We start from the raw sequence: 72089 nt of genomic DNA, 5'->3' as shown, positions 1-72089 counted from the left end.
AACACTTAACCATTATTCTTGCATCTGTAACTATGGTAAAAGAACCTGCTTCTATTTTACCTATAGCTTATGCCTCAGTTTCATAGGAAAAATACAGACACATGCTGTGATATTCATTTAATGGTGCTGGAGATACTGCTGCCGGCTAGCCTTTGCTAATAGAGATGAAGACTGCTGGTAACAATGTAAGATTTACTGTATACAGTAAGTGTAACAGTTTTTTTTAGCCTAGGAAAACTAGGAAACACTCCCTCTCCCAATTGTAAATCAGGCCCAACTATAGCTGCCTGAAAGCTTCTCAGGGGATTATACAGATGATATACAAGTTGGCAAAACCTTTACCCTCGCTACATACTGTAAGGGAAACAGTAAGGTGCATGGGAATATAAGATACATAAGTTATTGCAAATCTCACTTATATATATATTTTTTCCATTAAACCCAGTGTGCCCCTTCTGCCTTGTGCGTGGGTAAGTAATAGTGTGTAATGTTGCTAGTTCACTGGTAATGTGCTGAGATTTTAGCCTCAGACACTGGGACCAAAGTGAAAAGGCCTCTTACATGACATGCAACAGTGTTAACACAACCAATGGAAGAACTAGACAACAAATGAGGATGAGAGAGATGCAGGGTGTTCTTCCCTTGTAGCATGCTGGCCTACCCTGGGGATAGACTGAAAGCTTCACAATATCATCTAGCTGACTGCACAAGATGAAGCAGGGTCACAGTACTGCACCACAGTTGCTTAGCTACAGCATAAAACTGAAAGGTTTTCTTAGCCACAGAACATATATATTTCTACTTATTCCTACTTATGCACAAATGTTTCAATTTACCAGTGTTTTTGTCTGTGGATTGAATATATGTTTCCTGATGTCGCAGGATAAATGTAAATTTGTGTATTTTGGGCAATATGTCACTAATAACTATCTGAACAACTATTAAAATGTCTATGTACAACATACATAGTACTGTGGCCATTTAGCTGATGGCATTAACCAGAAATGCTGTACAGCTTCATATTCCCATTGCCTTAGGTATAACTGCTAAAGGCTGGTTTTACAGCCACTAGTTTCGAATCCCTGTGAGCAAACCCCAGGCCCCTCCTGAAAGAATGAAAAAAACATGTTTGCAGGCAGCACATATAAATAATGGCCATTTCAGCCAGCATCACACAGCAGGGATTAGTTTATATTTTACTATAAGCTGTTATACAATTATAAAATACTTAAGTGAATATAAGAGCATTATCATGTATGAGAGCAAGTAGAGTGCACTGCATGAATAAAACCCCTCCACCAATAACTGAGGACATTAAGATCCAGTGTGAATTACTCTACCCAGGAAACTGCATGCCATTCTAATTGTGGATCCATTCAAAGTTATTTTCCATTTCAGGGCACATGTTTCACAGGATGCATTTCCGAGCATGAGGATGAGCTATAGCTAGTGTCTATTTTTATGCCTCTCACGTGCCCAGAATGTACAGTAATATAGAAGAGTTTTTCTTGCTAATACATACTGGCATAATATAACAGTTGACCTCCATTTAAGAACAGATTGAAAGATTTGTCTTTCTTTCAAGAGATATATAACTTTTATAGTTTGTTGCTCTTTCAGTTATGAACAAAGTTATGACCGCAAGTAAAAATGAATACAAATTTGTGTTCTTAATGATGGTGTTCATTAAAGGTACCTGTGCCTAAACATGTGCCTTGCCCTTATTTATACTCTCAATCCACCTGCCAAGTCTGCTCTGATAAATAGAGCGCCAGTACATTTATTAATGCTAGAAACCCTGGAATTCCCCAGCGCCCTGAATGTGGTAGTAACTCCAGGGTTCCCACATCAGGTTGGATAAAATAGCATCTAATGCATGTTAATGCTGTTTGGAATGTCGCACGTATTAAATTGCTGCAAATTATGCAATCCCCACTCTGGATATCGTGCTGCAATTTCTGTCTGATTCCTAAAAATGTTCATACACAATAGTGTGCATTTTGGCGCTACTTTTTGAATGATGCTGGAATACTAGGAACAAAACAATGTCTTGTGGGATAAAGAAAACCTCTGCTGTTGCGGGTCTGCTTCTCTCCCCCATTACAATGATGCCACTGTTAGGGGAAATACCATGAGAAGCAAACAAGAATGAACATATATACCTTATTGCTTAATAGCTAACATTTCCTGGGTATGTTTTAGGCATGTATAGAGTGGCCTCCATGGAGCTTTTTCCCTGCAGTATACAAGAGAGCATTTTGTATATCCATGGTTACACAACAAGCCAGAATAGAGAATACAGAGTAAAAATACATACTGTGAGAATCTTTCAAGGTTGGAATAGTAGTCTGAGCTCACCTCCCTTTCCTTCTCTTTTACTCTCATTTGGTGTTCTACTCCCTGCACCTTGTAACCTTCCGAACTTGCCTCTTTCAGCACATCTGTCTTTTAACTCTAAAGAACCCCCCTCAGGTTAAGCTTCTTCACTATGAATTTCAGCTATTCCTTCCTAGTGAAACAAAGTGTGACTACCCATCTAAAAATTACCCTTTTCTTCAAAATGCTTTAAAAACTTATAAAGAGAAATCAAAATGTTACCTTCCCGATTTTTATTCACTGTTTAATTTTTTTTGCTTAGTTCTAGTCTTTGCTTTTGACTGAAGGTCACATAATATTTGCAGTTCAAAATAAACGAAAGTCAATGTCAATATCTCTTTTCATATAAAGCAAAAAAAGGCAAATATTATGCTTTAAGACTGTGCATGATTCAACCTATGCTGTTCTTGGGTCCTGCCTTTCCAATCCATTTTGCAGAATTTATTTGATGAGTCAAGCTCAATAACTTGATATATATGTATATATAGGAAGTCATTGATAAGGGGTCTTTCCTTAAATTGGTTCTCCATACCATAAGTCTACTAAGATATAATAAAATAATTAAATCCATAAGGATTGTTTTGCCTCCAGTAAGTTTTCCTTTTCTACTATTTTCCACTCATAGCAAATGACTCTGGCATATCACAATGTAATTGTGTTCATTAAACAGTTATTACAATATGAATTGTAATAACCTATAGTGGTTATTTTAAGATGTGCGCGAAGATGGTGTATTATTTAGGGAAAAAAAAAGCGATTTTCTAGTGAGACATTTCATGATATACACTCTGCATTAATGCAAATTATAGAAACGCACAATCTTCTTTCCCCTGGTGGATGAGGGACAGAACATATATTAAATACCTGCAAAAGGAATAATTGTTTGCATTGCACATATTTTTATTACATTGCCTTAAAGATGAACTAATGTTATTAGAAGCTGGTGCATTGGCTTCTGTAACAGATAGCAAGTGCAGAATGCGCTGCTGCTGGTAGGGAATAGTCTCATTCTCCATTGTACTTATCTCTGGTTCAGCCGTATTACAATGTGTGGGAGTCTATTCAGTGGGGAATGCATGTTTGAGCGTGACTGCTAATTTCAGCATGCTTCTTGTCTGTTCATCTGCCTTGCTCACTGAGCTCTGTTTCACACAATGACTTTTGCTCACCTACTTGTTATATTTGTTCTGCCAGCTCATATGTGGGACTATTCTCTAGGTTCTGCGCCAGGGATCGTCATGAAAACTGCTGAGGTCCCCACTCACTCCCCCTTAACATCTGCTTTATAGTGTGTGTTAAAAAAAGGGGCATAGCTTCTCAAATGTTTGCAGTATAACAAGCTCCAGTAATAACATAGATAAAGCATTAGTGCAATGTCAAGATTTGCCTTGCCCCTCCATTCCCCCTTATCCACAATAACTTGAAATAATGCAGGGTTTGCAGTATTAGCAAATGGCTTAATATAGTTAACAAGTACAACCATTCAAAATGTATTCTAAACTGTTTGTACAACAAACATTAACTTTATCAAAACAATGACAACATGTCCTCCCAGAGGACTGACCCTGACCAAGAGCCCAAAGCCTGGTTATTGCCCTTCTTCTCAAATCCCCATCTGAGGCTGACCACCTTTCCCAGGACCTTAGGCCTACCCACTAACCCACTCACCTTTCCAACTACCCAGTTCAGTCCCTATAGGGCTCAGAGCCAAACTACCTAAGCTTTAACTAACCACTTATATTATAAATTGGGAAGGGGGGATCCAAATGCCTGCTGCCCAGGAACTAGTAAGCTATTCCTGGGGCCTCCCCTTTCTGCCAAGCCTGGAAAGCTGACTTACCAATAGCAGCCCCACAAATGGGGAAGAAGGGGGGCAGACCCTCCTTGCTCTGTCAAGCCCTGCTTCCCAATGTTCCTATGGGTCATTGGGTCCCAAGAACACTGCCCTTGAAAATGAAGCCAAGTTTCTAATTCTTTGCTCACATTTGATGCCACACAACCTTTCCTTACAAGGATCTCCTCACATAGGCATAGACCACTGCAAAGGATCACCCCCTACAGCAAGCATGGGGCTTTAGTTGCTAGGTTGGGTAGTTCAAAAGGCTGGTTATTAGACAATAGAACCTGTTCAATGACAAAAAGGAATGAATACTGGCTCAGGTGTGGAAGGTAATTGAAGCTAAAGGCATTTTTATAAGATTTGTAACCTGTGGTATTGCAGATTAACTACTGGTAACAATACCTCAAAGTGCCAGTAGCCAAAGGATGATTTACAGAGATAGGTGCTAAAGTACACAAGTGCAGTATCTTACAGCAACTAATTATTTTTTTTGTTTTAAATACTAATTTGTAGGGGAGTGTTCAGAATAAATTGCTGATTGGTTGGTGTCTTAAACTTTTTTCAGTTTAGCACCTATTTTTATAAATAATATACCCAACAATTCCTGAACTTTTTGATAGCTGGAGACTTTCTTGGTTTCTACATCTACGAACATGAACTTTGATCCCATGGGTTACTAGATTTGTACAAACTTTTCCCTTTTATTACATTACATGCATAATGGTTTTGCCCATGTTATGCTATTAATTGCATGATAGGTGACTTTTTCTTAATTAGGCAGTATTTGATGTGAGTTCAAATGAAAAGATAAAATGCAAACAAGAAACAGAGTCTGTTCTATGGAAAAATGTTCATCAAAATTATTATTTGTTTTGTATATCTGTCAATGTTTCTGAAATGCTGTATGTATACCAAGGGAGAAACCAATAAAAGTGATACATATCCCGGGCTTAGTGTGACCTTTACACAGGAGATATCAATAGTCCATTGTAGCAAGATTAGTCTCTGGTATCTTAAAAATCTGTCAGCAGTTTCAAATATTGTTTTCACTTACGTAGAGCCAGAATGACAGTCGGCCATTGATTCTGTATCAAACAGGGTTTAACGTCTGTGTTAAGCACATTCAGTAGGGAATGTGGGTTTCAAACACTGCAATCAGATTTTAATATTCTCTTCAGGCCTGTTTATTTGAGGTGGCTTTGCTGATTGAGAGCATCACTCCCCCTCTCTTTCTAGCTTTACATACAGTTTTATATATCTACTATCGATGTTAAAGAAAATTACTTTAATTATATTTCTTTATAGGGCTGTTTAAGTAATAAATTGGCACACTGAGTAAATAAACTAAGTAGAAACAAGATTCACAGCAGGAGGGTGTTATTCTTCCCCTTTACAGAGCACTGGTAAGGCCCCATCTAGAATATGCTGTTCAGTTTTGGTCTCCAGTGCTCAAACGGGACATTACTGAGTTAGAGAGGGTCCAGAGAAGGGCAACTAAGCTGGTAAAGGGTATGGAAAGTCTCAGTTATGAAGAAAGACTGGCCAAGTTAGGTCTGTTTACACTGGAGAAGAGGCGCTTAAGAGGTGGCATGATAACTATGTATAAATATATAAGGGGATCATATAATAACCTCTCTAATGCTTTATTTACCAGTAGGTCCTTCCAACGGACACGAGGGCACCCACGTTTAGAAGAAGGGAGGTTCCATTTAAATAGTCAGAAAGGATTTTTTACTGTGAGAGTTGTAAAGTTGTGTAATTCCCTCCCCAAATCAGTCGTTCTGGCTGAAACATTATATAGCTTCAAGAAGTTGGATGGCGTTTTAGCAAGTGAGGGAATACAGGGTTATGGGACATAGTACAAGTTGATCCAGGGACTGGTCCGATTGCCATCTTGGAGTCAGGAAGGAATTTTTTTTTTCTGCGCCAAATAAGAGAGACTTCGAGTGGGTTTTTTTTGCCTTCCTCTGGATCAACTAGCAGTTAGGCAGATTATACTGTGTATAGGCATTATGGTTGAACTTGATGGACGTATGTCTTTTTTCTCTTTCTTTCTTGTTTCTTTCTGTTCCCTGTGTTGATTAAACTTTTTTGTCATGTATCTCCATGTAGTCCTTATGTACTTGTGTGTTTTTTTGCATATATCTCCTCCCACAATCTGACTAAAGGGACATCCTGGCCAGCCATGCGATACTGTGTAGGTTAATAAGAGAAAGGGAACGGTGACACCGGGGTGCTCCTATCTAATTGCAACAATGTTGTTATCAACTTTTCTTCACCAATAAAAAATGTTAATAATAATAAAAAAAAAGCTATAAAAAAGAGTGGATGATTACTGCTCTCACAATAACAGCTTTGTATTGCATTCCACCTTATATTGCATTCCACCTGGGTTCAGCATTGACATGTGCCTGTGTCAGTACAGCCCCATAAGAAAGAATGGGATGCGTTTTGCCCTGTGCCCCCCCCCCCCCCAGTGGTGAAATGCAGGAGAACGCCACCGCAGGGGAACCCAGAAGAAAACACTCATCTGTATGAGCCATTAAAGATATACAGTATATTAAGCAGCTGTGCAGATTGATCTCCAACACAGATTTGTTAAATCGTCTTCTTAATTTCTAACTAGGGAGATAGTGTAGGTTTTTTGTTTGTCTGTTTTACTGCACAGCATCTAACATTTTTTGAAAGGGCAGCAAAGAGGTTAATATTTGACTGTGCCCAATCAATAATACAGTACTGTGAGTTCTATTTTTCCTCTAGTTTAGTATGCCACCCCTATTAGTGGGTGGGGGGCATTATTAAACCTGTAATTTAGTACCATGAGGTCCCATTTAAATAAATTACAGTTACTTTGTTACTTTTACTAAAATGTAACACTGTAGGGATTGGTAATAGAGAGCAACTGCAGCTTTAATGAGCTCTAACAGGGCATTTAATGAGACATTAAACTCAGTAATTATTATGTTAATGCTAACCCCATATCCACCAAAGGAAATCACATGATAGATGTTCACATAGGTTAATGTCATGTTTAATGCATATTAGTCAAAATAATTGTTTTAGCAAAAATGCAATACCAGTAATATGTAACTCATAAGAGGGCTATGTTCCAAAACTGTGCAGTGCTAAATCATTCAGAAACTCGCCAGACGTAATGCTTTCTGTTACCTGAAGGGAAAAAAAAAAACACTGAAATTCAGCTTTAACTTTAGGAAATACAAATGTGACCTGAGTTGAGAGTCAAACCAGCGCTAAACACTTGCAACACAATCCAGGCCAGACAGCATTGCATTTACCAGCTCAATTATCTTGTAAGAGGATTCAGTTACTGCAGCTGACTCGCTCGGCGGCAGCTGACTAATCAGATTGGATGAAAACATTTGTGATCAGTGATTTTTGAAGTAAGGACTTAAAGCAGGAAGTTGTAAGTGGAAAACAGAAGTACTATTTATTTAGGGCACTCTGAGTAAACATGATTCCTCCAAATTGCTTCCCCAGCCTTAGTCCCCTTTAATATCTGAAAAAAACAAGGATATTGGATTCTGTGGTGTTGTGATGCACACCGCACATACTTGTAACATTTCAATAAGTAGCATACTTTCTATGGTTCTCTCTAAAATCATAACTTTTTTTTTTCTAAAATAGGAGCTGTACATGGTGTGCTGAAAACTTGTCAAACCCCCATCAGGTGTATTATTTTTCAAACAAAGAGACAAATGGAATCCCCTCTTGTGGGGCAGCAGTTTCTATTTTCAAGCTGTAAATTTTATAGGGAAATTTGACATTTAACTACATTTCCTCCTGTTCATTATTTTTACTTGATTCCCAAGGCATGAAATCCTGACAACATTCTCTTTTGGAAATGTTGGATCATTTGGTAAATGAAAGACATGGCTCACAGTTTTCTCCACATATTAAATCCCCAAAAAAATGACTGCATTGATTCATTATTTTATAAAGATCTCTAAGGAGTGTTTTCACCTTACTTTTTGTATGATGGGTAGACAGGGTTGATTTTATACACAGCATCTCTGCCCATCTGCCCTAGGGGTAAGACAAAAAAGTAATACTACAGTTGAATGTAAGTAAAATTAACACCAGAAGCTCATTTAATGACAAATTCACAAATTGTATGGTCAAAAAGCTGGAGGGGGTTTCACAAAACTGGCACTAAGACAAATTTGGAGTTAAATTAAAGTAAAATATTTGTTTATGCCAGAAAATCGTTAAATTACAAACTGACAGTTGTGGCCATAAGCCAAAATACCTTTTTTAAGTTATAGTAAAGCTATATCGCCAGTTTCACTTAATCTTTCTCAATTTTACAATTAAGGCTGATGCCACACCAGGCGTAGGGCTGATTTTTTCGGCAAGCGGAAAACGCTTGCCGAAAATTCAGCCCTACGCCTGCTACTTGTGCCTGCACCCGAATGAATGGGATACGCTCGGGTGCAGGCACATGTAGCCGATATACGCACGAAAACGCGAGAGAATGCAAAGTCTCGCGTTTTCGTGCATATAGCAGCTACATGTGCCTGCACCCGAGCGTATCCCATTCATTCGGGTGCAGGCACAAGTAGCAGGCGTAGGGCTGAATTTTCGGCAAGCGTTTTTCCGCTTGCCAAAAAAATCAGCCCTGCGCCTGGTGTGGCATCAGCCTAACTTGAATGGAGTTAACTCCAAAAAATGTGCACACTTACAACTTCTACTTGGGGAAAATTGAACTGCAGATTTGTCTGATGAAATTTGCTGATCTGGATTCACTAAAATGGTATTCTGGGGGAATACACAGTGGCATTAAAAAATAAATTGGAGTTAAACAGGAGTTATATGTTCACAAAATGTTTTTTTCCACTGTATATTTTACTTCAAAAACTTGAAGAAAAGCTATTTTGCCTGTGTATCTTCATCTTTCTGAGCTTGCAATATTCATTTAGCAACATGGAGTTAATAACCCCAAAAAACTTAACACCAACTTCAGATTGGTATTAATTGTACTCTACATTTGTATGGAGAAATCTGATACCCAGACTAATAAAGGGGTCCTGCACTACTGCCCCTGCCCACTAAAGCCAGGACCCATCGGGTTTTTTCCTGTCCCACTGGCTCCGTCTGACCCTGGATTTCTCCAAATAAATTGGATAGCACTAAGAAATATGTTTGTGCTACATAAGTAATAGGGATGCACCAAACCCACTTTTTTGGGTTCGGCCGAACCCCCGAACCCACCCTGAAGGATTTGGCTGAATCCTGAACCGAATCTTAATTAATATATGGTAATTATGACAGGAAGGGGTTAAAAATTGGCACTTTCCGAATGCTAATTAGCATCTGCTAATTTATGCTAATTAGGATTCCTATTCGGTTCGGTCGGGACCACGGATTCTGCGGAAACTGAACTCTTCAAAAAAAGCCTGGATTCGGCCCGAATCCCAAACTGAATTCGGTGCATCCCTAATAAATAAACTTTAAAACTATTAATTTTAATGATAAAATAAATAATTGTTGTGATCATTATCAGCAACATTGAGAATATATTATTACAGTTTTATTACTATGCTACTTCTGAAACAAAAAACACTAGCAATGGAACATTTTGCGTGTGTCTGTTTCCTTGGAAACAGAGACCTTTTGTTTCTTTTGTTTCCCAAGTCTGCTTTTAGGATTTAAGCTGTCAGGGCCTTCTTCCTTTTTTTTTATCAGTCTGTATTTTTATGTTCTGAGTTATTTTTATGGATGGTAAAAATTAGTGAGCTAGTTGTGATCTGTTTATATACTGGAGTGTGGTAAAGGTCCGTCTATGAATTTTGACATCTATTTACTTTTATTGTATTCACTCAGAAGGCCTAAGCAGCTGTACTGATTAGATTAGCTTCCAACGCTTTATAAATTCTTATCCCCCACTGCGCAGTGAATTCTCCACCACCTCAGAAGTGAAGATTTCTCTGTAGATTAAAGCAGATCACTATGTTCTTATAAATCTACCAGAAGGCATGTTTTTTTTTACCATATAGTGGCCTCCAAGTACATAGGAACCAAGCAGGAGTACTTGGAGCGGGCACTCAGCATATGACGCACATGCTACAGTTCGCAATGGGATCAAAAAGATGCAAAAAGAATCAGCTTTGACTTTTATGGTCTGGTCATAAGCAGTCCCAGTAACCCAGCACTGATTATACACAGTGGATTGTAATTAGTTGAACATTATCATAATATTTTATTTTAGTGTGGTTTCACACTACTTTCACTTGCCTGCTTCTACTGTCCTTAACAATTTCCTTTACAATGACAATTAGTGATGTCATTTTTGTCACATGACATAATAATAATAACCTACAATGTACTTCTGTTGCAAAGGTTAGTAGAAGTAACTTTGGAGATCCATAACCAGTATAAAAGCACAAGGCCTTTGGAATGCCTCCATGACTTATAATAACCTTTAATTTACAATGTACACAATAATATAAACTAGTGTTCAATTCTGATATGTTTATTCACCCAGGTAGCACTGATCAGAATTTATAGTTGATATATAGAGAATGTCATAACATTATTTTTATGACAATTTCATCTTTCTAGCTGTCACTGTTTAAATATTCAGGTGAAATTTAGCTTTAAGAGCCACAATTGGCTTAAAGGGCATTTTTCTCTGACTTTTTCCCTCTTTTCCCAAAGAGCTTGATAGGTTTGTGGTCTGATAATTGCACCAATCATTCCACCAGACAGTATTCTGGCTTCCTGTTTCTACCCCAAATAAGTTTTGCAAAGCTTAGAAGTATACTTTAGAATCAGGGCTGTCCAACTGGAGACCTGCAGGCTAGTATGGGCTTTTTATAGACCCAAGTAAGAAAATAGTTAGGACCACCATATGGTGACCTAGCAACTTTGTAGTAAGAAACGTGTAACTAAACCCCCTGCATAACTTACACCTAGAGGCTGGCACATAATTTATAAACACAGTGCAAAGTACATCTTTTAAATGCAGCAGTATTCTCAGAACTGCATAAAGGTATGCAACAATATGGATACAAATTACTACACACATTTTTCGAATTAAGAATACTTACAACGTGCTCTTAAGTTTGAGTAGATTTAAACACTATGCAAATAGAAATTGCAGTCATAAATGATCCCTCCTGACTCTTTTCTAAAAAATATTGCTGCCCACTTTTTGGGGAACCAGTAATTTCTGGTGTCTTTTGGGTCTGCAAATTGTTTACACTCATATGTAATAAAAGGCACTAAGTTTGCCCAAGAGTAGTAACCCATAAAAACCAATAAAATGTTTACACCGGTAAATGCTACCTGCTGAGTGGTTGCTTAGGTTTACTGCTTCAGGGCAAACTTAGTGTCTTTTATTACATAACCATTAAATAATTTTATGTAAGGACTGACTATTTATACTGGTACCATTGAACATTTTGCGACTTTTTCGTATTTTTTGCTTTTTTTTTGTCACTGTTACGACTTTTTCGTAAATTGTCGTGACTTTTTCGTAGCCGTTACGATTTGCTCGTATATTGTCCCGACTTTTTCGTATTGAGTGCTCGTAAACGGCGGGCAAAACTTTCAGACTTTGCATAATTTTGGAAGCCTCCCATAGGACTCAATGGCACTCTGCAGCTCCAACCTGGCCCAAGAAAAGTCACGATACTGAAGCTTGAATGAATCTGAAACTTTTGTACTCGGCGCGAAGGCTACGAAAAAGTCGCGACAATTCGGGCAAGTCGTAACACTACGAAAAAGTCGCGACAATTTATGAAAAAATCGCAAAATACAGATTATTACGAAAAAAACGCATTCGGACGCTTTTCAGCATTCTTGAGGGAGCAGAGAGCAGAAAGCTGCATGTCTCTGGCATGATGTGACAGGTATTACAGACACAACTTATCTTTTTACAGAGAAGTCAGTGCAGCGTTTCTGTGAGTGCTTATGGCTGTATTTACATAGAGCTTTCTGATAAAGCTTACTGTATATACTCAAGTATAAGCCTAGTTTTTCAGCATCCAAAATGTGCTGAAAAAGTCACCTTCGGCTTATACTCGAGTCGGGTGCCATGGGTCCCTCCAAACTAGCACCCTTTCTCCTTTGTGTGCAAATTAGGCCTCCCGCAACCAGACCCTCCAGTGCCCTGGCCTAGGCTCCCAAATTCATCTTCATCTACCATCCTCACCTATCCCATTCTGCACTAGACATTGCACTTTATATTCTATATAAACTATTTATAGTTTTGAAGGATATTAACACTTTGTGTTTTAGTTTGGTTGCTGAGTACTCTTATCATTGTTTATAAAATATTTGTTTTTGTTGAACCTCCACTTACAGAGCTAGTTTACAGTTTTTATTTGAAATAAATATTTAAAAACATATACCCCACTGATGCCTCAATTAATGTAATTTTATTGGTATTTATTTTGATGAAACTTAGCAATAGCCGCTGCATTTCCCACCCTAGGCTTATACTCGAGTCAATAAGTTTTTCCAGCTTTCTTAGGTAAAATTAGGTACCTCGGCTTATATTCGGATCGGCTTATACTCGAGTATATACGGTACTTAGTTTTGACCTTTCTCCTTTAAAATGACCAGTATTACCCAATTTCACATACTACTAGAGTATAGTTTTATGGAAATGATTTATTTAGATGAAGCAGGGATTAACATATGAGCTGTTTTATGCAATACATTTTCATAAAGACCTACATTGTTTTGGGGTATAGTTTTTCTTTAAATGACAGAACACCGGAGCATTGAATGTTTGAAGAAAATAATTTTGAGGAGAAAATCATGGTGAACCAAATAGAAATAACCACATATTTTATTGTATTGGTACATAATACACCGATGAACAAACACAATAATAACTGTGAAGCGCACTGGTCCTGTATTAGCCAATTAGCATTCAGCTTTGAATGTTAGTGCAGTAAGAATGTAGAAATGTAAGTCACTTTCTTATATTGCTGTATAAGTCACAGAAGTACAGAAGCACAAAATTATATCAACTACATTTTTTTTTAGTTCCTGAGTGGGCAACAAAGCCTGTAATAATGGTATGTACTTACAGAATTCCATAACTTTTTTAAACATGTATTTTGCCCACATAGCATTAGAGGACCAATGTGAAAAACACAATCATACGTTACTGAATACAATGAAACTGATGTCTGACATAGCCCCCCCCCCTTGTGTAAAGCCCCAATATATGCATTAGTATATACACACTACACAAATATTGTTTCTACATATATATATATATATATATTATATTTATTAAAAAGATAAAGGACTGTTGACCGTCATAGGCTTCTATTTTTCTTAATCCTCGTTACTTTTAAATCTAAACGGAGCAACTATTCCTTTTCTAATCTAGACTAGTATCTTAGCAGTGCTGGACAATCAATAAAATGACCGAGCGAGCAGGGCACTTTGGAGGTACTGTCCTCCAGTCTTTTCAGTACAGATGCTGAATGTTAATAGGTTTTCAAATATATATATATATATATATATATATATATATATATATATATACTAAGGAAATGTGTTTCTCTGTTAAAATAAGGACACTGAAACATAGACAGGTCTGATTTTGAGCATGTTATCCTTTCTTTTCAAAAATATTGCTGCCAGTAGACTTTTCCTTCACTTCAAAACTGATCACTGCCTATAGATATATTCCTACAGGCAAGATTTCCAAAGGAGCCCTCTCCTCTCTATTGCCTTGTGACAGTGCTGTGCTGGCAGCTGACTTTTATTGTCAGCACCTTTTACAATATTATACTTTTGATTGTCACTTCATAAATCCCTTTAGTGTCCTGTCCCAAAACAGCAACCAGGCTGCCAGCTTGCTATGCACATTTCTCACAAATCATCCTGTGGCCTCAATATTGGTTTGGATTTTCTGTTTAATTCATTTATAATGCGACATGGGTAAACCTTAAATGACTACCAACATGTTTATACCAACTTATCATAATATGGTAATTTTTTTAAAGGGTAAAGCTATTAATTAGAGACCTCCGCAGCTTTCCTTCTTACTGCTATAATCATTAAATTGATTTTTCCAGTCCATCATGTAATTGTTCCAGCGATGGAATTCAGCTTTCCACTGTTGTTCTACTTCATCAATATTTCCTGAAAAACATTACAAGGGCTGAATTAATCTAAATTTGAATCTTTGTATTTACATTGATTGAAAACAAAGCAGTACTAATGACAGTTCTTAAAGGTGAAGTCACTCAATGTACATCAATACATTTTCTTTTTGAATGGTGCATTGGTGAACCTTATCAGACCCAAGAATTTGTCTTTTGAACATCATAAAACTGTAGTACCATGTTAGCCAGTGTCAAAAATAATAAAAAAAAACACAAATACAAGAGTGTTGTAGAAATTATACCTATATTGGCTAACAATAAAAATACATTGCAAGATTTTGGAGCTCTAAAGCTCGTCAGGCAAAATACAAATGAAAACTGGAACGGCACAACATATATACTGTTAGATCAGAGAGAAGTGTTCACGAGCAATAAATTAGGAAGTTACAGATAGATAGAGATAACTTGTGAAGATAATAAAAGTAATTAATGTTTATTAGGATGGATTGTAAATAGTCCAGGGGTCTGGATTCAGTCAGGACAGATAGTGTGACATGAAACCTGACCCCAAATTAAGGCCCTGTCTTAATGTGCTGAATAACTCCATACATTTGAATTCATAGATCTTCCTTTCTCATTCAGTTTCAAAGTTCCCTTTTAGAAATAAACAAAAGGAATTCTGGGAATGAATTCCAAACTCCTAAAAAAAATCCCATTTACATAACACCATCATGTCCTGAAGCCTGAACATAAAATTGTGTAAATTTTGATAATAAAATGAGCTTGGTCCTGGTCCTGACTCCATACACCCCCCCTATACAGGAATGCCCAGGAGGAAGTACATATAAAGAGGGCAATATACATATAATATATGTACTCTCACTATTGAATTTAACTTTTTTTTGCTATTTCCTTTTTGTTCTTTTTCAGTAACCATGAAACTGAAAACCAAAAGCTCCTTCAGGATCTTTAGAACAATCGTGGAAGGTGATATCCACCCAAAAATATGTTTTTTTTCATTGTAAAATGCAAAATATGTTTTTATTTTTGACACTGCTAGTTTTGACTTCTACATCAGTGTAACAGAAGCCTGCTGATTAACAAACTTGGAGGTAAACTGATTTAAGGGTCAGAAACAAATAACAGAAAGTTGTGTAGAGTTACTCAGCAATAGGCAGAGTAGGGGGGCTGTACTTAAACAAAGGCAACTTTATAGACTCCAGGATATATATTTAGTACTGTTCAGGAATGAGTGCAAATACATAATTTATTGAAAATATTGTTTTCTCAATTTTTATTTTTCTCAATAAATAACGTACTTGCACTAGTTCCTGAATAAATGCAATACCTTTGGTTTATATTTACTTTTCACCAACCCTCAGGGTAGCTGACCTATATAGTAAAGGGTAGAGCTCCTCTCTGTCCCTATATACACTGTATGTTAGTTAAGGTACACTATCACTGGGGCTAAAAGTGTTGTAATTACACATGGGTGTGAGTTCAATGCCTGATTATAGGACTTTTCTTGTGAGTACCTGGGTGCTTTCTAAATTACATATGCTGATTGATCTTCTGGTTCCTGACTTTCTTGTTTGATCTGACTCTTCTAAATTGCTGCCTGACCTATGGCAGGCTGAGACTCTTAAAGGATCAGTAACACCAAAAAATTAAAGTGTATAAAAGTAATTAAAATATAATATACTGTTGCCCTGCAATAGTACAACTAGTGTATTTGCATCAGAAAGACTACTATAGTTTATATAAACAAAGCACTGTGTAGCTATGGGGGCAGCTATTCAAAGGAGAAAAGGAAAGGGTTACATAGCAAACAACAGATAAAACACCACTGTATTCTACAGAGCTTATCTGCTATCTGCTTTTCCAGCTTGAATGGCTGCTCCCAGTGCCACACAGCAGCTTATTTATATTAGCTATAGTAGTCTTTTTGTAGCAAACACACAACTTTTGCCAGTGCAGGGAAACAGTACATTATCTGATAATTACTTTAAATCACTTTCATTTTTTGGTGTTACTGTTCCTTTTATTTCATATTGGACTATACCTGCTTGCCGGAACTCTGATTCCTCCTTGGTCCTGACTTCAAACCTGGTAGATCTGTGTATGCCTTAACACACATGTGGTGGAACAAGTAAGTTATTGGGAAGGGTTGGAGAAGTCCAAATTGTAGGTGATTTAAATCGGCAGACTGACAATTTGTTACCAATGACAAAAAAGTCAAAGCCATGTAAAAATGTTTTCTATACATATTTTTATACAACTTTTCCTTCGATAGATTATTTACCACCTGATCTTGTCCTGTTGACTTCACTTAATCTCAGGTAATGTAAAACAGTGGGGCCATTTTTGATGTTTATCTAGTGTAAAATAAATGTTATAACGATTACACCAATTATTACTTTATAATAGACCATGCCTCAATACTTCTGGGACTGCAAGGTAGCTTACTGAACATGGCAGCCGTTTACATCTACAGTAGCTTTTTAAGTGTTAGATACAGCTCATTTCAGCTTTCAGAAGCCAGTTGAACAATTACATGTCCCAGAAGAAGGAAACAGCTGTGCGAGAGGAGCATTTTCTTACTCCACACTCTTCAACAGTCTTTGTTAATAATATGTTGTTAAAAAAGTATACATATGCTTCAAAAAACTGTGTAAGAAGGATGATATAAAAAGAAGTGATTACATGACAGAACTGGCAAGTCACCACACTAAAATGTTTGCTGCATATGTTTGCTATCCTTGTATAGGCAATGCCAGCTTTGCACTTGCATGGAATACTAAGGGGCAGATTGAAAATGTGAGATTAGAGCTCACCTCAGTAAAATTCACCCATTTCTGTTCATTCCTATGGGATTTTTAGAAGTGAATTTATCAAATGGTGAACTCTCATCTCACATTTTGAGAAATCTCCCCCTACGTCTATATATAATAAAGTGGTATTACTGCATTCATCCTAGCAATAGGTTAATTGTGCTTACTTGGAAAGGATCTATCCCCCAGGAACTATCCCTTCAGGGTAGTGTACCTTTTTTAATAGAAATATTTTTTACTTTGATTAAAATAAATCATACAATCTTTGCTAAAATCTGTGAGTGTGAGTTGATATCATTTCTCCATTCTTCCATGTAGAAGGCTGTACTCTGTAGAGTAGAGGGCTTTATCAATTTACCTGCTACGTACTCTGGACACGTTTAGAAGCTTTGAAAATTGCATTGATGGTAAAATGCCAAACCACCGCTTAGTGCAAAGCAATTCAGAATTAAATAGTCAAAATATTTATCTTTGTTTAGCAGACCTTCCTCGTAATGTAATGTTTTCCCATAGATGGTTTTGTTCTGATCATGCCTAGAAGGGTTTCATGAGAATGTTCAACTTCCATTTTCTGATTTCAACAGATATTTTTATTTGTTCTTCAGCCACTTTGTAGCCAAAACAATTCCAACGTGGTAATGCACATACTGGAACAAGCACACAGGTTAACTAGATATAGTTATATTTGCCATTGATTACACTTACTCACTGAAGTGGCACCCAAGTCTGTATGTATGTATGTATGTACTGTAAGTATATTTTTATTTCTATAGTGCTACTTATATACACAGCGCTGTGCAACAGAAAAATAAATTAATAAAGAGGGGGTGATAACAATAATAAATAAATACAGAGTACAATAATGAATACAAAAAAATAAAAAGTACAGTTGCATTAAAGATTCCACAGAGCTAAGTAATCTCAATAGCAGCAATGATCCAGGCCTTCAGTGCTCCCCATCTTGGAACTGCTACACTCACATGCTTATTGTGCTTTAAGCAGCTGTTGAGAAATTAGGGGTCATAGCAATGTATCAAGCAGAAAATGATGTTAGCCTGTAATATATATATATATATATATATATATATATATATACCTGTATATATATATATATATATATATATATATATATATATATATATATATATAGTCCAAACAAAGGTAGCACACCACATACAATAAAGTAAATGCCCGGGCACTAGTGCAAGCAAAAATACAAATACAACTGCAATGGAGGCCAGCACTCACAGGACTTTTAAGACTGCATCATCAGGAAAAATAAAAGTTTTACAAAAAGTATTAAATCATGGTTTTTTATTCATCCGACATTTCATCAGGGAGGATGGGATAGGGTCTGTTGGTTTGTCCCTGAGGAAGAGCACTGGTTGTGCTCGAAATGTTGGAATTTTTTCAATAAAAACACTTTTTCTTTTGTATCAAGCCCCTGTGTGCACCAAGGGCATTTGGACTTGTATAGGGTGTGCTCCTCCCTGTGTACTATATATATATATATATATATATATATATATATATATATGTATATATTAAAGTCTGATGCTTATTGCACTTGTTTTTGAACTGCCATGTAGTAATTATCTGTATTCATTTCTAATCAGTCTTATATTGTGGCATTTATATTCTGTAAATACAGTATATTGCACATTGGTCCCTAAGCTCAGTAAGTGACAGTAGCACAGAGCCTGTGCAGTGAATCAGCAGAAAAGAAGATGGGGAGCTACTGGGGCATCTTTGGGGGCACAGATCTTCCCTGCTAAAGGGCTGTGGTTGCCTTGGGCTGGTACAGGAGCCCAAAATATAATGTACAACATGTGTGCCCTACTTCAGTTAGGTTTTAGTTATCCTTTAAGAAGAAAACACAGCAGAATATTTCTGGCTGTGCTTTTTTCTGCTTTTTTTTCATGGAATTAAAAAAACAACTTGCATACAACTAAGAAAAAAACTTGCACACAACTTCTCATTATATTGTGCATCGAATTGTGTAACTCTTTATGAGATGATCTCCATTAGAGACTGTTACCTCTCCTGTCAATAATGAATAGCACGGCTTGGTTCAAACACCTCAACCTCCACTCCTGCTCTGCCATGCCATTTTGCTCATCTCCATATACTCATGATGCCGCTTGTTGCGCTCCTCTACTGATTTACTCCTTAATGCCTTACTAACAACTTCTTGACATTCAAGGGCTGCACCTCTCCTCTCAAATTTCTCCTACATTCTGTCTGACTTTCTCTCAATCATTCTGTTTTCAAAAGATCTCTAGAGGCATACCCTCATCTAGGCTAGCATAGCTTCATTGTAAATTATGTGCTGCTAAATTCAAAGCCAACTCACTTTGCCAACTCATGATCTACCTTATCCTCACACCTTGGGGAGGATTTATGAAGGTTTGGAATTAGAGCTCACCACAGTAAAATACCACCATTCTATATTCACTGCTATGAGATTTTTAGAGGTATATTTATGAAATGGTGAACTTCCTAACCCACTGATTAATATGCTTTTAAAAATTCCATCAAAATGAATAAAGTGCTAGAATTTTACTGTGTAAAGCTCTAACTTTACACATTCAGAAATCTGCCCCCTTGTGTTCCAACCCCTTCTCCTTTTAGAACATAAGCTCTTATGGTGAGGGTCCTCTTTACCTCATGTATCAATTATTTTCATATGTCTTGCATGTTTAATGTGTACACCCATTTATTTTACAGTGATCTTTGTAAATATGTGTTAATAATAACAGTAATTATTTATAACTGTATCTAAGCCAGTGTATTCGGAAAGTTTGTTTTGTCGTCTTCCTTTTCATTAGTTGCTATTATTATATCAGTCTTATATTGTGTTCACAATGCACCAAAAATGAAATATATTGTATTACGTGGCCCCTGACTGCTAGCTTCAGTGTGTTTATACAGCTTTGTGTTTTATTTGCTTAAAGAATGTTTCTCATACTGGATGTTCCATTTTTTATGATATAGTTTGTTCTATATCCTTTTTGTTGTCTCAGATGACCCAGCATATGCTGTGGTTTATTGGTAATAAACATTGCAAATTGGTTTTCTTTGTAGAGGAGTGATAAATGCTACTACTTAGAAAAATTGAAGACTGTACATTGTAAGACCTAGAAACATCCACTATTTGTCAAGGGTGAAAAGTTTCTTCATGGTTTAAATTAACCTAATGTACATAATTTAAATAGACAGATTGACAGGAACCTTCGCATAAAAAAACAGCAACAACAGCTAAAAGCATCACAAAGAACTACAAACAATTCTGTAAAGTCAAATGAATTTTATTGCATGTGCATGGTATGCTATAACTGATTTTGTGGTGCAGACTTGCTGCCAGGCTTTAACAGGAAGTTCTGACTTTGTCATATGGTCCCAATGAGTTAGGACTGGCTCAGTCTGCAATGTCTACATGTTTCTGCTTAGTTAACAAAAAAAAAATGATCTGCAGTTCTGACTCAAGCAACCAGAAATATTGCTCTAGAGCATGTTTACACAGCATAAGAACTTTGAGCAGAAGGATACTATAACATATTAATATATATGTTATTTCTTTTGGCAATTGTGCATTTAATATTAAGGCACACTTTATGCAGAGCAATGGGACTAAATAGAAGAACTGGCCAGCAAACTGGCAAATGAGGTTCAATGCTGATAAATGCGCTTTAAAGGGATAACAATAATGCAAATTACACACTAAATGGTAGTGTGTTGGGAGTATCTTAAAATGAGAAGCATCATGGAATTTTTGTGGATAACAAGCTGTATAACTCTAAGCACTTTCATTCAGTGCTTAGAGTGCTGTCTTGCATAAAAAGAGCATCAACTCATTGAATGAAAACATAATTTTGCCTCTTTATAGGTCTTTGGTAAGGCCTCACCTTGAGTATGCAGTGCAGTTTTGGAATCCAGTCTTAATAAACAGATTAATAAGCTGGAGAGAGTGCAGAGACGTGCAACTAAACTGGTAAAGGGGATGGAAGATATATATAGGTATATATAGTTAAGTGTATAGTATATAAGTATATATGTAAGTGGATAGTGTGTGGATAGGTCTGTATGTGTCTATAGTATGTTCATTGGGTTTGTTTGAAGGGGTTAAACATGATGGTCTTTTTTCTTTTTTAATCCAACTTAACTATGTAACTGAATAAGGACACGCATTCCAGAATTTCGGTTTACTATAGGACTAGTTTGCAGTGACAACTATGTGTATAAGACTATGACATCCAGCTCGAATCTAAGGGGCTGCCTCCACCTTATGAGAATTGTAATTACTTTTAAGGAGAACACCACACTTCATTAACGCTAGGTGTTGCAGATGCAATAATGTTTAGTACAGCTATCATTATTCATAATAAGATGTAATTCTACTTCTCCAAGCTTCGAGCTAACTGCATAATTAAAGCCATCTTGGTGCATGGAATATTTTTACTTACTGAGAATTACTGTGCGCTGCTATAGATTCAGATGTGTATTCTTTAGATGCATGACATTTACTGTTGCTGAGATATATTGTGCAGGGTTGCCTTACATTTTGCATTTTCAGTATCTGTGAAAGTTGCAATTTATCACTGAGCAAAAGCCCAACATTTCCTGTGACATAAAGAATATTCTCAGAACATCCAATCCATTTCCTCTGGAATGTGCAAAACTGAATTAATACACACTATCAAGTGGTGGAATAGGAGCAATGAACTTTGCAATTAAATAATTCTGTCAGTTTCTGTTTATTCTAAAACAAATACTACTTGCTCCTTGTTTCTCCGCAGCCCTTTACATTTCCCTTATGCCAACAATTTTGTCCAGTTAAGCTCAATTGGTTCTATATATGAAAAATGTTCATTTGATTCACAATAATATTTCTTAGTCATAGACTTTGCATTCCAATTTAGAATTTGGAACAATCTAGATCAAACCGTTGAACAGCCAATTACACCTAGGTATGCCCTCATATACCTCAAATCTTACTCACTAAAAATATCACATGTTTTCTTCTATACAAAAGACCTACAGGAAGACTGAGAGGTAAGTAGATGTTGTTTCAGTTTAAAACATGTTACTGTAATTTAAGTCTATATATAAGAAAACTCACTAAGGCTCATATTTTAAAAAATGTCTCAAAAGGGTACTTAATAAAAAAATGAACCTGTAGATAAAAACCTGTAGTATTATGCAAGTTAAGCATGTAAAAAAAGAGCAATTCAGTTAAAGCCAAGGTAACATGAAATGAATGAGGGTGTTGCTGGATGGAAGTCTTACATGGGTTGTTACCCTTTAAATCAACTTTTAGTATAATATAGACATTGATATTCTAAAAAAAATTGTAATTGGTCTTCATGTATTTATTATTTGGGGTGTTCACTTATTTAGCTTTTTGTTCAGAAGCTTTCCAGTTTATAGTTCAGTAGCTATCTGGTTGCTAGGGTCTTATTTACCTTAGCAACCAGGAAGTAGTGTGAATGAGAGTCTGGAATATAAGTAGGAAGGAGCCTAAATAGAAAGATAAGGAATACCAAGTAACAATAGTAATAACCAACTGCAAAGTTGCTAGGTATGGGGCATTCTATAGTATATCAAAAAGTTAACTTAAAGGTACACTACCCCTTTAAAAGGTATCTGTATAGGCAGATGTATGTTTCACACAAGTAATTAGGACCAAAAGAGTTAATAATAATCATATTGACATGGATCCATTTGTATAATCCTCCAGACTGATAACACAAGGGGTGTCCAACTTGTACCAGGACTGATGCATTTCAGTCCTTAAATGCCTGCTAGATGCATTTCCTATTCAAATGCAAGGTCGGTTGCACAGACAGTTTTGGGCACTTCTCTGCTAGCTGTCATATGCTCTGTGCCATCAACCTTAAGCAAAGATCATTAAAGGACAAATCAACCCAGAATATAATTTTTTGCCTAAAAAAGAAAAACAAACTTCTAAGCGACTTTGCCATATACATTCATTACAAATTTGTGATAGTTTTGGAGTTATTTGTATATATAACTGCTATTAAAAGCAATGTTTGTCTGTCCTTTTCTATTCTCTGCCCTGGTGGCTCTGGCATTTGAAACAATGTAACACAAACCAGCAGACTGACAGACCTGCCTTGCTGGAGGAGACTGACCTTTGCAACATTGTTTAAAAAGTAACATCCAGGAGTTCAGCAAATGCTGCTTTTTATAGCAATTACATTTACAAATAACTTTTAAAGCACTGAAATTTTTTAATAAATTCATATTAGAATTATGTTTTCTTTTATTAGGCAAAAACATATTTTTGGGGTTGACTTGTCATTTACACTAAATATAGGAATTCTTACACCATTTATTGGGAATCCAATGCCTTTGCCTCATCTTCCAGTAAGACAGGAGGCAAGGTAAACAAATAAACAAAATATGATGCGTGTATTTTTGTGGATACATGTATGTGTGTGCATGCTTGGAGGCAGGGTATGCTATTCTTGCAAGGACACACAGGCCTGCCAGCTATGGAAATAACTGAGTCACACCTGAGTCAGCCTTTTTATGAAGCTGGCACTATATTGGGACAGATGATATTTAATGTGCCAGAGCTGCACAACTTCTGCCTGCACTGAATTGCAGTAGTCACTATCTCAAATCTATTTTTCCATTCTTAGTGAATGCAGCCCAGGGAGAGATGGAAAATATCAGTGGAAATAACACAACTGGGAAAACATATGAGGTCAGAACCTGTGAGTGTCCTTGTATACATTAATTTGGGGCATTTATCTCACTCTTTGTAAATTAAACAAGCTTTTATAGAAATAAATGCTGGTGACAAAAGTCTCATCTCCAGACATACGTTTCTACACATACATTGATTGTATTAATTGTTTTACAGTAATTCAGTTCCATATAGCAATTCCAATGCCATGGGGGAATTCAAAATATGAAAGACACTGAAAGGACAGGCTGTGTGATACATTGTGGCCGCGTGTTTACTTTTTTAGTGATAAGGTCACAAATCAAATCGCAAGTCATGCATCTTATTAGCACTGACCTCATCAATCTGTGTGAAATGACTACCCTGGACAGAAATGAGCCTATTGCTAATAAAGCAGGATTAGCGCGTTCCGTTCCAGCCATAATTAAAATAAACGGTCCTTGCACAAGATGTAATGTAAAACTTCATGTATTAAAATCTTGGGTTTGGGAATACTGTGTCCTTGTGCTTTCGATTTTTTGTAACATCTAGACCAAATTATATTGACATCCATTTTCTAAATATCTTCTAAGCACTGCTTAATAGGAAAAGGGAATGTGCCTGACTTATAAAAAAAATATATGAAGTACATTATTATTGTAAACAATATACACACTGTGGCAAATGTATGACAGGAGTCATTTTCTTTCGACCAGTACAGTACTTCCCTATCTTCAGGATTTATATATTCAGTACAAGTACTTTTATATTGTTGCTCCATTGATTAAAAAAAATACAGTTCTATACTTTAATCTGCCCTAAAAGTTTGCATAGGGTCCCTGTGCCAACGATACATAGGTTCATAATGTTTGCAATATCGTGCAGGTTAGTTACTATTTCTGTATAATATCATTATAACGAAGTTACTAGGTTTCCCTTAAATAACTCCCCAAAACCTTTTCTTGTCTTTGTAGTTTGTTTCAATCATTATGTTTGTTTGCCTTTTTTATCAGCATTAATGTTTTCTGGGCCAAATATAAGAATATCCAGTTAATGGTACACCAATGTAGTCACTCATAAATGGCCAAAATTCATTGATTTAATGGATAACCTTGTGAACTTTTGGGTAGGACCATTAAAGTGGAATCAGTACAACATCAATTTGTAATTTTTTTTGTTTGTTTTGGCAAGCATACTTCTAAAAGCTTTTACTGAAACTTTTAATTACTCAGGACTGTTCTGCTTTGAACATTTACCTGTGATTTGCAGGACTTTGGGATAGAAATTGTTCCAGAATCTGCACTGTTTGGCACGCATTTTCCGATTTGTCTTTGAGTCTTCTGTGCCTAACATAAGGTAATGCTGCTCATCGAGCGTGAAGACAGGCCATCTGTTTTCCGAAGACTGTGCCCCGTTTGGATTTCTAGAAAACACAGATATTTCAACATAACGACTGTTATTTAATATTCTGCTTGTAGTTTGTATAATGCTGTTTATATCTGGAGCCCTTTGGTTACTCATCCGTATGCAAAAGAAAAGCTTGTAATATTACCTACAATCTCAAAATAGGTTTTATTGTGAGTTTTATCAGTACACTGTGCAGACTGCACTGTGAATTTTCCCCTATTTGTCAAGCACAGAAATGCAGATAAACAAAGGACTTCTGCTTTAGGTTGAAAACAAAATAATCAGTTTTAAAGAAGGAAATAAAACACAAAAAATTCTACCCCTATAAAGAAATGGTACATAAAGTACATCACCCAAATGTAACAGGTTTTTTTTATATTATTTTAGTGCCCCCATTTATATGTGTAGATGAAGAAAGATCTTTCACAACATTTTATATTGTTTGAAAAACAATTTGTATGGACACCTATTAGATGAGGGTCCAGTTGTGTATTAAACTATGCTTATTATTATAAGCTTTATTGAAGACTAACTATTCAATTACAATCAGACCCACATCCTATAGCGCTAACAATCAAAATGTTGGTGTCAAGGGAAGGTTAATGACTTTTCAAAGGCTACAGTTGACCTAAAGGGCATCACAGGGAATTAATTTCTTTAAAATAGAATTCCAAGAATTAACCAGCATTAAAGGTAATTTCCTTACTAAAGGTATGTCAAGTCATAATAAATGATTTGCAGAAGATGCTGGTCACTGTAGTTCACAAATGATGTGGGTCTGAGATGGGCATCCTTGCTTAAGTCATGGGATTTTCAAAATGACATCCACTAATCATGTGAATTCGGAAGACACAGGCTTACAGATTTGTACTTTATTGAAAATGCTACTCCATTTAGGGAAATCAAATTGGTGGTCTTGGCAATTCATTAATATCTGTTGTATACCATGGAACCAAATGGATTTTATATACTGCATATATATACTATATATAAACTAAACCAATTTAATTAGATTTAGTTAAAAGAAAGTGCTGATCCTGCATTCATATGATACAGGTATAGGACCCGTTATCCAGAATGCTCGGGACCAAGGGTATACCGGATAAGGGGTCTTTCCGTAATTTGGATCTCCATACCTTAAGTCTACTAAAGAATCAATAAAACAGCAATTAAATCCAATAGGATTGTTTTGCATCCAATAAGGATTATTTGTATCTTAGTTGGGATCAATTACAAGGTATTGTTTTATTACTACAGAGAAAAGGGAAATCAGTTTTAAAATTCTGAATTATTTGCTTAAAATGGAGTCTATGGGAGACGGGCATTCCGTAATTCGGAGCTTTCTGGATAACTGGTTTCCGGATAAGGGATCCCATACCTGTATTGCATATTGTGATATATTGTCATACTAATGACTTAGGGAAAAAAAGCCTGTTAAATAATCCTGCTGATAATACTGCTAGCTGATCTACTGGTGACTAGGGATACTTATCTTGACTAACTATGTCTTCCAGCTTGTGTGCAAGCAGAATACAAAGCATTTCCTAGAGCTGGTACATTACCATAGTAGTTAAAAATACTGACAAATTCTCAATTAACCAGTTGCAGATTGTGATATAATCGCACCCTAATTGCTTAAAAAATAAAGCTCTTTGCTTGATTTAAGGGTCATACACGTTTTCAGCATGTTAGATAATTATAATTTACACTGACCCTTCAGGGAAACTGGGAAGTAGCTAGATCCAGGTAGTAGATTCTGCCACATTCTACACTGCCCTTCAACAAATTATCTTGGTTCACCAGGGTTACTTTGGGCCAATTTATCAAGTGTCCAAAACACTGACAAGATGGAGAATTAACCTCCCCGAATGCTCAGTAGTCATTTCTTGGATTTAAATGCTATTCAGAGGAAGGCAGATTTGAACATCCTGTGCAGTTAGGAGTCAAAACACCACCAAAAGGGATGAGGTGAGCTCAGATTTCCTCTGAAGGAGGGCATGGGCAGGTGTTCCGTGAAGCCTAAATTCAGGTTATTTCTCTCTAAGTAATTATTGGCACCTCTAAAGCACAAGTATTATAAACTCAAAAGTATACAAATGGAAATATTTTTAAGAAATCAGACATTTACGTCACATGGGTAAATAATAACTGCTAGTTTTACTCTTGAAGACATATTACCTGTTTTGACTGATACCAATTGCCTACAAAATTAGTTTTTTTTTTTCATTTATCCAATATGTCTCCTTTAATGATCATGTTTACCATCTTTAACTTGGTCTGGGTGTAATCAATGCAAACCAATAATTTTTTACCAAACCTTTCAAAGGAAAACCTTAAAACCTGAACAATTTAGGTTTCTATAAAATGTATTGCATAAGCAACTCATGTGTAAAACATTGCTCCATCTAAATAAACTATTGTTTCATAAAAATATACTTTTTAGTAGTATGGGTAATACTAAATAGAAAATTGCCATTTTAAGTACCCTGGGATCATACCATTAACAGTGTACACAAACATGCGAGGTATCATCAGCCAATTAATGGACAAGGTTCTGTCTTTTATTCCCACACTTCTTCCTATTACAGTTAAGAGCAATGTTTACTGATATATTCTGATATATTCCATTTTGGAAAGATTCTTTAATAGGGCACTTAATATGATGTAAACTATTCAAGTATACATCAAGTATTCAGTCTGATGGTATAGTTTTCTTTAATCTTGAATCTTATGTTACTAGAAATTACCACGGCTATACAGTAATGATGTACATTTACAGACTTGGAGAAGACCAGTGGTCCATTGCATTAGAACAGGAAAATACATTTAAACCCCCATATAATACATATAATATGTAAAATACATATATAGATCCAAACACTGTATTCCAGGGTACTGAATAATGTTCCCCTCCATAATGGCCGTCTGTTCTAACTGTATATGTATTGGGTATACAGTATGTATTTGGGCCCTTGCCTACTAGCTCTATTACATTTATGTGAGAGACATTAGGGCTCCTTAGACCCATAGATAATAAAAGAGTCCCTTCATATTGTTATTGCAGATTTCCAGTAAACACTCCCCTTAGCTAATTGCATCAGTAGTCTCTTTTTTAATTCCTTATATACAGTTTGAAAATTGACGTGGAAGGTAAATGGCATCTAATTAATTTAATGTGCCAACACTTTGGCAATAATAACTTTCTCTCTTAGCAATTATCATAGTTTAATTCACGGTGAACAACAATATTGTTTAAAATATCTAGATTATTTATGGTAGTAATTGTTCCTGCTTTAATGATCAGAATGATGTCAAGATTCTCATGCATTTTCTACATATTACATTTCAAAATGTATAGAATTTTGATTACTTGTTTGATCATCAGCATTCTCTGTTATCAAACAACTGATTTTCAGAAGATGATATGTACATTACTTTTTTTGGTGAAGCGTAAATAAAAATACCAGCAATCTACATTTTTTATGAATCATAGACGTGTTATCTTTCAGTAATTATAAGCTAATTAAATATAATAAGATAAGCATTGTATTTGTTAAAAATGTTATTTGTTATCTAATGACACTCTTCCGTACATAGTTAATCACATTTTGATTCCCTTCCTATTGTCTTTTAATCAAAAACATTAGAAACTGAATAAACAAAAATGTAAAATAAAAAAAAAATGCATTCAGTCTTTGTGGGATGCCATGTATAAGTTTGCATTACACAGGTATAAATGAATACTGTTGTGGCATATCTTCTGTAGCAAGTCCTAGTGGCAGAGGCACTGGGCAGGGAGATCAATCCTGGCAGAAGGAAATCTCTATTTAAAGATTAAGAAGAAGTCAAATCTGGCATCCAAACAGGAAGGGAGCACCTAAAGTACCTCCCCATTCCTGATAAGATGGGGGACCAAGAGGTCACCCAAATCCACTGTTTAAAGTGCTAGTGATGTCTAGTGATGAACAAAATTTTTACGGTTTGTATCCGTATGTGACTTTTTTTTTTTTTGCTGCATGACAATTTTTTGCCACGTGTCATTTTCTGCACCGTATCGTGAATCTTTTTGCTATTTTTCAATTTTTTTTTGCCAAATAAAATATAGTACTTCTATGAGCACCTCAGTGAGAAAGCCATAACTAGGAAGGTACTGACATAAGTAATTACTAACCAGTCAACTATGGAAATGGTACAGGTCTTGTGGTGTGTATGTTAAACCAAAGCTTTTGCCAGGGAGTTGATACTTCAAGGGAGAAATAATTTAAAGGAGAAGGAAAGGCTAGTAAAGAGTTAATCTCAAACTGCAGGCATACCTTCAGTTGTCTTAATAGTGCCCTTAAGTCTCCCCAAATTTCACCTGTTCAGAAGATCAGAAGCCAAACAGGAAGAAAAAATGCTGAGCTGTGTAAAGAAAGTTCCCATAATGCCTCACTCCTGCACACCCAGACCAAGTGAACATGCTCAGTTAGTAAAACTGTGAGTCAGCTTCCTGCTGATTGGCTCAAAACCACATTTCTAAGGGGTGGGGGAGTGAGTTCTTAACATTCTTGAGGGAGGGGGGAGCAGGAGAGAGCAGAGAACAGAGAGCTGTGTGTCTCTGGCACATGAATTACAGACACAAGAAATCTTTTGACAGATAAGTCAGTGCAGCATTACTGTGAGTGCTTATGGCTGTATTTACATAGACCTTTCTGATAAAGCTTACTTAGTTTTTACCTTTCTTTCTCCTTTAAAGAGAGTGGGACTTTTATGTACTAAAGGGAGTGCTTGGGGAGGGACACCTCTTCATGGGTTGAACACTGCCTTTAAATTACCCACTAAAACAGGATAGCTTCTTTACGTGTAAGATATCAGACAATTTGAAGTTTTCCTGTTGTTTTGCCTCCAATATGGATTTATTATCTATTAGCTGGAATCAAATACAATGTACTGTTTTATAATTATAGAGAAAAAGGAAATATGTTTTAAAAGTTTGAAATATTTAATTAAACTGCAGTCTGTGTGAGATGGCCTTTTTGTAATTTGGAACTTTCTAGAAAACTAATTTTTTGAGTGTATTTTTGTATATAAACATCACCCAAATTGTTTATATACACCATTGTTTATATGTACCATTTTAAATGGTCATTAACACTTGATTTTTTTAGTGCAAAATCAAAATCAGAACTGCTTTAATAATAGGTATATAATGGCCGTCCTTATAAAATGTTTCACCCAGAATGACACCGGATTTCCAAGCACGCTCCTGCTCAAACTCCACTGGAGATTTTGTGGGTCAAATTTTATCTGATCCTGTCATGCAAAACCATGCAACAACACACAACAGCATTCAACAGCACTCATTGTACTCTAAGGGGTATATTTATCATGCTGTGCAAAAAGTGGAGTGAAGCATTACTGAAGACAGTGAAGTCACTGAAATAGTAACAAGGTCATAGTGCTGCCTGATACATTAGGCAGAATTAATGTGATAGCACACAGGTAGGCTGCGGCATGGCATCCAGTTAATGAATCCCTAATAACCAAAAAGTAATCCACTCTGGTGCATTTCGTAATAAAAAGGGGTAATCAGACTTTACCCCCATATGTAAAAAAGACTGGCCAAGTTGGGTCTATTTACACTGGAGAAGAGGCGCTTAAGAAGTGACATGATAACTATGTATAAATATATAAGGGGATCATATAATAACCTCTCTAATGCTTCCAACTGACACAAGGGCACCCACTCCGTTTAGAAGAAGGGAGGTTCGGTTTAAATATTCAGAAAGGTTTCTTTACTGTGAGAGTTGTGAAGTTGTGGAATTCCTTCCCCGAATCAATTGTACTGGCTGATACATTATATAGCTTTAAGAAGGGGCTGGATGGCATTTAAGCAAGTGAGGGAATACAGGGTTATGGGAGATAGCTCTTAGTACAAGTTGATCCAGGGACTGGTCCGATTGCCATCTTGGAGTCAAGAAGGAATTTTTTCCCCTCTGCGGCAAATTAGAGAGGCTTCAGATGGGGTTTTTTGCCTTCCTCTGGATCAACTAGCAGTTAGGCAGGTTATATATAGACATTATGGTTGAACGTGATGGATGTACGTCTTTTTTCAACCTAACTTAATATGTTAATATGTATTACTGGTGATGTTGCTCATAGCAGCCAATCAGATGCTTTGCTTTGGTTTTCTAACTGTTGAAATCTAATTGCTGATTGGTTGCCCTGGGCAACATCACCTGTAATGCTTCACTCCACTTTTTACACAACATGATAAATATACCCCTACTTGTATTGTTTTGTGTTAAGTATTAATTATATCTTAGTTGGAATGAAGCACACAATACTGTTTTATTATTACATGAATTTTTAAAAATTTGAATTAATTGCTTATAATGGAATGTATGGGAGATGGTCTTCCTGTAATTCGGAATTTTCTGGATAACAGATCCCATACCTGTACTTCTAATTAATATTTGCATTAGTGATGGTAAATATTCTTATTGCTATTGCATTTTTGCAAGTACATTTCTAAAGTCACAGCTAAAAATAAATTCTTCTTTACTCTTGTAGAATATATGTATAACAGAGGTCACATTTGGCCATATGTTCTTGGCATCAGAATATACTTGGATTACATTGGATCATGTTGTTACTGGATAATCACTCATGGGAGACCCAGCAGTTCTGCTCTATGCCAAGATAATAAATCTTTGGAAAAAGGATCAAATACTTATTTATTGGCAGATGATTAGATTGTTAAAGAACAAACTTGAGAACTAATTTTCCAAATGTTCAGATTGTAGGTACCTGATATATTTATATATATAATACGCTAGCATATATTTGGGAAATGATTTTATGCATATCAGTTTGTGTGTTTATGTGCTAGATAAGGAACGGGAAGTTTTCCTGTAGATTACATTTCCTTCCTATATTTTACAGATGGAGAATAGATTTATAAGCTGCCAACAAGATCAGTTACAAGATGAAGAAATATGACCAAATCATGAGCAACATGGCAGGCCCATAGCATGTCACAGTTAGGGTCTATCGATGTAAAAGATTACAAATAGAAACAAACATTATATATATTTAAGAATAAATCAAAGTAAAGTTATCTTAAAAATCCGTATTATCTTTAATAAACAGAATATGCTGGTGTTTTATAGTAATAAAAGTCTAGAAATAGATCAAAGAGCATGTGTATTTCATTTTACGCCACAAAAGCATAAAATTTGGCATAAAATAAATCACACATTTATACACAGCAAGGCTTAAACTAACACTGAGCTTTCCTTTGGCATAAACGCTGGATGTCAAAGACCTGGGTGCACTATTTATAAAAGTCCTTATGCAGAAAAACTAACTAGTAAGAACTAACTAGTTTATTAGATTTGTGCAGTTTGTTTTTTTACTTTATTTTGACTTATATTATTCACCTTCAACTGCTGTGCTAAAAGTGGAGCAAGAAACTTGTATTTCAGTGTCGGTTTTTATACAGCTATATAATTATTCCCTAACAGTTTCATGTACATTCAGTAATTTCAAAGCAAGCAATTCTAATTTTTCACTGATTTCTTTCTTTTCCCTGATCACACATACATTTTATAATACATTTTACTTGATGGTATGAAAGCTAGCATAAATCCATGTTAGTGGTAAACCAATCCTATTGGGTTTTTTTAATGTTTATATATTTGTGGCACTTCAAATTATGGGAAAACCACTTTATCTGGGAAACCCAGGACCCAAGAATTCTGCATAATGGATCCTACACCAACAAGAAATAATAGCAGGCACTGACAAGTCACACAGACAGGAATTAAAAAATAAAAAGTAGCTCTTATTTCAAACTAATGTAGAATTCCAATTACCCAGGAAGTGAAAGAGGAGGATAATGAATGCATAGTAATTAGTCAATATGCTAAAAAGGCAAGTTCCAAATAATCTTGGTTATTCATAGTAACAAATTACATCAACATCTGCATTTAAAACTATTGGTTGTCTTATGTTTAAGGTAAAGAATTGTTTTATCTAATTCTTACTCAGCATAGTTAAAGGCTGCCCCTCCTGCATCCCATACTTTTTACTATACAAAATAAGAATGGGGTTAAATGGATCTTTATCTTAATAGCTAGCAATTAATATATGTTTGATTAAATGTACTATATATTTTATATATATATAAATTGTGTATGGCTATCCTAAAAAGATGTGACCCCAAATGGTGTCACAAGCAACAGGATAATGACAATAATTTAGAACTTGAGCCTGCATTGTTATACTTTGTTTTGCAAAGCTAGACCCTCTCTGACACTATTAGCTACTAGATTGGTTGTTAATATGTATGACCAAAATGGTAAAAGCCAGCACGCTGCGTTACTCAAGTTTCCATCCTACTGTCATCGTGCTGCTTTCCTTCAGTTGATTAGTGTCTTGGCAACACTGTACAAGGAAAAACATAACATTTCTTTTTTCAGACAGTGTGAGTGGTGTAAGTTACTTTGTGGTTTGTTGGAATGAGATCCATTTGGGTACTGGCCATACATTTTTTTCCCCTGAATTTCTGAATTTATTTCAACCTTGTTCTTTCTTCCATGCCTTATTAAGTAAGATTGATACTGCAGTTATAACAAAATCTTAAATAAAAGCAACTACAATCAAAGATTTAGGAAGCAGGATAATATCCCCTTTAACTAGACTATATATATAAACTCTAAAGGGCAAAGCAATATTATGTCTACTTTCAGCTTTAATAGTTTGCACACTGTAAACACTGTATATATATATATATATATATATATATATATATATATATATAGCATGAAATAATCCATGGCCGGCACACCCTTAAAATTCAAAAAAAAAATTTTTATTGAAAACTCATTGTTTAAAAACCAACGTTTCGGTCCTCATTAGGACCTTTATCAAGGATAAAACAACGGTGTATCATCTCACATATAAATACCCTTGCAATCTAAACAGAGTGAAAAAGGTGCCCAATCCCCATTTCCAAACCATTATGTAATTAGCCAATGCTGTTACGTGTGCAGAAATTCAAACGGGCCAATGCTTGGCCTATATCAGTGCATATAGAATATGACACAATATGTCATATTCTATATGCACTGATATAGGCAGTTATATAGCAGTTATGATTACTGTGATATTGTCACTAATAAACATGTATATAATCTCATGGGCATATATACCATGGTGGGCCAAAGTGCAAAAAAATAAATCCCCCAAAAGCACCAGATCCATTCCTGGCAAAAAATAATATGCTCATCACAATTAATTATACTAATCTTTCTATATTTATGTTTGTGTATCCTTCTTATTCTGTGTTTTTACTGTTTATTTTAGCAAGGAAGTATCACAATAAGGAATAAGAGAAGACAAACATATATAATATGAGGCTGTAGATAGTTGATACATACATGCATAATGCATTAAATACAATTATATGTTTTAAGCAGTGATGAGCAAACTTTTTCGCCTGGTTTCAATGTAAAAAAAAAAAAATGCCCATAGGCTGCCCAGATAGAGCCCCAACATCAGAGGGACCCTGAAGTACATATATTATATGAAAATAGACAGAAACTACTACAATGGCCAGTTTAATACATGTAATGAATGAAATATACAATGAATGTCTCTGGTTATAGGAAGAAAGTATGTATACAAACATCCAGAAATTATGGTGCTAAATATGCTTTAGGAATGCAGTAAACAAAATAAAAGAAGAAAACAAAATCCTAACACTGCAAGTAGCACCCGATAAATCAGAAGTTCCTAGGTGCCAGGGTCACCGTTTTGCAAATTTTTTAGCAGTTTTGCAAATTTTTCGGTGAAACGAAATGGGACAGATTCGTTCGTTACTATTTGTATATCATGGTCAACCAAAAGTTTGTTTGGTGGGTCTGGTCTATTTGCATATTTGTATGACTACTGAAACTGTTATTTAGAATGTTATGTTATGTAATGTTATGTTTGTGTACTTTCTTATAGTTCAACATAAGTACGGACACAAAGTAAATTTTAAGCAAGACGTTCTAATTTTCTTAATAATTTCCCTTTTCTCTGTAATAATAAAACAGTACAATGTACTTGATGGTAACTAACCTATCTGAATCCAAACTGGTGGCTAAACATTCCTATTGGGTTTGTTGTTTAAATGATTTTTAGCAGATTTAAGATATTGAGATCCAAATGCCTTTATTACTGTCTTTTGGAGCGTTTTGGATTACTGGTTTCTGTGTAATAGATTGCATAGTTTTAATTAAAGGATGGGGCTTACTTATAAAGCAGAACATAGATAGAGATAGAGTTGCCACCCATCCAGTTTTGAACTGCACATCACAGTTTTGTCTGATTTAAAACTTTTTGTCCAGTTACAAACTGGAAAACTGGACAGAAATTCAAGCAATTGTGTCTAAGTGATGCAATAACCCCACTGTAGAATTATAATTCCACCTGACACCATTGTGCCTTTCCCTGATGTCATCCCACCCCCAGCATCAATGCCCCACCCCAATGCCATCAGCCCTGCCCCCTTTGCTTGGGTTTAGCCACTGACAAAGGTGGGAACCCTAGGCCTCTGTATTATAGGCTCTGGGTACAGCAGATAATAAACAAGTAGATATTTAGAAGACTTACTGTAATTTATAAAATACATAAACTTAATTTTTATATCCCTCTGAACTTTTTTGATTCATATAAAAAGTTTTCTCTACTATAATTTTTATTGGAAAACACAAAAAGTAAATTAACTGCATTTCAAGGGGGAATTATTAGTTTGTAATTGCAGCAAAATATTTTGAAATGATCAAAGAAGGAATTGCCCTACAGGTATGATTATGATATCTAGTTATGGAGGGGAAAAGCCCATGCACAGTTAATTATAGAACACTGAACACTGTGTTTTCTGTTGTAATATAATAATCGTAGTTTCCTCATACTAATTCTAACCTTCTTAGAATTTTCATTTATTTTTATCATTGGTGGGTGGTAATTACTAATTATGAACTTAAAAATAATTAGTGCTTTCCATCTGTACTTACATTGATGTGTAAATCATAACTCATTATTTTAGTAATGAAATGTGAAAGTATTCATTAAAAAATCTACAGTAGAAAATGTCAGCAGAAAAAGAAGCATAGACCTCTTTCAGATGACTCCTTTTGCATAACTCTGCCAATTATACCTACAACTCACTTATTTCACTACACTGACGCCTCATTCTCCTTGTCACTACTATTTGTAATATTTGTCCTAAATATTTCTCATGTACTCTTCTATTACCAAATTCTTGCTGTTCCCATATTAAAAGGACAATTTATATTAAATAAGGCTATAATTGTTTTCACTGATTGGCCAATTATGAAAATCATGTTGTCTGTATAGCTCCTGTAAGCTCCACTAGGGTTTTTTAGATTGCCAGATTCCAAATTAGGTTTGTTAATTAACAATAATTTTAAAAAAAGAATTACGAATGAGGTAGAGAGTTAGGATCATATGTAAGAAATATGCTGCACATTAAATGCAAGAAACAAAGGTTGTCCAGGTGCAGTAACCCATAGCAACCAATCAGATGCTTGCTTTTAAACAAGTCACAGGTAAATGCTACCTGTTCATTGGCTGCTATAGGTGACTACTAGACCTGTAAAGTTGTGTACCATAAATACAGAACCCCAAATTAGTTACTTTAGGGCACAAAGATACATGTCATAAGGATTCCATATGTTTAGCAAATGATTCCAGCATGTATTTTCATTTATTATTGTAATGACCCCCTGTTTGTTCTATTTATTTATTGTTCTGCTGTACAGCACTGCATATATAATCAGTGCTATACAAATAAAGATAAACATATATGTCTATGCTGAGATTAAAAACTGGCATTTCAAATACACAAGGCCAAACAGCCCCCACACCCCCAGCAGGCCCAATGTAATACATATGTCAGTTTTAGGAGCTCTCTATGCAAAAACCTGAACTTTTCCACCTGTTACTGATCCATGTGCATCAGCCAGTGCTCTTTTCATGAACTAATATTAAAAGAAATAACAGGAAGATAGGGCATTTTGACCACAGTCGTTTACTACTATATGGAAGCAATGCACCCAATGCCATTACCCTAAATCTTCAGGACCAAACAGAGTTACTTAATCCTGGAATACCCAAATTACAAAAATATCCCTTCTATATCACATTATCCCTGGCAGTGCTTTACCATATTACACATACCTGACATTTCGGCATATCATATACCTGTACTCAGCTGCAAGTTTTTATTTCCAATTATACACAGAGCCCAGATGCTTCTTACAGGAATATAATCTTAGCAAGGTAATCATGTCATTTAGACTCACTGTCACATAAAGCTTGCAATACTGTGTGCATTAGCAATAATTGCACAGTCAAACCTTGGTTTGTCTGTACTATAAAAGTGAATAATGAGGAAATACATTATTATACACACTAGTAAAGAAGAGTAAATCAGACTGTATGAGTCAAAATTCGGACAAATCTCAATGATAAGAATATAGCATTTTCAATTACTGTAAGAGAAGGAGTGACTGGACATGACTAAATAAATCATTCACATCCATTATGACAAAAAATAATACTTCTGACTTTTAGCAACGTGTTTAATATTAACTATTACTTCTGCATTAATATGTAAAACTTGTCCTAAATGCTTATTATGTGCCATTTTTATTATATTTATTTAAAAGCCCAGCCTTATTTATTTTCAAGTCTTATTTATGCTAACTTAAAATAGGTGAAATTTCAGACACGATGGAAAAAAATGGAATAGTCTACCTATAAAAAACATTGAATACAAATTTTAGTAGAAAGTTTGATCACCTTTAAAAAAAAAAAAGCTGCAACATTAATTATACAGGTTTAAAACCTGTTATACAAAATGTTTGGGACCTGGGGTTTTCTGGATAAAGGGTCTATTGGATCACCATACTTTGTCAGCTAAAAGTCATTTAAACATTAAACAAACCTGATACAATAGTTTTGCCGCCGATATTGATTGATGCAATTCAGGATTAAGTACAAAGTAATGTTTTTTTATTATTATTATAGAGGAAAAGAAAACATATAGTTATTTGGTTAAAATGGAGTCTGTAAGAGATGGTCTTCCCATAATTTGAAGCTTTAAGGATAAGGGGTAAGGAAAGGGAATCCTGCACCTGTACTAAATATGTAGCATTAAAAATAAGCCCCAGTGTTACAAATAGTTGCTTTATTTACATTTCTTTAATGGATCACCAAAAACCAGGAGTCAACCTGAATAAAAATTATTTATATGCTCTATAAGGTGAAAGGATTGGTGGCCCCATCTGACATCATCAGTAACCAACAGTCAATGGAATTTAATGGCAAAGAATATATCATTCACATTGCTCAGGTCTTCATATTGTGCCCATGTAGCAGCAAACTGTTGCTTCGCTGTCATACAGCTATTATTTTTTTTCTCTCAGTATTCCACTTTATCATCATCTTCAATATTATTGTATACATTTATCCTCCAGGTTATTTTTATTCATTTTTAAAATGTTAAATGTTTTGAAAACAATTCCTTTTCATAAAGAAAGAGGGCTTTATTGCCTATGAAAGTTAACAAGTAGATTGGCTTGTAAACCTTTATGCCCTTTGAAAATTCTATAAACCTTAACAACCACTTCCCAAGTCTTGACAAAGCAGTGATAATTATACTTGTGCTTATACTTATACTTATGCTGTACATATGTATTCTTTTGGTGCAAATAAGAGGAAATGCTAAAAAAAAACCCTCAAAAAATAAAACTCAATAAAATCAGTTTGGTTTTTATAGAGCATTTTCTTTCTACCTTATTTCTACCTTTAATGAACACGCAACATAATGCTTACTGTTGACTTTGTTATTTTTAGTTTTCCAGTACACCAGGGGGTTATGGTTCAAGGCATTTGTGTATACATCAGTAAAAAAACAAGAAATAAATCATAGAACTTATGCATTTTAAAAACAAAAAGTAAATCATTTTGTCAGACTGGTGATCCATTTAAAATATACAAATACTTAGAATATGGCAAATATATTAAACGATATTCTTCGCAAGTAGAAAAAACATATATTGACTTCCTGTAAAAAAATATGCAGTTGTGGAATTATAATCAAGATACACATTGGTGGGTTGTTTTCTTCATTTAGAACAGTTGCTGCTTTTACCAATATTAGTTGATTGGCGATGGAAAGATAAAGAAACAAACTATAAAGGCACGAGTTATAAGATTTTCTTCTGTAGTCCAATATTCACAAGTTTGTTTGGAATACTGAAACAGGCATATAGTCATTAGGCTTACCAACAAAAACCTTTAATGAGGGTCAATAAAAGAAAAACTAACACTTAGGGGCACATTTACTAATCCACAAACGGACCAAAATCGTCCGAATGCGTTTTTTTCCTAATGATCGGTATTTTTTGCGACTTTTTCGTCGCCGTCGCGAAAAAATCGGATTGGTTTTTCCGCCGTTTACAATTGCTCAATACAATAAAGTCGTGACGGCGATGAAAAAATCGCGCAAAATATTAAAAAAAACGTGACGGCGACGAAAAAGTCACAAAATTTTTGTTTCCAATCCCATTTTTTCCCATTCGGGATTTGGATTCGTGGCTTAGTAAATGTGCCCCTTAGGGAATGATTTATCAATGTTAAAATTCACATTTTTTTCACAATTTGAGTTCTTATGCGCTAAAACTCCCAATATTTGAATTGTGGTTTAAAAAACAATAATGGTGCAAAAACCAAGCTACATTTTTTAAATCGAGGTTTTCAAGTTTTTACTAGAGTTTGAGGTATTCAGGTTTTTTTATCCAAACAAGTTTTTCATATTAATAGATTTTCATATTAATAGAGTTTATTCGAATTAGAAAGAAACTCTCCAATTCGCAAACTTGAAAATTGATAATAAAAAAAAAAGCCCAATAAACGATACAACTCTAAACACTGCCATTGCAATATGAATCCTAATCCAAGGTCATTGTTGGTAGAGGTCAGTAAAAAGTGTAGGTTATTAAAAGTCTTTTAAAAATTATGTATGCAAATTAATATTCATTCTTATCAAACTAATGAAATGTTTGATAGGTAAAAACAAAACAACTTACCCTGTTTTCGCAAAATTTGCCCAGTATCTCATTAAAGTGCGGCTCAGAGTTTCCTCTGCCTTGGTATAATTAAGTCTTCTGTACATTGGTATTCCAAATACAAATTCAATTTCATAACCGTGCATAACACCCATCCACCCAGGCCAGGTTAGTTTTGAAGATCTGTGATGGAAGTAGTATAAATAAGCGTTGTTACCAAGTTCAGAATTCCATTTTGTGAATTCCAACAATGGGCATATAAAATTGTAATCTCCAACAATATCATCCATGGCATCCCGATTATGAGATGGATTCTGTTCATCTTCCCAGTTTGTATAATGAAAAAGGACGGAATCTATTGCAAGTTCTGTTGCCTTTGGAAATGCCAATTTGACACTTTTGTGAAACTGTGTTCTGTTTATAAAGCTCTCATGATCTTTACTAAATCCGGGTAGTCCATATACTAAGAAATATGAGCCCTCATCTTTATTAACTCCAGTTAAAATTTGTGTTTTCTTTTTTAATTGACCAAGTTGCATTAATATTTCTGGCATTTCTATAAGAAAATCTCCATCAACAGTAGGAGGAAAATTAACTTCTATGACTGATCTGTGTGGAAGAACTGAAACAGCTTTTTCAAATATTTCTTCAGGACTCTTATTTCGAAGGCAAGCAATTATTTCTGTTTCATTCCTATAAAAACAGTTTAGAAGATTGGCTAATGTCAAAGCTCTATTGCTGGCTTCAGCTTTGGTTATAACAGCCCAAGGAGCATTAGCTGTTGCACTTTGCATAATAGCTCTTGTGAAAAATCCATGACTTTTTGGAGAAAGCATATGGTAACTGACAGAGGCTCCCCCAGCACTTTCTCCAAAAATGGTTATACTCTTGGGATTCCCACCAAATGCTGCAATATTCTCGTAAACCCACTGAAGAGCCAATCTCTGGTCAAAGAGACCAACATTTCCTGGGGCTTCATTATTTCCTGGAAAAGCTAAAAATCCTAGTGCACCTAATCTATAGTTCATTGACACTACAATAACACGTTCAGTTCTGGCCAGAAACTTCCCATCATACAAATCAAGAGATGACGTCCCTGTTTCAAAAGAGCCCCCATAAATCCAAACCATAACACTAGCATTTCTTGGCTTTGGAGTTGGGATCCATATATTAAGGTAGAGGCAATCTTCGCTTAGTTGAGTGTTTGGATTCCACATTTCAGCTCCAGAAAAACCAGGAAATATTTGATCGACGGTTTGATAGCATGAGTTTCCATATTGTGAGGCATTCCATATCTCTGACCATGGTTTGTGTGGCACAGGCTTTTTAAATCTTAAATCCCCAATCGGTGGCTCTGCATATGGTATTCCAAGAAACGCTGTGATAATCCCAGAGAACACGGAAATCTGCACCCCTGTTACTTTTCCATATTTGGTATCGACAATATCTGTCTCACCATTGCAGTTCACACAACATATACAAACTACTGTGAAGCAAATAGTGAAAATTGTCTTTAGAGAGGTCAGTTTGTAGAACATCCCTGTTAACTGGAAACACAAATTAGTTTGACAGCAGTTTAATATTTATAGATAATCAGGTATGTGATTGTCAAATAATATTTCCTTTTTACAAAGCAGCAAATAAATAAATGTATAATATGCTGTACTTATCTGTCAATATAGGACTGGAATAGTTAAATATAGAGTTTAATTTGAATTATCACAGCCCACTTTGTTTAATGTATATTTTGGAAAACTTACTGTATCTCTTACATGAGCACATAAAGATATTTGACCCTTGGTATGCTAATAGCCTTTACAATAGAGGGTTTTCTCTATTTTTTCTCTATTTTTTTTTCTCTTATGTACAGAAGGGTAGATAGTATGACTGATGTGTGTCATAATTGACTTACACTATTGTGACAAAATCAGACAGATATTGCAAGATCTTTAATTTTTCTGCTGATTCAAATGCCCTGACTGCCGTCAGTACCCCCCAACCTTATATATTTAGAAGGGGTAGTTCACCTTAATGTGAACTTTTAGTAAGATATAGACATTGCTATTCAGAGATAATGTGCAATTTGGTCTTCATTTTTTATTTTATGCGTTTTTTTAGTTATTTAGCTTCTCTTCAGCAACTCTCCAGTTTGTTCAGCAGCTCTTATATACCCTAGCAACCAGGCAGTGCTTGGAATGAGAGAAAGGAATATGAATAGGATAGAGGCTAAATAGTTTTTTTTGGCTGCTGGGGTCATTTGAATGCTGGATAAATTCAAAAACTAAAATAAATAATGAAGACCAATTGAAAAGTTGCTGGGAATAGGACATACTATAACATACTAAGGGGTAATATAATAACAATTGCAAGCTATTTTTAAAATCACATTTTTGCCAATGTTTAGTGCTTAATAATGGCATAAATGATAGCTCAAAAAAATAATGACTTTTTCATTGACAAGATTTTTTTTACAAACACTGCTCACTGGCGCACGCTAAATAATTTGCAATCACTATACTATAGCAAGAAAGGCAAAGGGTTCACTAAAGGTGTTTTACATTCTTCCATTTCCTATATTACATTCCCCCATAAAAGTTAACTTAAAGATGAATCACCCCGTTAATACTCATGTATAGTGCAATGTATTGTATATCAGTTTGTTCCAACGGAAAATACGTATTAAACACAGATGCCAGGAAAATGTTTGCAGTAGGCAGCACAGTGTTACAGTGTAATTAACAGCCTTTAAGCAAGATCCTGATGCATTCTTGCAAGGCGTATTTCTGACATGTTATTGCTATGTCATATAGTATTTATAGTTTTGTATAGATAACTGTTCCAGTTGCTATAGGATAGAGTGAATTGCTTAGTCTATTTCAATGACTTTAACAAATATTCACATATTTTGTCTGACATTCTACACATGTTCTGTATGTTTCGTTATCAGAAATCTGCACTAAATTATTTTATATGCAGAAATTACGTAGCTGCTATTAATTTTTATATTGTGGTTAGAACAGCTACAAACCATGATGCTGACATATCCAGTGCCATTCACTTCAGGAAAATAACACCAAACAAATTACAGGTATGAGATCTGTTATCCGGAAGCCCATTATCCAGAAAGCTCTGAATTACATGAAGCCATCTCCATAAACTCTATTTTAATCAAATAATTCAAAAGTTGAAAAACATATTTCCTGTAATTATATAACAGTACCTTGCACTTAATCCCAACTAATATATCATTATTCCTTATTGAAGGTAAAACAATCCTAATGGGTTTATTTAATGTTTAAAGCATTTTTAGTAGACTAAAGTATAGAGATCTAAATTACAGAAAGATGCTTATCTTTAAAACCCCAGGTCCCAAGCATTCTGGAAAACATGCTCCATACCTGTATTTAAAATTGCATTGATGGATTTTCTGAACAAATATGAAAATTACTTTTCTGATTTCCTTTAGCTTTCATGATAATATATGAAGTTTTATACTGCTAATATCATGATTTGCATCACCATTTGCAGTGTTGACTGGCCAGCTGGCTGCTAGAGGGTTAGGTTTCTGATGAAGGAATCTTCTCTTGACTGTTTTCTCACTCTGTCAGCCGGCTTATTCTAATGACCTAATAAGGAGTTATAACAGTGGCTTCGTGGGTAGCCAGCCAGCCCCACTGGGGTTGTAAATGTTGCAAATCAGGATATTAATCAAATTGCACATGTCATTAAAACTAAAGAAAATAAAGAAATTACAATGTAATTTAGATATGTGATAAGGAGTGCCTGCGGAGCAAGTTTAATTTGGGTTGTTTAGTTCCCCTTTATGTGGAAAAGCTAAAGGTGGAAAACTATGCAGCCTTTTGTTGTTTAAAGCTTTTTGAAAAGCAGTTAGATTTCTGTGGTGAATTTAGGAAGCACATAGTATTTGGAAAATATGGGGGAGATTTATCAATCCACGAACGCTCCGAATGCATCCGAATGAGCTTTTTTCGTAATGATTGTTATTTTTGCATCAATTTTGTCGCCGTCGCGACTTTTTCGTATCTTGCGTGAATTTTTTGCCGCTGGCGAAACTCTTTCGTACTTTGCGACAAATTTGTATTGTCGCTCCGAGTACGAAAGTTTCGGATTCATTCAATCTTCGGAATCGTGACTTTCCTTGGGCCAGGTTGGAGCGGCAGAGTGCCATTGAGTCCTATGGGAGGCTTCCAAAATCATGCACAGAAGGATCAAAGTTGGAAAGGTTTTCCCACCGTTTACGATCGTTCAATATGAAAAAGTCGCGGTGGCGACGAAAAATTTGTGCAAGATACGAAAAAGTCGCGACGGCTACAAAAAAGTCGCTATCCTCAGAAATTATCGTATCCAATACGAATTTTTCCCATTCGGAATTCGAATTTGTGTCTTAATAAATCTGCCCCTATGTGTCCCTTCATAATAGTGAACTGCAGCCAATCAGCATTCACTCTCATTACTCTAGAATGACTAGGCAGATCCCTGCTAACTTGCAATTCTTATGGGGTACTAGAAGAAAAGGAAATATTCCTCATTTTCCTCTAGTGTGATTTCTTTCTAGCTCCAAGGAATTTCCTCTTACCTCTGTACTCAAAATGATCTTGTTTAATAGCTGCTCAGCCTTGGAATTGGACTTGGATCTGATACATTCATATTACTGCTCCTTTTTCACAGACGGATACATAGACAGATACATATCTGTCATAGATAAGCAAAGTGTAAAAGTGATACACTTTGGCATCTAACACTTGTTCCATGTGTTATTATCCTAATATGACCTTTCATAACTGATGCATTTATCCTTATTTGATTGTATGAATAACTGTACTTAGTAGGAGAATATTTGTTTTCTTCATATTGCATCTTATATCAGCATTTATTAAGCTAAACAACTGAAAAAGAAGCCTGTTCTAATCATGTGGTGTATCGTTCATAACAACTGATCTTGTGTTACATGTTACATGTTTGTTTTACGTATTTAATTCCCTGGCTAATAAAGGTAATCACATTCTTGTATTTATATCCGCAAAATTGTATAACATTTAAACAAATCCTCCAAAGTAAAATGTTGATAAAAATGTAAATAAATTCCACTTATTTGAGGTCATTTTTAATAAATCTGTGTAAGAAAAAATTCTACAGTGCGACAGCCAAAATAAATACTAGCTCTTTCCCTTTTGTGTACATGTTATAATCAGACAATAATATATGTATGTACAATAATATATATACAAATGTGATTGATATAGATATGATTGATTTTGATTTCTGGCTATAATATGGCCATATCAATTTTCCCCTTTTTCTTACAACTAAAGCAGATATGTTCTGTATATGAATGCAAGTGATTAAAGTGATTGGACCATAATTGTTATGCCACTAAACAAAAACAAAATTAAAACATTATAGAACTAAACGATGATGCTTTTAAATATAACGGAACCTTGGTAACAAACTACAAGATGAGTCTTGTTGTTTTCAATTTATGGTTAGAATCTAAAATCCTAAACACAAAAGGGAATTTTGTAATGAAAAAGAGTGAAACAGAGAGGACAAAGTGTAATGCAGTTTTAGTTGCACTGGGATTTATTAAAAAAGTCTAAAAGTATGTTTAAAGTTATCCCTGCAAACTGCATTCATGTGTATGTGACCTGAATTTGTATATTAGTTTCATAGTTGCTCTAAAGCAATTCAACATTTTACAATTCTATAACATAAAGAAATGGATTCTATAAATAAATGCGTTACCAAATAGTTTAGATGCCTTTCAAAAATGAACTAGAAAGGCAACATTTAATCAGAAAATGTGATTTTGCATTATGTTTAAATAGTATACATGCAAACACATGCAGTTACAAACCCAAAATAGCATCTATATATAGCAACACGTTACCTTCTGCAAGTTAGTGACTTATGGCAAAAAGCTGACTTTAAATGAAACACAATAAGGCAAGGGGTTTGAATGCACTTCTTGCCCCAATGTAACAGCAGAAAGCACAAATTGGCAGAGAATAAAAGCTCAGTCACAAAAAGCAGAGTGAGATTAACACTTACCCGTGTCAATGTTAAAAAGTTTTAAACAGCAAGGATCTTAAGTAGTTCAGTGAGTGCTGCACATCTGCTGTTTTAGTTCAGTAAATTGGATAGTCCTGACATTAATAGAAACTGCCTCTGAATTAAAGCTCGCGAGACTTGGCAGCAGCAGCAACTTGATCTGGAAGCAGGCGATCTTTAGCATCTGACATCTGCTCTCTGCATAAAACTTCATTTTAAAGTTGTCATTAGAGTTTCTTCAAACTTTCCAAAAGGCTGTTTGTATGTACATTGCTAGTCTGGGAAGTCACCCATTGTCATCGCTTACAGAAGGGAACATTAGAGATATGTTGATCTAGCCCTGTTTTATGCAAATATGATATTGTCACAGGAGGAAAAGAAATCACTGCTGTAGGATACACAAGGGGCTCTGTTATAATGACCATAATGGGGTGCATTTAGCCAAGGACAGAGTGTAGATTCATAAATAATCTGACGCGCTGAAAATTGAATACACTATGAAATCACAGAAAACATTTATAAAGGACATTATCAAATGTCTGTTTAGAAAAAACATGCAGAGAAACCTTTATGTAAATACAGGGCTATGTATTAAAGTTTATTTGACACTAGTGAGTAAAGGAAAGTCATTTGTATTGTTAGCAAATTTTTAAATGGTTATTTTTAGAATCCTTAAATTCTTCTCAGCTTTTATATTGGGTTCACTGAAACCAGCAGCCAAAAAGCTATTGCTCTGTAAGGCTGCAATTTTGTTGTTACTCACACTTAGGGGCACATTTACTAAGACACGAATCTGAACCGAATTGGAAAAATTCCGATTTGAAAACGAACATTTTGCGACTTTTTCGTTACCAATACGCGAATACCAATACCAATTGCGCGAAAAAACGCGAGTTTTTCGTAGCCATTCCGAAAGTTGCGCAAAATCTGCCAATTTTTTCGTAGCGTTAAAACTTGCGCGAAAAGTTGCGCCTTTTTCGTAGCGTTAAAACTTGCGCGAAAAGTTGCGCCTTTTTCGTAGCGTTAAAACTTAAAAGGTGCGACGTTTTGCGCAAGTTTTAACGCTACGAAAAATCGCCAGATTTTGCGCAACTTTCGGAATGGCTACGAAAAACTCGAGTTTTTTCGCACAAATCGTATTAGTAACGAAAAAGTCGCGACAATTTTCCGAAAAAATCGCAAAATACCGATCATTACGAAAAAAACGCAATCGGACGCATTCGACCCGTTCGTGGGTTAGTAAATGTGCCCCTTAGTCTTTCAAGCCCTTTCCTACTCATATCTAAGTCTCTCATTCAAGCCACTGCTTGGTTGCTAGGACATGGCACCCTAGCAACCAGATAGCTGCTGAAATTCCAAACTGAAGAGCTTCTGAACAAAAAGCTAAGTAATTCAAAAATCACAAAAAATTAAGTCACATTGCAAAGTGCTTGAACAAACTTCAAACTGGCAGGTTTTTTCAAGAAACAGGCGCCGTGTGTCCACAAAAGTACACGTGGCAAACAAATTGTATTTTTTTTTCTGTACGTCATTTTTTATTTTTTTTTTTAAAGCTACAGGTTTTTTTTTACATGCAACATTTTCGCCAATTTTTTTCGGCAAAGCAAGCAGGACAAATTCGCACATCACTAACCTTAGTGCTATTTTTAAGCTGGTAAAGAATAAATTAAGGGCCACTAGGCACATATGCAAACTGCGCCCCAACAACTGTAATTGCACTTCCACTTAAGATGGTATGATAACAAATGGAGACAGATTCAGGTATTTAACATTTCATCATATATATTTTTTTTTGTAAATTTGAACCAGTGCTGTAAAGCCTATCAGATTATTTGAGCCATTTGCTTTTTGCTTAATAAAAGACATTTAAAAGCTCATTAATGACTGGTTATTGAATATTTATTAGTAAATTATGCCACTTAAGCTTATTGTAACAGCTTTCCAAATATTAATCACATTATAGGAGTAACCCAGTTGCTCACTGAATAGTAATACTCTACTGCAGAGTGCGCTGCACTAAGCACCAACTTAGAAAACATCTTAAATAACAACTTAGGTTGTAAACTCTACCACGTAAGGCACTGATGTAAAATATGAACAATCTTTGTATAACGCTGCAGAAAGATTTTAGTGCTATATACAGTAAATAAAGGTTAAATTTACTGGTTTACTAAAGCATAAATTAATGTGAAAAATGCTTTCCCAATTTTCTTGAACTAAAACTCCCAGCAATGCTTAAGTTGTTGGTGGTATTTGAGAGTTATAGTTTGACATTTAGAAGGCAGCAGTTTTTCCATTAGTTGCAGTCAGTTTCCATTGGCACATCTCCTCCTGTATTGTTTTTTTTTTAAACAGAGACATACAAGCTACTCAGTATAGAAGCAAGTAAAATGGGGAGGAAGTATTTTCAGCTAAACATGGTTCTCTGAAATATACAGAATACTGGTTCTGAAATGTAATATGAGGTGCACAATCATATGGATACTCAGCAATATGGAATCATACTGGCATAGCATACTGTATATCAATAGTTAGGAAGCAGAACCACAAATCTCATATAGTGTTATCTAACATTAATAAGGGTGTTCACTGTAGGGGAACAACTGAAAGTCCCCAATACTATATAGATATCATAACCATAACAATTTATTGCATACATTACAGCACAATATGTTTCAACCCAATTGATATAGAGTTCTTCATCAGGGAACATGCAAAAAATATAGCAGGTCCTATGTTTTTCATTTCTTTATTGTTTTGCTTAATTCTCCATCTAGCTTGTCAGCATTTGCAGAATCCCATCTTTGGGTAATACCATTTAGTATATCTTTATTTAAATACAGCACAGTGGAAATGATTAGCCCTTCACTACCGTAATTAGTAGTAGTAGTCGTTGGATTAATAATAATAAAGTGTGTACCTCCTACTCATTCTATTTTGTTCTATTCCACTTTAATGGAAGACCATAAAAAGCCATGATAATAGCTTTTCTCAATTATCCTAAATATATATTTATGGGACAATAAAACCATAAACTTTCAGGAGTGCTATTTAGGCAGTCACAAAGATTTTCCAGTTGCTGGCAGAATGCTTCTTATGAAAGACTGACAGCTATAAATGTAAGAAAGAATTTGGATATATTGTTGCAGAGGTCAAGACTTGTGACCTGTTCTGTGTAGACGACTCCACTCAGCTTTCTCCACTCTGTCTCTTCTCACTGATCTCCCACACATCATCCCAGACACAGAGTTATATGGGACATGGAGTAAAAACCCACATACAGCATATGGGACAGAAGTAACAGGCAAATGGAAATTATATCCTGCCTAGTTAATGGAAAAATCCAGTTTTAACAGAGGGATAGTAGGGGAAAGGGAGAGAATTTTTTTTCTATGAACCCAGGCATCTGTGGAGTGCTACTGATCTGATTATATATATATTTATATTTAAAAACAACAACAAGAGATCCTCTGCACTCACCCATTATCAATATATAGAACATTAAGACATTCGGTGCATTTAAGCTACTAAGAAATGCCCTTCCCTTTAAGCAAAACAGGGATTGTTTGTCCATATATTGCAATATACTTCAAGCTGGCCAACTGCGTCAAAGTCATCCCTTTTGACCAGTTCCTACACTGACTTATGCGATTCATTAAGAATTCTACTGCTTCAATATACATTTAGCCAAGGGACTAAGTTTTACCTGCAACTTACTTGCTTTCAAGGTTAAAACCCCCATATGGTTGCCCTTTTATTGGCTCCACTGGGATCACCTGACTGTAGCTGGGAAGGGTGGGAGCTACAACAAGGAGCTGGCCACTGCTCCTGTATAAGCTATAGCAAAAAAAGGGAAAGTTGTGCTCAACCACTAAATTTTAAACCATTAGGCGGGGGTGCAATGAGGTTGTGACCACGAAATACATAGAAACAACAACAAGAGATCCTCTGCACTCACCCATTATCAATATATAGAACATTAAGACATTCGGTGCATTTAAGCTACTAAGAAATGCCCTTCCCTTTAAGCAAAACAGGGATTGTTTGTCCATATATTGCAATATACTTCAAGCTGGCCAACTGCGTCAAAGTCATCCCTTTTGACCAGTTCCTACACTGACTTATGCGATTCATTAAGAATTCTACTGCTTCAATATACATTTAGCCAAGGGACTAAGTTTTACCTGCAACTTACTTGCTTTCAAGGTTAAAACCCCCATATGGTTGCCCTTTTATTGGCTCCACTGGGATCACCTGACTGTAGCTGGGAAGGGTGGGAGCTACAACAAGGAGCTGGCCACTGCTCCTGTATAAGCTATAGCAAAAAAAGGGAAAGTTGTGCTCAACCACTAAATTTTAAACCATTAGGCGGGGGTGCAATGAGGTTGTGACCACGAAATACATAGAAACAACAACAAGAGATCCTCTGCACTCACCCATTATCAATATATAGAACATTAAGACATTCGGTGCATTTAAGCTACTAAGAAATGCCCTTCCCTTTAAGCAAAACAGGGATTTATATTTATATTTAGAAACCTTTCAAAATGAGCGTTTAAAAATTAAAAAATGCTAAGTCATCATGCCCACATCAACATTCCTAAATCTTTATCCCCCACTCTTTGCTTAGTTTCATTTTCTTGGCAACAGTGTCTCCTACAGGATGTAGGTATGGTGACATTTTTTTGCTTAAATATGATCCCAATACCCACTATTGTAAGATACAGAAAACTCATGAACTGTGATAAGAGTTGGTTGGAGGTTAACATCTTTGAGTAGGTTTGTAGGATCTTTGGAAAACTACAACATATCAAGGGCAGAAACAGCAAGGGAAGAGGTCTGAATATGGGAGATTGGATATGTGCCAGTTTTAACAGCTCAGTCCGCAGTCACGGATTCTTACTGAAAAGTCCCTCATTTCTCTTTGATCTCCTGCATTGAACGTTTAAAAAGATACAATGTTTCTCAAACTTAATTAAATAAGTAGCTTTTGGCAGAGAGCCCAGAAAACTTACCAAGCTACAGATGAAGCTACTTTTGTTTGTGTGTTTAACACAGAATAACTAAACTCATTTGACTCACTTATCCCATTTAACTCAGAAATTTGCATCATAGAATCCTGTCTAATTAAGGAGTTGCCTTGTGTAAAAATGGTGTTCTTTGAAAGGTTAATTGTGTTAAATGAGTTTACATGACTTAAGATAACAGTTTCTTCAGTTTATCTTTAGTGATGAGTGAATCTGTCATGTTTTGCTTCACCGTAAAATTCTCAAAACGTTAAGAAAATTTGTGAAATGGCAAAAAATCAGCGAAACACATTTGTCATGCAACTTTTTTGTTTCCCACGTCTTTTATTGACGTGACAGTGCCCATTTTGATGCAACAGGCCTATTTTGGCACAACCGCGCACAATTTGACATGACCACAACTTTTTTTGACGCCAATGCCGAAATTCGCTACGAATCCATGCCTGGCAAAAAAATTTGCTCTTCACTATTTATGAAGTCATGATGCATTTAACATACAAATCAAAGGGGCTTCATCTGTATAGCTGCACTTAGATACAGTACAATTGTAACTAATACGCTTAACAGGTCTCTTGGAGAAACTAAGACTTGCAGCTTAAAGGGCAATTTCACTATTTTAGCAAAACTGTAATAACACATAAAACAAGACATGAAAATGTGAGTGGAAGTGAGGGGGTGTGGTCACAAAAATGGGCGTTGTCACTAAATTTTCAGCATGCTACTCGCAGCATTTCTTTTGCTCCCTCTTTAGACTTTTCAAATGTTGGGAGGTATGGAACAGTAACATGATTTTGATTAAAACCAGGATAGCTCTCTGAACAATGTCTGAAAGTCACCCACAAAGAACTAATTTATAACCTAGACCTTGATAACCCAATTCATTTTATAACGTATATTACATTATTATACAGTATTTTAATTAGTTATCGCTGTGATACATAATAGGCTGATTATTACTTTGCATTTGTTACATTTATATTGTATTCAACTTCATGTAAAATGACAATTTTAACTCAATACAAATGTAAGTTCCAAAAATACAAAAAAAAAAACAAAAGACAAAAGACAAAAGTCTTATAAAACTCTTCAGGCAAATGATTGCCCTGTACAATTCACTTTCATGTCTCAGGAATGCGCTTTTACATGCACCCTCTTACAACTATTTATCCTTTCTGCCTCCTCCATCAGTTCTAATCATTCGGATCTCCTACCTCTGTTTTCAGATTTCCTTCACTGGTTGTCAGCCTCTATCTGCTTCAGCTGTTTATCTTCCTCCATAGGTTTCTAGCCTTCCTCCATGGGAGGGGAGATCAGCTATTTTTAGTTAAACCAATGGGATAAGACTTGTCAAAAATGTAGTGATGATAGTAGCTAGCTTCAATACTGCAGTCATATTACTAAAAAAAACTATTTTCTCAGGAAGCAAGTTCAGGCATTTTTGCAGCTATAGTAATACATTAAAGGCACACACTTATATTCTGATTCAGAAGCTGAGCAGTTGTGGGTTTTCATTAGTTCTTTTTGTTAAGAGTTTTGTTAGGGCCATACTTTGCACACAGTGCTATTTATAAAACAAGTCCCAAATAAATATTAATGTACCATAAACTGTTTGGTTTCATGGTGGCATAGTAAGAATCTGACTGTTACAGTATAGTATTATGTATAAGCTACTTAGAAAGATAGAAAACACAAAAGGTACATTTCTTTAAATGACTTATGCTTAGGATAGGGCAATTGACATCAGTTTGTATTTCTTCAGCTTGGTGCAGCTGGAAGATAGATTAATTCTGTCAGAAATGGAATATCTGATGCATATCTGTAAGCACTAGCGAGCCATAAAGACAGATACTGTATTTTGCATATGATGATATTGTAAAACAAATCTCTGCTGCATGATTCATTTTGTAGACTAATAATACCACCCAGTGTGTGAAATATAAGTGGGATATTTAGAAAGATACATCATGTCAGAGACAGTAAAGTCTATCCTCCCCCTCACTGGAATGGTGAGAAATCTCATCATACTTCAAGCACTAAATTAAAATATCATATTACTGTACATCAGAGAAAATTCTATGTAATTTGCGACTCCTAGAACAGAATTATATGTTCAGTTTAAAAAGAATATGGTACAGAAGAAAGACAGCAGTCCCCTTACGTTACTCACCCAATATTCCAGCTGTGCAAAATGCATGGGAAATGTTGATCTTCATACTGTGTTGTGGTCATTATCTCGCACAAAGTGCTCTTTGGAACATTTCTGCAAATAGCAGTTTTAAAAACCTAAAATTCATGTACTATAAAGTAATATTCCATAGAAGATTGCAATTTTGAAATATAGTACAGTCATACTGTATGTTGATAGTAGACATTACTGATCCCCACTATTAAGTCCCTGGCGGTGATTTTTTTTCCCCCATAAAAGCTGTTATTTTCATCCTTTGACAAAAGTAAGGTTGCAGTTTTATGACCTACAGTAAATGCAAATGCAAAAGTTGAATTTAAATAGTTCTGTGAAGGATTTTTATGCCCACCAGCTTGCTCAATGGATCAGCAGACATTGTCGTATAAAATCTTTTTTTATGTAACTCAGTTATAACATACAGTATATAAAGTGTCAGATTTTTGCCCCACTACCTGGAAAAAGCTTGAACATCAATTAAATAGGCTGGAGCTGTGCTAAGTGACAACAAATGAGTAAGCATTGTAAGAATGGCGCCTCACCAAATCGACAGGACTTTCTTGTCGCCCGCATCGATAAAATTGTTGTGTGTGGGTAAAAAAATGACGCATGTCAATAAAAAATTGCACGTGTCAAAAAAATGACGCATGTTACAATTTATTTCTCTTTACGTACAACATTTTAACCATTTCGCAAAAAAGCAAAACGGGACAGATTCATTCATCACTATACACAGGGCTGAACCAAACATGGTGCGCGCCCAAGGCACATCCCCTGCCTAGATCACTTTTGCCCCCCCCCCCTGCAGTGAGGTGAAGAGCGGAAAGAAGTTGGCTGACGAGTGGCCGGGGTGATGCGATGCGTGATTGTTACAAGTGGGGAGCACATCGCATTGCTGGCTGGAGCTAGGGGTAAGCAGAGAGCTGAGGAGGTATGTGCCTAGTGCCCCCTACTCAGTTGCGCCCTAGGCAGGTGCCTTCTCTGCCTACCCCTAGTTCCCGGCCCTGACTACACAATCTGTATTTCTTATTGTTTGAAACATATTTGTGTTGCAATAAATGAGAGAAAAGAGTAACCAGAAGCATGCTAATTAGTAAAAGTCATAGTATCATTGGGATGTGTATCTCTCAACACAATGTAATACGCACAATTCCTGGCCACGGTATTCCTGAATATGTTACATCACCTGCCATGATACTCATCTATTTTTACATACTGTTAGAAACATTCATAATTTGAAACATATGTAGGCATGACAGGTAGGAAGAGAAGAACTAGCGTTAATGAGTATGCCAGGCTAAAATAGCAACAAATTATTTTGATCCAAGAAAAAAAATGATGTTTGAAGCATTCTCAGAAATAACATTGCTTGATTTATAAGGAATTATTACAATTGAACTGGGGCCACTCCTTGGGTGGTGTATCAGCCGTTGGCATTTCAGCCTTGCAGTGCTGGGGTCCTAAATATGATTCTGACATGGTAAATAGATTTTTTTTGTCCCTTGTTTTATAGGTTTCTCACAGAATCCGACTCCAGCATTCTAAATACATACAGGCATTTTAACTGGCTCTTGATGAAATTTACCCTAGTGTTGGTTAAATGAAAAGAAAAACATCAAACATTTAAAGGAGAAGAAAAGGTAAAAACTAAGTAAGCTTTATCAGAAAGGTCTATGTAAATACAACCATAAGCACTCACAGAAACACTGCACTGAGTTCTCTGTCAAAGGATTAGTTGTGTCTGTAATTCCTGTGCCAGAGACACGCAGCTCTCTGCTCTCTGCTCCCCCCTCCTTCAAGAATGCTAAGAACTCACTCCCCCCCTTAGGAATGTAGATTTGAGCCAATCAGCAGGAAGCTGACTCATAGGGGCTGATTTACTAACCCACGAATCCGACCCGAATTGGAAAAGTTCCGACTTGAAAACGAACATTTTGCGACTTTCTCGTATGTTTTGCGATTTTTTCGGATTCTGTACGAATTTTTCGTTTCCAATACGATTTTTGCGTAAAAACGCGAGTTTTTCGTATCCATTACGAAAGTTGCGTAAAAAGTTGCGCATTTTGCGTAGCGTTAAAACTTACGCGAAAAGTTGCGCATTTTTCGCGTAAGTTTTAACGCTACGCAAAATGCGCAACTTTTTACGCAACTTTCGTAAAGGATAGGAAAACTCGCGTTTTTACGCAAAAATCGTATTGGATCCGAAAAATTCGTAAAGAATCCGAAAAAATCGCAAAACATACGAAAAATCGCAAAGTACCGATCATTACGAAAAAAACGCAATCGGACTCCATTCGACCCGTTCGTGGGTAAGTAAATCAGCCCCATAGTCTAACTAACTGAGCATGTTCACTTGGTCTGGGTGTCTGTGCAGGAGTGAGGCATTATGGGAACTTTCTTTACACAACTCAGCGTTTTTTCTTCCTGTTTGGCTTCTGATCATCTGAACAGGTGAAATATGGGGAGACTTAAGAGCACTATTGAGACAACTGAAGGTATGCCTGCAGCTTGAGATTAACTCTTTATTAGCCTTTCCTTCTCCTTTAAAGCCTCCCATAGTTTCAAGCTTAACAGCATGGTTTAAATAATATGTAATTATCATTAAAAAAAATATATTTTTAATAGGGATTTTTATAAGATAATGACATAATACTTTTTTTTCTTACCTAAAGTGCCAAAGGAATTCTTAAAATTTCACCCTCCTTGATCAAGAACAAAACTTTGTGTCAGATACAGGTGGTGCAAATAAAATTATATGCAAGTAAGAGACCGTTGTGCCTGCAAAAGAAGGACAAGCAAAGGATTGGCAAGTGGGTGGAGCATCAGAGAACACACAACATACAAATGATTGTGATTCATCACTAATACTGTGAGGCTGGTCTGCCTGGGCATGTTGGACCAGTGTTGGACCAGTGTTGGTGGTGCTCAGCTGGACTGCAGGGTGAGATCAGAGATTGCCCATTTGCTATCCTAGATACACCTGAGCTCAGCTTTAGGGACAATTAGGATGACATTTGGGGTGTCATAGAAGCAACAGCTAAATGTCTGTTAAACCAGTGTTTTCCTACATCTATAACACTGTTATAAGCTAAGAGGGGCTAAGCCTCTGCCCAAATGTTGGCCCTGCAACAAGTATTGTAAATGAAACAGTGACCTGCTCTGGCATTAATATGGAAAAGGAAAGTCAAAAGTCAGAGATTATCCTCTAACAAGTCATTAATCGTACCAATGGAGAAGGGAAAGTGGGTCCATGTTTGAGTGGAATTACTAAAATGTTTCTTTTAGCTGCAGGGTCCAAAGGTTTCAGGGCCCATCGTGGCTTGTTGCTATTGATGAGCAAATTTGTTGGCAAAAAAATCTGCACGTTTTCTAACGTACACAACTTTTTTTTATGTGACCGCAACCTTTTTTTTTTTGTAATGAGACCATGACTTATTTGACTCACTCAGCGAATTTTTTGTTGCGGCAAATTTTTGCAAGAGTTTTGCGAAATAAATTCTTTGCAGCAAATCCATGCCTGGCAAAAAAATTCTCTCATCACTACTTGCTTCTATCCATTTCTGCAAAACACATATTTTCAAGAACCCTTGAAGCTTAAAATGTATCCTCACTTTATCTTTATACAGAGCAAAAAAAAAAGAACTATTTTAAATAGAATATGACAACAAATTAATTGAAATTTAAAGAGGAAAAATAGCACAGAATCTGATTATAAAAAATGAAAGTGAGTGTAAAATGAATCTGAGGTATGTGCATTAATTAAGATAAATGTTTCCTTGCATTCATTCCAAGTCTGCATGTGGTGTTTCAGATTCAGTTCTTTAGTGAAACCTATACCTGCCACTCATAGTACTGAAATATATCAAATAAATGCTTCCATAGCTCTAAGCACCTCGTTTATGTTAGCATGGGAGTGAAAGTAGTAGGCACTATAAATTGTATGTACACAGTTAATTCTTAATTATGGACAGAGGCAAATTGGAACCTCCTTCTGCTAGGTAGTAAATAAAAGAGTGTCAGCATTATATTTATCTGTATCCCAGGATGATCAGTTGTGCTGGGCAAAGTATGTCCAGTGCAACTTGATTTTAATGGCCTCATACATTAATACAGGCTGTAGCTCCCTTTTCTGTTCATTATTTGTTCTGTGATCCCCTGCGCATCAGATTTCGGTAAGGGTATATGAAAATATTGTACTCTCCAATATAGCGTGTTTATGATAACTGGATTCTAAATTGGGCTTCCAGAAATATCTAGGACAGCAAACAATCACTGCAGTAATTCACACAGATCTACTGCTTTGTTCCCCACATTTTGGGGAATCTATCCATTACTTTTAGCCCTGTGTATCTAAGAAGTGTAGAAAAAAATGCTTCTTTCCTGAGGACTTTGCTGAGGACTTCCCATACCAGTCAGTTGAACTGAAGAAGCTGCTCGGATGAGTAGTGAAACGTCTTCAATGATTACTAAACAAGTCCAGTTGCTTCAAATTTATTTATACTAGATATACCATGACCTGGATGAATGAAAAGACTTCTTTCCTGGTATGTTTTACACTGAAAAATATTCATATTGGCTAAGCCAAATCTTGCATATATTTTTCCTGTGGTTCATGCAAATGAAGAATTCATCCAAGCAGAGATTAACTAATCATCTCTCATCTCAGAGTATATGTCAATAAAATGAATGCCAAGAGACACAAACACAATGACAGAGAAAAATATTTAAATTTCAACTTAAATCAGGCAAATTACACTAGCTGCTTTAAAGAACTGATGTCTAACAAAAGTCAGTGCACAAATAAAAATAACTCTATTGTACTTATGAATGGTATCAGTTACAATATGGCATTTATAATATATAATTTTTGTTTAAGAATTCATAGGGCTGAAGGAAACAATGTATTTTCCACTACAAATATGTAATTTTTAGTTGTTATTTTTATTGCATGGAACTATTTTGGTCAGATCGGTTGCATAACCATTATATCTAATTTTATATGATAATGGGCTGGTATGAAGCCAGAAAGATTGCCTGTCTTTGGCAACCCTTTATCAAGTACATTATCAAGGGCTTTGTGTGAAGCTTTAGGGCTCTGGCACATGGGGGAGATTAGTCGCCCGCGAACAGGGAGTTTTGTCGCGGGCGACTAATCTCCCCCGTGTGCCAGAGCCCTTAAGCATTGCCTGTGTTTGGCACTATAGACCCTAGTTTCACTATTTCGGAGTGCAGCTCAGAATTCCCTTTGTAATCTTTGAAACTAAATATGATTCAAATTAGTCCCAAAAATTACTAAACAAAAATTGTTAAAAAGACTGCAGTTGCTGGATTGTATGCTGTAAAACAGGGGTGTCCAAGTTTGGTCCCTGTGTTCTACCAACAAGGCAAATTTTCAAATCAACACACCAGCCTCTCACAAATGGTAGAAATTATTATTAACGTGTATTTATAAAGCGCCAACATATTTTGCAGCTAACTATCCCTATATTTTTTAACACTTAAAGGAAAACTATATTCCCAAATGATGTAAGTTTTTATAGAAATATATTGCTGATATGTAAAACTCTGCTTTATCTAAATGTAGGTTTATATAATAATATATACACCACTGGGTTATTCTAAATAGAAAATTGCCATTTTAAGTACTAAGGGCCGCCCCCTGGGATCATACAGTCCACAGTGCAAAATAACTAACCAAGGGTACACACACTTGTAGGTCACATCAGACGTTTAATTGACAAAATTCTGTCTTTAACTCCCACACTTCTTCCTGTTACAGTTAGAGCTGCATTATTTCCTGTCAGGTGATCACAGGGAGCACACAGACTGTCACGAAATGGTGGCTCAAGGGATAAGATGTAAAAGGGCAATATTTACTGATATATATTTCAGTTTGGTAAGATTCTTTAATAGGTTACTTAATATGATAAATACTATCTGATGGTTAAGTATTCTCGGGGTATAGTTTTCCTTTAAAGGTCTAATCAGCTTCAAGTTCCTTCTGCTTCTGCCCTAGGTACAAACCTTTAATTATTCTTTGTGGAGTCAAATCCAGTTTAATGAAGTCAGATTCAGGTGTGCCAATCCTTGAATTGATTTACCTACATGATTAAATTGGGTTAGAATTAAGCATTTTCCTTTTGTTGCCTTCCAAATTCCCTAACACAAAGCAGCACATAACAAATATTAGAAAAGCCCAGCAGAAAAACAAATCAATTTACAATAGACAGAAATGCCTTTGAAACTTAATTTTAAGACAGAATTATTGAGCTGGTTTATCTCCTGTTTAGAAATGTCATAAATTAAAGTAATTAGCATTATTTTTATGGGAACCAATGACTTCCAAAACTTAAGAAGTGTTGTCTACAGCAATATTTATCAGTTATAACATAGGCAGTTTTGCAGCCATTTACAATAAGGGACAGATTAATTCATGTTGCTGTAAAAATCAGGTATCACATGAAAAGCTGAATTCACTATTAGTTTCATTTTGTTTCATGGATTTTTACTATGATTTTTGATTAATGTGTCTCATGGAAAAAGTTGAAGACTATTAATTCATTGCATCTATTTGTAGCTGCTTCTATGTTGTCAAAGTGATAATTATACCTCTAGAGGGATTTAAGAAAGGAATGACTACAATTAGGCATTCAAATTAATATTGCTCAAAAGACTCTAGACATAAATATATATTTATAAAAAGACATTTATAAAAGACATAGTGCATCAATTTTTATTTGAATAAATCATTGTTTGTTACATTTTCACACAATGAGAGCATGCCCCTTTTTTCCTGTTTGTTTTCCCTTGTTACTGTAGCCCAACTGCAGGTTACGTGTAATAAAAGTTACTCATTTACCATTTTTTCCAACAATTTCTTTCACTGAATGTTTTTGTTTATAGGAAACGCCCACCTCAAACTCAGTAACTGTATCACTTATGGAGATCTTAGTTTGTTGGCCCCTTTTTAGCATGGATCCCCAACCTTTATTACTCGTGAGCCACTCAAGCATGAAAAAAGTGCATTGGGATGCATAATAAGGACTGTGATTGGCTATTTGGTAGCCACATGTGGGTTGCTAGCCTGCAGGAGGCTGTGCTTGGAGTCCAAAACTTGCCCCCAAGCCAAAAATGTAAAAATGGCCACCTACTTTGAGGTCATTGGGAGCAACATCAAAGGGGGTGGTGAACAACATGTTGCTCTTAAGCCACTGGTTGGGGATCACTGCTCTAACGTGTAATTAATATGAAGATAGAACAGGACCTAACTCTACTGTATATAAAAGCTGCTTTGCAGAGGCTTTCCGGTAAAACAGAATTGTGGAGGGGGCTCTCTTTTTACCATTTTTATGGTAACATTGGATCACAGAGTTTATGCAGCCTAATATATTAGCGTATTTGGCCACACCATTCAAGCAGTTACCAGAGGGAACTTGTTGCATGACCGCAATGTTTGAACAGAGAGCCTGGATTGGAGTGGAATTTCAAAGATTCAAATATTTGCTCTGCCGTATGTTACACTTAAAGGCTAAGTATTTGGCATTTTCAGTTCACATATTCAGGTAAAACCATGCTTTTTCTGATGTATGTACTTAATACACAACTGCATGGTTTTAGGTGATACAACACAAAACAAAAGATATTAATAGAAATATTTACTGTTAATATGAATGGATTTTGTTAGAACATCGCCACCTGCTGGTCTGTTTGTGACCATGCTCCAGTTGAGAAAATTGTCAGGCAAAAATAAAGTGGTTTGATAGTTTTCTAGTAAGGAAAGATGTGAGGAGTTATCCGAGGTTTCTAATGTTTTTCCTAACCAGAAGAACATCGGGCCAGCCCACCTGAATTTCCTTGGCTACATTATAGTTGGAAACAGACCAGAAGGTGCTTAGAATAACACTCCCATCCATTTTACATTCCCTTTATATTCACTTTAAATGGACTGTCATTTATTTCTTGGGAAAACAGGTGCTCTGCAAAGTCGCTGAACTCATAGACACCTGTAGATTCACAAATCAATGTTGCAATATCAGATGAAACTGAGAGAAAATGAAACATTACTAATTATACTTTATTAAAATTAAAAAACTCTTTTGGTAACTGTGTGTATCCACTTACATGGATAATGAAGTTAAATTACCCACTGTTACAGAGAGAGATTATAACTGGAATAATTGCCAATATAGTAAATCATCGTTACTGTTTTTGTAGAGTGCTATCAACCACAAGAAGATGAAATTAATTTAGTATAATACATTAATTTTAAAGACTAACTCTTTTCAGATTAGGCTGAAAGACGGTCCCAGACAAACTAAACATACATTATAGGTACAATACCAACAACACAGAAGTATTTATCCATGTATACACTCAATGTACAAATCTTACCCCCATAGGTAATACTAAGTTTGCCGAAGTGCAGTGATCCATGGCAACTAGATTGTTGCTCTTAAACAGGTTACCAGTAAATGCTACATACTGGTTGGTTGCTCTCTAGGTGATTGGACAAATAGCAACCTTTGCACCTCTTGTTACACTTATGCATCTAAGTGCTACAGAAAAATAGCCTTGTTAATTGATACACATTTTAAATGATCAGTTACATGTTCTGAACTATTAGTCACCTTTTATTTAAAAGAAGCTTAGTTGAAAGGGAACCATGACTTGGCTAGCCATATTCTATACATTCTTACTGAAATAATACACAAGATTTATAGCTGAAGCACAGTTACGGAAAAAGATGAGCTACATACAGTAAAATAAATGATAATGTTATAGCATAAGTGATACCGAATGAATTTCTCTCTTGACTCTTAAAATACAAATAGCTTAATGTAAAAAGTCTAGTACTCTAAAGCAACCAATGAATTACTTGTTTTTAAAGAAGTGATTGGCAGGCCTGGATTTGTGGTGAGGCCACAAAGGCCCGGGCCTAGGGCAGCACAAATTTAGGGGTGGTCTGCCGCCTACGTTGCACTGAAATTTTGCTTGCATACGGAGCAACTGGGACCTCTCCCCACTGCTCTGTACGTGAGTTTAAATGGAGGCATGAATGCACAAGCATTGCGCACGTGGGGGGGGGGCAAATAGGGGCAGCCTCGGCACCTATATAACAAATCCAGTACTGGTGATTGGTATCCTATGTAATGATTAAGTGCTATATGTGCTTAATGTATCTCACTAGCTAGCTATCCCGGAGGAAAACGTACATGTAGCATTTTACAAGTTTTGCCGCTATCAATATTGACTGCTTAAGTACTTGATTGAAATGGGGCATGGAATACCATTGCTCATAGAGTTAATTCTAAGTAAATAATTAAATATTTTTTAATGATTACCTTTCTCTCTGTACTAATGCAACAGTTCCTTTCACTTGATAGTAACCAAGCTGCATAAATCCATATTGGTGAAAAGAATAATCTCACTGGGTGTATTTAAAATGTAAATGTTTTCTTAGTAAAGAAAAGGTATGGAGATCCAAATGATGAAACATTCTGTTATCTGAAAATCCCAGGTTCCAGACATTCTGGATAATACCTTGTAGATCCCATACCTGCATTATTGTTGTCCAAAAGTAGTTAGCTACATCACTGAAGGCCTAACAGCTTTATAAATATTGACTTCTAAACCCTTTGACTTCTTTGCACCCTGCTATGTCTATATATCTTTGAGATCCCAGAAGGAAATATTGTAGCATTGTGCAAATTCTTTCCCACAATTAATTTTATTACATGTACCCAAATTACTCCTAAGACTTTTTGTGTAGGAGGTCCCAAATAGATATTGTGCATTTATTTCGTTTTATTGGTCATTGTAATAGCAATTTAAAACATCCTCAAAGTTCAGTTATAAAAAGGATTGCATAAAATAAAATGTAACTCTTTTGCTTGGATAGTAATTTACTGAGTTTAGCATGATCACATGGTAATTATACTACTGCAGCAGGAATGCAAATGGGTGAACATTTTAGAACTAATACTCACATACAAAAGAGAAGAAAAATACATGCAAATGTGTGTTCCATTTGTCCTAACCTTTTTACACAAAATGTCAATTGATATTTTTTACTATTCACCCACAGATTCATTTAACATATCCTCTGACCCCTGAATATATATGAGAAATGTTTGGTTCTGGAAAGCACAACTTTCAATGCTTTGTTTCCTATAATTACGGATAAACATTGGTTCCATTAAATGGTGCAAATGCATTAGGCACAGTTCAGGCACACAATTTGTAAGTTTTAAAATGTACCTTTGAATAAAAGTATAATATTAACACCAATGACATTTGGCTATTTATATACATAGAAAACGAAATCTATTTACATTTTCTGGGGAATTAGAAGAGTCAAGTTAAATTGGCATGAAGATGCATTTTATGTTAATGTTATTATCAGCTACTCTAATCTAGAGGGGTAAAGGCTGTATTGCAATATTAATTAATTGAAATTTGAGTGCCTTTAGGCCACTTGCATCACTGCTGACCCCCAGCCCTACCCCCAACACTCACTTACCCCACACTCAGCTAAACTGGGGACTGGAGGGGGGATTCAAACAGCTGTCAAAAGGGTGGGAGCAGGCCACTGCTCCTGTATAAACTATAGAAAAAAAGGGAAAGTTGTGCTAAACCACTAAATATAAAACCATTAGGCAGGGGAGCAATGAGGCTGTGACCAAAAAATACATATAGACAACAAGAGATCCTCTGCACTTGCCTATTAATTAAAGGAAAGGGGATAAAGGGGTAGCCTCATTGCACCCCTGCCTAATGGTTTATTTTTGTGTGCAAATAATGGCTGTATTTGTTTTATAGTAGCTGTTCAGGAATTTAGGTTAGTCTCATGGGTCCTTCTAGCAGTTTACATAGTTACAGAATGGGTTAGTGAAGAGTGAACATTCATTTTATCAATATTTTTGCAGTAATAACAAAGGATTTTGTGTTTTCTTCCCCAAAGAATGGAATCTGTTGTTTCACATTTGTTTTTTTCTAGTGAAACCTTTTCTGTTGTTGTTTTGCAACTTAAGCCTCAACTATAACTTTTCCATATAACACAAAGGGAAAAGAGATATATTTGTTAGCGTACGTATAACGCACCTATCAATATTTATATTTGTACAGGTATGGGATCCTTTATCTGCAAATCCTTTATGCAGAAAACTCCAGATCACAGGATCAAAAGTTCATCTCCCATTTAAGTAAATAATTCTAATTTTTAAAAAGTAAGTAGATTTATGGGCTTATTTATCAATTTTTCAAATTTGTTAATTCAAGAGTGTTTTTCTAATTCGAATAAGCTCTCATTTCAAATGCTTGTTTATTTATTAATATGGAAAACTTGTCCAAATAAAAAAACTTGAATATCTTAAATTGAAATTAAAATGAGTTTACAAACTCAAATAAAACTCAAAAATCTTGAACTGAAAATATGGCTTGACTTTGCCTAGGACAACTCCCATTGACCTCTACATACACTTACAAGCTTTCAGATGCCAAAGTTTTACATTTGAGCTTTTTTATTTTTTCCCCTTAAAAATATCAGACATTTGAGTTTTAAACCATAATTCAAAATTTGCAAATTTTAGCGCTAAAAAACTTAAATCATGAAAAAAAATGTTCATTAATCACCCCCTTAATGTATGGCAAAATTACGAACCCAAGCATCTTGGATAATAGGTCCCATGTATGTAGCTTGAAGGAAGGCGGTGTAACTTGTTAAATACCCTAGGCCTTGCTCCAACTCTAAATTTGCCCATGCGTGTACCATATCCTCCTATTTGGCCTTAACTTGTTGGGTTTCCCCTCCTTCCTCTTGTCTCTTGACACTTAACTCTTAATCTTAAACTTTAATGCATTTTCTGCATTTTGTAATTGTGTGTATTTATTGTTATAATTGTAATAAACATTATTTAGTAATGAGCGAATCTGTCCCGTTTTGCCTAGCCATAAAATTTGCAAAACGGCAAAAAATTTACTAAACGCATTTGTTGCGTGATTTCTTTTGTTGCCTGCGTCTTTTTTTGTCGCCCGGGTCTATTTTTTTTGACGCGATCTCGTCCAAATTTTACATGTCCACGGCAAATTTTACATGACCGCACGCAATTTTACGCGACCAAATTGAACGCGCAACTAACAAAAAAATTCCGGGTGACAAATTTTTCCACAGCGAATTTTCACTAAAGTTTCGCAAAACAATTTGCTAATGGCGAAATGCGAAAATTTGTGGCAAATCCATGCCTGGCGAAAACATACGCTCATCACTAACCCCTATATGTAATGCTGTACAGTGCTGTGTACATAAGTACGCTATATAAATAAAAATATAAATATATACATTCAACAGCCCTGCATTTTAGTAAGTGCTTGAAACCCATTGCTTATGGATAAGGAAAGATAAAATTTACAGAACTTCAAGATCAGTAATTTCACATATCACTACTGTTAAATTGGTGAGTGAGTGCTTGTTTGCACAATGCCTGTATTATATGCATATTATGATTTGATGAGTCTTCCTATATAACATACAGTTTTAAATGTCCTGTCTAGGTCTTATTTAGGATCTTACTTTATCTAGGTAACTATAGGACCCCAATAAAATAAAGGGACGAGGTACCAATATATTCCGGTATGATTTTCACCTCACAATACAATGTATAGTTCAGAGAATGTAATGACAGATTTCATCCCATTGTCCTGTAGGGATTTTCAGTATTTGAGCTAAACACTTTGTATAGCCTTGGGGAATCTCAGTTCTCTAACTGTGATCTAAAAGTTGATTTACCCTAGAGAGAGCCAGAAATATTATTTCAGCTCATTAGACACATTCTTTATTTTATGTACACCTCAATGATAGAAGTTTATCAAGGTAAAGATTTTAGTTTCTGTGGAAAAACAAAGGAAGAGTCAATTTAGGTATAGTAAATCTGTTGCTCAAGGTCACATAATTAAAGTTATTTTACAATAATCAATACAAATGTTCATTGTCTTGCAGAGACATTTTGCTATGGAAACAAATGAAACACAGTGGGCATTTTAGAAAACTTTGGGTCTTTGCTATTGGAAGAGAATGTATGATGATGGCAGATGCCAAAACTGAAGCAGATTTTGTAAAGACTCAAGTAACCAAAAGAATTAAAAAAATATATATACTTTGTGTACCTTCAGAGTTTGAAGTATGTTGTGAAGTCAAATGGCAAAATATTCCTTTTTCAAATTTTATTTTAATTTCAGGTTGTACCATAGAAAATGTGGAAATCTTTAAGAAAGGTGAGACACTGTATACAAATACATAGCTTTGTCTGATGAGATAGGAACACCATACATAGAACATAGAACTCGAAGCAAAGATTAGTACATTATATAAAATTTAGTCATGTTGTCCTAAAGTAAGGGGAACAAAGCACTCTGAATTGAGACATTTGACAGCTTCCATCCCAAAAATCTAAAAAACAAAAAATGTAGTCCTTACATTTTATTACTTCTTTATAAGGGGTCATTGTTTGTAGATGCATTTTGCATTATATAAAGTTTCATGGAAGCATATAAATCACACTGAACAATAATGGGGTAGTTATTCTTATAATGTTTTTGTTTAGAGTAGTAACCAATAGAATATCACTTTTATTGGACTGTAATTAAACCATCAGAGGCAATTTAGAACTAGTTACTAGGGGTTATTGATTTTGCAGCAAAATTAATCTAACTTTGCAATTCAGGTACACTGCCTTGCATAAGCATTTATTCCGCTTGGAATTTTCCAAATTTGTTGTGTTAAAACCTGAAATGAATATGGATTTAATATTTGATTTACTTAAGAGTTTGAAAGTGCAAAATATTCTCAATGAGTTAATAAAACATAACTGCAGCCATTTGTTGCTTGCATAATTGTTATGCCCCTCCCCCTCAACAACCCCAGTCAACACTTTGTAGAACCACCATTGGCTGTAATTTCAGGTGAAGTTTTTTTGAGATAAGTGTATAGCAGATTCACATTTTTAATGGTTTTGGGAAATTCTTTCAGGCAGATTTTTTCCCATGTTGCTCAGGTTAGCCAGATGATGTGGGTGCACTTTTTTCAAATATTGCTACAGATTCTCAGCTGGACTGTGGATCACTAAACTCCAGTGCTACTTTGGCCTTGTATTTTGTGGGAATAGTCTTGCAAAAAGATGAACTTTCTCCCAAGATTCAGTAATTCAGCACACTGAAAAGTCATTGTGTTTGTAGTTTGAGTCATACTATCAGGTGAAGCCACAGGTGGGTGGCTGGCAGGTAGGAGCCTATATGCTGTGTAATACGGATAAAGTGGGTACTTCACTTGTTGATAGGCCGGCAACATGTTGTTATGTTGAAACATGATTTATTATAAGGAGTGAATAATGAAATGAGCAATACCAGGAGATCCAACCGAGGTCAGGAACAGGAGCAAAGGAACAGGGTATAGTACACGGAATCAGGCAGGAATCAGGCAGGAACCAGGCAGGAATCAGGCAAGAACACGGGCAGGAACCAGGCAGGAACAGGGGCAGAAACCAGGCAGGAACACGGGCAGCAACCAGGCAGGAACAGAGGCAGGAACCAGGCAGGAACATGGACAGGAATCAGGCAGATACGGGCACTGGATCAAAGGTAAAAGGTTTAATGATAAAGCAACCAGGTGTTGCTTATACCAGGCTTATAACGCCCATTAATTGCAAACACTTGGGCTTACTAAGGGAGGAGGAGGTGAGCATGAACAAATAAGTTTAGAACTGGCTGCCCAAGGTCTCGAGTGGCTCAAAAAGGTAATACAGAACCCGCATAACATACAGTCCAGAGTTTGAGCACAGGCAGGTCCTGACACATACATTCTTCCTGCTTTTTTAACAAGATGCTTTTCTCCACACTATTGAATTCTCAAGAATAAAGTTTTTGGATTGTAGATAACATGCAGCCCAAAAGACTACATTGAATTTTAGACTAAAATATTTCTTTCACCAGCAATAACAGAGTTTTAACATTTCTGTAAAAATTCAAATTTTGTAAACAGAATCCTTAGGTGATATGATATTTTTGTGGCATTTTTGAAAAATCAATTAATGAACTTATGACATTCTATAATGAATACAGTTATTGACTAAAATATAATTTTCTTTGAGGCATAAAATAGAAATATTTCCGAATTTCAGAGTAAGACTGATGGAAATGTTTCTTCTCCTGCCAAAGGCATCAAGCCTTATTCACATTTCCAAAGATGTCCCTGACATTTCTACACAGCTTAAGCACCAATACAAAAGAAAAGAAAAGAAATACAGTGTCATTAATGGAATCTTCATTATCCTGAGAGATGTTTTGTGGATGTGACAGTTGAATGAAAAATTGTAGCAAAATCTAGTTTTGCACACCATACCTAGGGGCCCATTTAGCAGAAAATGTAGTGGGGCAAGGCTGTTTCTCAATCAAGCATGATTCATACATTGTTTTTTCTTTTTGTGCATCTTCATCATTTTGGAGAGTTTACTTTTCAAAATCTCATTTTTCTCTCATGATTTTGCTCTTGTTATCTCACTTGAAAATTCAAGGGAAACTGTGATTCACAACTTTTTTTTGCAACTTTACTTGACCGTGATTATCCCATTCATCACAATGCCCAAACTGTGAAAAATCACAGGGGTTGTTGGAACAATTACAGTCACAATTAATTGCTATAATGTAATTTAATTTATGGCATTTAGTGTGATAATTACAATTCCACTAACTTTTCATGATGAACACAATTTGCATGCATTTGTGAGCCATATATGAAGAAAATCTACATATCTCCATGCATTTATTTATGTACAAATCTACAAATGTCCTTCACCTTCCAAATTTCCCTATATTAATTCAGCTAATGGAAACACCTACAACAAAATGCATGTTCCAGGTACAATACTACTTCCAGTGTTCAGATGTGCTTTATCATGTGTCTGATCAACAGGTAGCAGTTCCTGTACTATATACTAATACAATGCTTTGTGTGCATTTTTTGCCCAGAATCTGCTATGTGCGTGCAGTGACAGGTATATTCTAGTCCTGTCAGTCTGCGCACATAAAGAAGGAATGAAAAGTCCTTTGCTGGCATATTTATATGCCAGCAGAGATAATGTGTGCAAGTGTAAGATGAAGTTCATGTAAAGCCTGCTCACTCTATAGCAATAGCAACTTCTAGATAAATAATAAAACTATTGACCTTATAATTTTAGTTACATTCTAAAATAATATAAACAGGGTTTTTTCCACAACAGTATCATTTGTATGGATTCCAGTGCCTTCCCGTTTTCTGTTAGCATATTAATAGCTCCATATTTCCTTCTTTAGGAACAAGATTAACATAGCCACCTATCAAACATAATTAATAATACAGTTAATACAGTAAATGAATAATTACTAATAATATAGTTAAATAATAATTTCAACATCTCAACATAATGTATTATGTCAATCCTGTTTTCCTTCAAGACATTATTCAAAGTCAAATTTTTGGTTTTTGTGTCATTTTTAGCACCCAAGATGGGGGGAGGGTGCAGGGAAGAAAGGGGTGTTGCAGGGGGTGTTGCGAATCAAAAGAATTAACTAGTGACCCACAATGTATACACTTGCAAATATAAGAAGCAATGTAATAACAACTACTGGACAGGTGCCATGTTTTTCACAGTTTGAACCATTGCCAATTATTACCTGTTCCTGCAGGTAGCATTGCCTGCTTTCAGCAGTGCTGTATTCATGAAGGGTGGGGGATGCATATAGGGGCCCCCTAGTGCCCTATCATCTTTCTGATATTTTTGGAATTTATTGTGTTTGTCTGTTTGGAATGTTTTTTTCTGTTATTATTTCATATTTTACAAAGACCTGAGTTTTTTAGTTGGTTCGTTACTCTTATAGTGAGTATAGCTTAGTTTTGTGGATGTCACAGTAACACTACTGGAAACACAGGAAAGCCCTGGAGCTATAAGCGCAGGGGATGCATGATAAGAGATCTAACTGACCAGCAGCCAGATTGCTTTGGTTTATATTTAGAGATTGGAAAATCAGGTGCAACCTTGATTAAGTGAGAAGGAAAGAGTTAAGGCAGGAGAAAGCTGGGCTGGGGGTGGAGAAAGAGAGGGATGTGATGTCAGAAAAAGAAGCACTCATTTCCTTATCTTCTGAGCAGGTAGAAACATCCCACCTGCCCACTTTTTTGCATGTTTTGCAAAAATGTCAGGAGTTTCCTTATCTTCTGAGCAGGTAGAAACATCCCACCTGCCCACTTTTTTGCATGTTTTGCAAAAATGTCAGGAGTTTCTCTTCTTTAAGTTCTTATATTATCTGCTTGTGCTAGGTGACATCCTGCTTGGATTTCCTATCATTTAGACACTGCACATTTAGGAAAAGCAATAGGGCTGCTGAACTTCTCTCATGGTTAGTGATGCAGCTTCTGCTGGTAGCAGAGTTTGGGGCCATCCTCTCTTTAGGTAGAGGCAGTTTAATACTCAGTGGCGGATATAATGGCATAGTGCTGATCTCAAATGGACCATGGAAGTAAAATGTAAGTCTTCAGCGAGGAACGGCAGAGCATAGTAGTGATCTCTTATGGAATTCTGGCTTTAGAATATTGCCTTGGGTTAGGCTGGCAAGGTCCTTTTTATTTTGATAAAATGTGAATAAATGCTGTAGCCATTTTACTACACCTCTGTCTCCTGGTGTTTTATTAAGGTATGTAACAAGGGGGTTCAGTGGGGTGCCTCAAGGGAAAGGTCGAATGAGGAGTCCCCTTGTCATGAAAACCAATTATACTTTACATTCATAGTGTCCACCATTATGGGTATTTATCTAGTGTTGTCTTTTTTTGTCTTTGAACCTGGGACCAACATGTTCTTTCTGAATATGGGACCAGTTTAAAATGTGATTTTTAATTTAAAAATTTTCAGTAAGTGCTAATTATAGCTACCAATAAGTTCTCAGATTTAATAATAGCATGGAAAAAAATGGTTCAAATTACAATGTTAGGTTGGCCAAAAAAAAACATCTTGTTCTATGAGTTAAACAGACTGAGATAAAATGCTGTCATTTTTAGGTTAAAATCTCAAAATATCATTTCTGGAAAATGTTGCAGCAAAGCACAATAACCTTTCAGCTTTTCTTTGACAAAAATATTGTCTAATGAGTCTACTGGGTGACTGTCCCATAAACAAAATCCCTAGGCAATATTTTAAGGTCTGACTGAAATCCAAGAGAGGCAAAAGAGACAGAAACTGTGATTAGAATGCAAATCTAGTACCTGAGGGAAAACAATCTGCTGTAATATTAATCAGAGGGGGTAATAGTAGACAGATGGATACGTGATCAGAAGATGCATGCATTGTATTTTCTGAATTTTGCTCATTATGGAACATTATCCTTATAAATATCAACTAGGTCATTATGATGGCTTTGGGCTGAAGCTCT

General features: G+C 35.7%; 1 protein-coding gene across 1 annotated transcript; it reads right to left on the bottom strand.

Moving 5' to 3' along the window:
• Positions 1 to 13013: 13013 nt before the first annotated feature.
• bche (butyrylcholinesterase) lies at positions 13014 to 46595 on the bottom strand. Its single transcript, XM_002931564.5, has 4 exons — positions 46431 to 46595; positions 40383 to 41908; positions 25086 to 25252; positions 13014 to 14344 (listed from the first exon to the last, which is right to left on the bottom strand). Exons 2-4 carry the CDS (start codon positions 41897 to 41899, stop codon positions 14220 to 14222), a joined length of 1809 nt encoding a protein of 602 aa, XP_002931610.1. The 5' UTR covers positions 41900 to 41908; positions 46431 to 46595; the 3' UTR covers positions 13014 to 14219.
• Between the last annotated feature and the right edge of the window lie 25494 nt (positions 46596 to 72089).

This window comes from Xenopus tropicalis, chromosome 5 (genome assembly GCF_000004195.4).
Source record: "Xenopus tropicalis strain Nigerian chromosome 5, UCB_Xtro_10.0, whole genome shotgun sequence".
Classification (NCBI taxonomy): Eukaryota; Metazoa; Chordata; class Amphibia; order Anura; family Pipidae; genus Xenopus; species Xenopus tropicalis.
The sequence above is the reverse complement of the archived record's forward strand: the minus strand, read 5'-3'. Positions and strand labels throughout refer to the sequence as shown.

What these genes read in the sequence shown, in the direction of transcription:
- bche (XM_002931564.5), bottom strand. Translation starts at nt 41,899, where the DNA reads ATGTTCTACAAACTGACCTCTCTAAAGACAATTTTCACTATTTGCTTC. An exon ending in GCAAATTTTGCGAAAACAGG is followed by an intron (nt 25,253 to 40,382) that starts GTAAGTTGTTTT and finishes TGTGTTTTCTAG; the next exon opens with AAATCCAAACGGGGCACAGT. An exon ending in CAAAGTCCTGCAAATCACAG is followed by an intron (nt 14,345 to 25,085) that starts GTAAATGTTCAA and finishes AATGTTTTTCAG; the next exon opens with GAAATATTGATGAAGTAGAA.